General features: G+C 42.8%; 6 protein-coding genes across 9 annotated transcripts in view; 2 read left to right on the top strand and 4 right to left on the bottom strand.

Annotated features, from left to right (window-relative positions):
- Nucleotides 1-3,635: 3,635 nt before the first annotated feature.
- Nucleotides 3,636-6,205, bottom strand: LOC138627592 (acyl carrier protein, mitochondrial-like). Its single transcript, XM_069710027.1, has 5 exons — nucleotides 6,000-6,205; nucleotides 5,049-5,168; nucleotides 4,840-4,927; nucleotides 4,094-4,206; nucleotides 3,636-4,001 (listed from the first exon to the last, which is right to left on the bottom strand). Exons 1-4 carry the CDS (start codon nucleotides 6,168-6,170, stop codon nucleotides 4,115-4,117), a joined length of 471 nt encoding a protein of 156 aa, XP_069566128.1. The 5' UTR covers nucleotides 6,171-6,205; the 3' UTR covers nucleotides 3,636-4,001; nucleotides 4,094-4,114.
- Nucleotides 6,206-7,291: 1,086 nt separating this feature from the next.
- On the top strand, nucleotides 7,292-11,462 carry dctn5 (dynactin 5). Its single transcript, XM_069709990.1, has 6 exons — nucleotides 7,292-7,551; nucleotides 7,724-7,792; nucleotides 7,944-8,062; nucleotides 8,222-8,333; nucleotides 9,562-9,664; nucleotides 9,752-11,462. The coding sequence occupies exons 1-6, from the start codon at nucleotides 7,504-7,506 to the stop codon at nucleotides 9,847-9,849; spliced, it is 549 nt and encodes a 182-aa protein (XP_069566091.1). The 5' UTR covers nucleotides 7,292-7,503; the 3' UTR covers nucleotides 9,850-11,462.
- Nucleotides 11,463-14,635: 3,173 nt separating this feature from the next.
- On the bottom strand, nucleotides 14,636-19,742 carry hapstr1a (HUWE1 associated protein modifying stress responses a). Its single transcript, XM_069710014.1, has 5 exons — nucleotides 19,511-19,742; nucleotides 18,145-18,225; nucleotides 17,426-17,493; nucleotides 16,986-17,196; nucleotides 14,636-14,994 (listed from the first exon to the last, which is right to left on the bottom strand). The coding sequence occupies exons 1-5, from the start codon at nucleotides 19,704-19,706 to the stop codon at nucleotides 14,678-14,680; spliced, it is 873 nt and encodes a 290-aa protein (XP_069566115.1). The 5' UTR covers nucleotides 19,707-19,742; the 3' UTR covers nucleotides 14,636-14,677.
- Nucleotides 19,743-22,598: 2,856 nt separating this feature from the next.
- usp7 (ubiquitin specific peptidase 7 (herpes virus-associated)) lies at nucleotides 22,599-48,484 on the top strand. 4 transcript variants are annotated; one of them, XM_069710049.1, is made up of 31 exons: nucleotides 22,599-23,115; nucleotides 27,279-27,383; nucleotides 27,947-28,145; nucleotides 29,979-30,117; nucleotides 30,470-30,558; nucleotides 30,657-30,765; nucleotides 31,291-31,421; nucleotides 31,923-31,977; nucleotides 32,057-32,137; nucleotides 32,526-32,616; nucleotides 32,884-32,966; nucleotides 33,496-33,605; nucleotides 34,326-34,503; nucleotides 35,971-36,115; nucleotides 36,304-36,434; nucleotides 37,057-37,191; nucleotides 37,684-37,785; nucleotides 38,434-38,539; nucleotides 39,031-39,123; nucleotides 39,276-39,343; nucleotides 39,589-39,689; nucleotides 40,351-40,504; nucleotides 40,907-40,974; nucleotides 41,707-41,815; nucleotides 42,622-42,699; nucleotides 42,905-43,005; nucleotides 44,913-45,012; nucleotides 45,334-45,453; nucleotides 45,537-45,608; nucleotides 46,049-46,139; nucleotides 47,402-48,484. In XM_069710049.1, the coding sequence occupies exons 1-31, from the start codon at nucleotides 23,028-23,030 to the stop codon at nucleotides 47,506-47,508; spliced, it is 3,339 nt and encodes a 1,112-aa protein (XP_069566150.1). In that variant the 5' UTR covers nucleotides 22,599-23,027; the 3' UTR covers nucleotides 47,509-48,484. The 4 variants fall into 4 exon arrangements, with proteins under 4 accessions (XP_069566150.1, XP_069566147.1, XP_069566148.1 ...); XM_069710046.1 differs by having other exon boundaries at nucleotides 22,931-23,115; nucleotides 41,713-41,815; XM_069710047.1 differs by lacking the exon at nucleotides 22,599-23,115 and adding an exon at nucleotides 23,624-23,764.
- A 2,740-nt stretch (nucleotides 48,485-51,224) lies between these two features.
- On the bottom strand, nucleotides 51,225-57,526 carry litafd (LITAF domain containing). Its single transcript, XM_069710013.1, has 5 exons — nucleotides 57,458-57,526; nucleotides 53,245-53,294; nucleotides 53,041-53,130; nucleotides 52,637-52,838; nucleotides 51,225-52,342 (listed from the first exon to the last, which is right to left on the bottom strand). Exons 2-5 carry the CDS (start codon nucleotides 53,288-53,290, stop codon nucleotides 52,225-52,227), a joined length of 456 nt encoding a protein of 151 aa, XP_069566114.1. The 5' UTR covers nucleotides 53,291-53,294; nucleotides 57,458-57,526; the 3' UTR covers nucleotides 51,225-52,224.
- A 6,182-nt stretch (nucleotides 57,527-63,708) lies between these two features.
- Nucleotides 63,709-69,567, bottom strand: part of LOC138627570 (solute carrier family 2, facilitated glucose transporter member 6-like) — a 6,365-nt gene continuing 506 nt past the window's right edge. The window contains exons 2-8 of the mRNA XM_069709994.1: nucleotides 69,298-69,567; nucleotides 67,942-68,038; nucleotides 66,794-66,893; nucleotides 66,379-66,572; nucleotides 66,003-66,178; nucleotides 65,485-65,774; nucleotides 63,709-64,150 (exon numbers count right to left, since the gene is read on the bottom strand). The exon at nucleotides 69,298-69,567 is cut by the window's right edge and continues 2 nt beyond it. Of these exons, the coding sequence (XP_069566095.1) occupies nucleotides 63,813-64,150; nucleotides 65,485-65,774; nucleotides 66,003-66,178; nucleotides 66,379-66,572; nucleotides 66,794-66,893; nucleotides 67,942-68,038; nucleotides 69,298-69,567 (1,465 nt within the window). The 3' untranslated portion in view covers nucleotides 63,709-63,812. The remainder of the gene's footprint in view (nucleotides 64,151-65,484; nucleotides 65,775-66,002; nucleotides 66,179-66,378; nucleotides 66,573-66,793; nucleotides 66,894-67,941; nucleotides 68,039-69,297) is intronic.

Raw genomic sequence — 69,567 nt, forward strand, 5'->3', positions numbered from 1 at the left:
TCAGCAGCTCAGGAGGCCGCGACGCTCTGCTGTCAGAGAAGGGACGAGCAACGTCTGTAAAACGCCTCCATGACGTCGATGTTACTGTTGATGTTCCAGCTTCATCGGTTTCTGTCTCGTCCAATCTACTGTGTGTGTGTGTGTGTGTGTGTGTGTGTGTGTGTGTGTGTGTGTGTGTGTGTGTGTGTGTGTGTGTGTGTGTGTGTGTGTGTGTGTGTGTGTGTGTGTGTGTGTGTGTGTGTGTGTGTGTGTGTGTGTGTGTGAGAGAGGGTTGTGGGAAGACACAAAGCCCGGTCTCGTACAGAACCAGTGTGTATGCTTGTTCGAACACATTATCATGCCAAATGGAGTAGGGAGGGTGAGCGGAAAGGAAAGGGATTGATAACTTCTTTTTTTTTTTTTTTTTTTTTTTCCCGTTACGTATGTGTGCATATGTGTATTTAAAAAGAAAAAAAAAAAAAAAAAAAGCTGGACAATGTTAAATGCTTGAAGAAAAAAAAAAAAAGTCATTTGCAAAAGGATGATGTGAGGAAACCTTTTAAGTAAGTGAAAACCACCATGAGCAATGTACAATCCCCAGGGCTGCCAAGCAGCTTCCCGACAGGGCCAGACCAGGGGTGGGCGGGGGGGAGACACGGGGGGGGGGAGCTGGCTGGCTGGCGATACTCTACTACTTTTTAATATTTAAGAAGAAATAATGTGACTCTGTGTTTCTCTTGACTTAACTATCCTGTGAGTAAATGCTATATTATGATAACACACACACCCAACGGCTCCTGCAGTCGATCAAAGGCGCTGAGGCCGTTTTTGTTTTTGTTTTTTTGGACAGAAAAAAAAACAAAAAAGGACAAAAAAAACACAAAAAAAAACCAACACAAAAACTGTGAGAATCTGCTGTCTTTTTTTGTCGTTTTACATTTAGTATGAACACACAAACAAACCCTGAAAAGCTTTAGTCTAACCAGCACAAAGATGTGGGGAGGGCGGGGTGGGGGGGGGTGTTGCTCAGAGAGACTATGCAGTGGAGTGTTGAACCCAGGCTTCCATGTCCACCTTGGGTTGTTGTTGTTGTTTTTTGTTTTTTTTTCCCCTCTCTATTTTTTTTTCTTTCGCTTTCTTTGAATAAATGAAAACAAAACAAAAAATAACAATCCCGAAACTTTTTACAAAAAAAAAAAAACAAAAAAAAAAACAGCTGAGATGGGATTCCCAATAATATTCCTCAAACATGTTGTGCCATCGTTGAATCGTACTTCTAGTACTACTATTACTACTACTACTACTAATAAAAACTGAAAAAAAAACCTTTATTACCTAGCAACCGTCGGGCCAGTTGTAGCAGGAGAGGAGGACGGGTTCAGATTTGCAAAGTCCATTTCTTTAACCTTCCCGGCTCGCCGTCGTCTCCTCGATAAGCCGAGGGGAGCGAGGCCGGTGAATCTGCAAATTTTCCACAACTCCAATGTTTTTTATAGAGATTCTATCAATCCACAGTGTGTAGTCGGATCACCTGTAAACCTATTATGCACATCGCTTTGGGAGACTGTTGAAACTATATATAATATATATATATATATATATGTATAAATATATATATATATATAACTGAGAATATAAACGTACAGTGTCTATAATCAACGGGAGGACGTCTTCCTCTTCCAAACAAAACGGGAAGTACCTTTTTATTTTCAAACGTCTTCCTCGGGTCATCAAAGGATTTTATCTTAAACTTCGGTGGAATCTGCACTTTTTGAAGGACAATCTTTATTTGTATGAGTATAAAAATTGACAAAAACGAAGTCGCCTGATATTACAAGGTATAGAAAAACCAACTCCAGTGTGCTCTAATAATGAATGTCTCCTCTGATGCTGTCTATTTGTTTGGTTTCATTTTAATCTTTTTATTCTCCTTCCTTTTGTTGCTTGGTTTGTTCTGTATTTTTTTTTTTTTTTTTTTTTTTTTCTTCTCTTATTTTATTTTTTTCTTGGATTTTAGTGTTCTTAAGAGAATCTGTACTAAGATGTAGAATAGTAAGTAGTAGGTCTTCTGTTGGCTGTACTCGTATACTGATTACTGTTTGTAACCCTCTGGCTCCTGCAGCCGGAATACAAAGCTGTATAACTTTGGGTACAACCCTCAATAAAAGACTAACAATGACACCTGGTGCCTCCCGGACTTTTTATTTCCATCCTTTTACTTATGTTTTTTTTCAAACCGCATGTTTTTTTGTTGTTGTTGTTCCCCCCCCCCCACCCTCACTGCTGTATTAGTACTTCTGATTAATTAAGAGGATCAGAATACTTCAACCGATCTAATCTCTAATCTGACTGATCTGTAATTTGGCCTCGGGTCAGACTGCTGAGCTGAACAACCTTCTGGGAAAGAAAAGCAGAACTGAGCTGATGGTGGAAGAAGCACTTGTAAAAGATGTTTGGTATCAATTAAAACTACCCGTGCAGACAGAGGTCCCCCGATTGATTTGAGATATTACATGTTTAAGTTGTCGATGCCGGAGGTGGAGCTTTATTCGGGCAGGTAGTTTAGTCCGGTGGCTCCAAACCTCGAGGTCAGACGTCCTCTGGCGCGCCACGATTTAAATCGCATGCAATTTCTGCTCCGCAACCGTTGTTTGTTTTTTTTGGTTTGTGAAATATAAGTGCAGTGTTTTTGTTTTGGGTTTGAACATCTGTTTAAATCAGGGGTGTCAAACATCTGGCCCGCCAGGGGGTCCAGCTCGGCCCGCCGGATGACTTTGCTAAGTGTGAAAATTACAGAAAGACATGAATTGCATTTCTATGAGAAAATGGAGGTTTATGAGTACAAACGTTTTGTTTTTTTTAATCGATCCAGTAATTGCTTCAAAAACAGCGTAAATGCGACGTCTGCTCCGGAGGAAGAAGCGATCGCTGCCAAACGCGTCACAAAGCGAGGGAATCTGCAGAGGAGAGCCGGGGCAGATAAACAGTGGGCTGATGTCTGAGTTTTTGCTCTTTATGTTTCTAGTTTATTGTAGAAAGACCTTAAAATAGGGTTTATCATCCAAAAACCTTCACCAATGATTTAAACATAGAGAAATATTGTCGTTATGTATGCGTTATTATGCTATGATTTTACTGGTCTGGCCCACTTGAGATCAAAGTGGGCAGTATGTGGCCCCTTAACTAAAATGAGTTTGACACCCCTGATTTAAATGAACCCGTCTTGAAGGAACTAAATGCAATTTATTTACGTAAAGGAGCTCAAATCAAAGAGGTTAGCTCCACTTTTTATTTAAAATAGCCAGCAGCTACAGGTTGATATAAAGAGTATAAATCTTAAAACGTTGTGCTGCTGTTCGGTCATAAAAATAAATCATCTGTTCTGTAAATGGTGTTCGGTGCGGAATTTGGTTTTAAAACCAGGATGTATTTTGATTTGACATTTTTCCCTTTTCTGTCTGTTGTAACTTTGACGAAGTCTCCGTTCATCCTGTAGATTTTAAAACGCCACGTCAGCAGAAACTTCCAACTTCTGCAGTGAAATCTTCTCCGTTCACGACCAGCTTCATCTCATTAACTTCACGGCTCCTCCGTCTGTTTGGAAACTGACCCGGCTGCAACGTGTGAAAGCTTCGGAAGAAACACTGAATTTCAACTGTTTTTTCAGAATCACGTCTTTATTTGTGAAGTTATTTTCATTCGGTGACCGAAACGTAAACCCGTCCGCCGTGTCCAAAGCCCGGCGGACGGCTTCATCCATCTATTCGTGAGAAATGAAACGTGGGAGCCGGAGTGGAGAAATCCAAACTGATAGAACTTTTGTTTAATGTGACTTTCAGCTGCGAGCTCCCAACAACATGTTCATTTAAATACAGTCAAACACAAGACACGGCGAGCGACGCCGACGTAGCCGTAATGGACAGAAGAGCTGACGGGGGGGGGGATGAGGGGGGTTCGGGTGGGGAAGCGGTGTCGCCACTGGCTTCCTGTGAGGGGAGGGTGAGGGGGAACAGTCACCCTCTCTGGAAGGGGAAAAAAAACAACAACAACACATTCAGTACCAACGAGAGACGCATCAAGAGTGAGAGATGAAAGCAGCAGGAGAGAGACTTGCCTCAGCGGTGAGCTTTACAACTTATTCATACACGTCCTTTTTGTCTGCGATGTATTGTACAATCTCCTCAGGAGTCATCAACTTCTCCGCTTCTGCATCTGGGATCTCGAAGCCTGCAGCAGAAACGCACACCGGGACGTAAAGGTATGAAAACTGTGACGGTAAACTAAACTAAACCCTTTCTTATCCACTTTGCTGACAAGATGTTGGGATCAAACTATCAATTCACCACCAAACTTGTGAAGATATATCACGGCCGTCTGACACGGTGATGAAGTGTTCCTTCTTCAGATGAAGCTGATTTTTCCCAACCTGCACTCTGAATGTTTGAACGTCCCGTCTATTAATACCAGTTTATTAATAACACATTCAAGGCTGGCCGATATGATATTATGGTTTCTGTACGACGCCGTTTTGTATCCTTTGAGGTTTGATTTGTGCTCCCTTGATGACATCATCTCGTTGCGCCCCCCCGGCCTCTGCTATCCTTTAAGCCGAGTGCCAGATCGGATCAGCGCGAGGGACGCCCAGCCTGTGATTGGTCGCTGGAGGGTCGGTTAGGACCCGGGACCGGTTGAGCGACAGTCAAACGGCCAATCACAGCGGGGTAGAGTTCGGCTGGTTCGATGAACTTAATGCATCTTTGATCACAGCCTCAGGACAGACTTCAGGTCGGTGAATGAGCTTTTTTTTATCATCTATAAATCATTTATATAAATGCTGCAAATAAATAAAGAGGCTCTCACCGAACTCGTCCTCCATGGCCATGATGATCTCCACCTGGTCCAAGCTGTCCAAACCCATATCTTTCATGAAGTGGGAGGATGTCTGCAGCTGCGGCGCACAAATCAAATACAAGTATCAACATAAAAGATGCATTTCTTTTATCGGTCAATCCAATAAATCCGATTAGAAATGAGATTCGTGGAAAGGAAATCCCGGCACACGTTCTGACCTTCTCTGGGTTGATCTTGTCGTACAGCTTGAGTACATACATGACCCGGTCTTTGATGGTTTCTAGGGTGAGGGGGGGCAGGTCTCCATACTGTCGGCACAACACACCCAGCGAGGGGATCTGAGGGGGGGGGGGGGGGGGCATAAACAAATGATTAATATGATTAATAATCCAACACTGCTGCTTGGATTAGGTGTTCAGGTTTGGGGGTTTTGCGTGGCATCGTTTCCACAGACGTGGACCTGTTGTGATTACATCATAAACAGACAAACTGGTTGTTGTTGTTGTTGTTTTTTTTACTTTGTTCATTACTTTTTGAAATTGATACCATAAAACGGATGCAGGTGGTTAGTTTGGTTAAATGTGCATCTGTCTGTCTGACTTATTGGTGATCTTTCTGTCTGGCTCTGTTGTACAATGAGCTTTAACGGTGTCCCCCATTCAAAAGAAAACGTAAATATCTAGCTTCATAATGCTCGCGGGGAGGAAAAGGGAGTTTATTTACTCCCTTTATTTAATTGTCCTCAGATTTACTACCTTTTATAAATGTTTTAAACGTGCTGCTGCTCAATTGCATCCCCATTTCTGATTACGTAATGCCCGGCTCGCATTAGCCCCACAGAGCTGGGTTCATCCGAAGTGTCCATGCGGCTCCAGACGGCGGCGACGACAACAGAACTGTAATGAACGACCGTCGTGAACGCACCATCTTCGCTAACCAGCCAGCTAACAGGGCAACAAACATGGCTGCAGTTTATCAGAATATAACGTCGCGTTGTTTCGGACCGTCTGTCCGAAACACACCGACAAACCGTCACCTGGAGCCCAATAAACCGCTCGCGTGACACCGTGAACTGTCGACGGGGGGCCGGCGGGGCTTTTGAAAGACGTCGGTAGGTCACAGCTGCGAGCCGCTTAGGCCGCGACGCTTCAATGTTACCGGAGACTCACCCGCCTCTGGCCGACCCACCGCGTCCTCCGGCTGCCTGCGGCGGAGGACAGAGGTCGGTGGAGAGTCGCCGCCGGGACAGCCGCGGCTCTGACCGCGAGGCCGCCGGAGCAAAGCCTCAGCGAGGGCCGGGCGTACGAGCGGACGCATTGCTGCAGGACACGGGCCGCCATGACGGAGAGGACGAACTGGAAGCTCCCAGCATGCAAAGCGAAGAAGCAGCAGCAGCAGCGGGGTCAAGGGCTCCGCGGGACGCATGCGCACAACGCAAACTGTGTTTTTATTTTGCGTTTTGCTCTTTGTTTGTGCTTTTTTTTTTAACGCGTTATTTACTAAGTGTACGATTTAAAAAAAAAAAAAAAAAAAAAGATTAGACTATAACAATTAGCTTTTATAAATGGTTAAAAAAAGAAGAAGTATTCTAAGAAGTCAGGATTTAACCCAGAGAAGACGAGACCAATCGATCACTGATCGATTTTTAAACTCAGGTAGGCTGGTGAAATAACTTGTAGGAGCAGAATAGTTTAACACGACATTTATCAAGATAATCTATCCACCTGGCAGGTGTGGCACATCAAGATGCTTATTAAACAGCTTGATTACTTAATAATAATTAAAAAAAAAAAAAAAGGATATAACGATTAAGATCCAGGAAAATATATTTGTGATATTTATGTAGCTGAAATGTTCAAAAAGGAGAATGTGACTCCCTTCCAAAGACCCCATAAAGGTAATAAATTATAGGAAGCTATAGTTATATTATATAATAATGGAGTATAAAGAAGGGTAAATCATCAGGAGTTAATGGATAAACAGCAGAATTAAAAAAAAAATTGGACTGATGTGGATTTTTTACATTAAGTCTCAATATATAGACTATTCCACCATTGGAGTTAATTAAAGTAAATAATGTTTCGGAAGGAATTTGTTATTACTCATAATATAATAATTATGTATAAATATCCCGTGACATTTCTTACATAAATGGAAAACTCAGAAACCATCATTAACGTGGTTTTTAAAACGAGTTTAAGAATTATTTCTGTTCTTTTCAGTCTGATACACACTGGTCAGTACAATATGTTTGGCAATTGAATATGTTTTGACCAATAATTTAACGTTTCATTTATCCATTCAATTGATTACAATGCCTCACTGGTCTTTTATGATCGCCATGTAATTATTTATTTTTTAATCTTTATCTCCTATTGAAAGGAAATTAATTTATTGACCCCTGAAATGTAATTCAATTATTTCACTATTTTATTATTCAATTATTTTAGTTTTTTTTTTAATGTGTTTGTATGTTGTTGTTGTTGTTTTTTTGTTTTTGTTTTTTATGGTTTACGTGTTGCCTCTGGGTGACGTCACATCCGGGCATGCGCAAGAAGCAGAGCAGCGTCGACGGCTGCTTGCAGAGCTCAGAGCAGAAGCGGATCGATGTTGTAGATGTTATTATCGTCGAATAATAATCGCCGCCTTTGACGTTTGACTGAATTTCCAGCCATGGAGTTGTCTGAAATATTGTACAACAAAGCGGAGTACATCGAGACGGTAATGTGTGACGTCCAGCCGGCTGACTGTCGGCTGAAGCTGAGCTGAGCAGGGCGTTGGGCGTCACGTCACTGAATCCGTAGTTTGTGTTCAGCTTAAACGACCAATACGAATATAAATACACTCCAATACAAACAATAACCTTCGCTGCTGTTTTATTTTTGTTTTTCAGGCTTCTGGGAACAAAGTGAGCAGACAGTCGGTGCTGTGTGGGAGTCAAAACATCGTCCTCAATGGCAAAGTGAGGAAAATAAAACAAAAAAACACCAACTACCACCAATCTGTGTAATGATGCACGTGCGATTTACTGTGTGTGTGTGTGTGTGTGTGTGTGTGTGTGTGTGTGTGTGTGTGTGTGTGTGTGTGTGTGTGTGTGTGTGTCCCTCCTCCAGACTATAGTCATGAATGACTGCATCATCAGGGGAGACCTGGCTAACGTCAGGGTGGGCAGACACTGTGTCGTGAAGAGTCGCAGTGTCATTCGACCACCTTTCAAGAAGTTCAGCAAAGGGTAAAGTATTGACCGTTTTGTCCTTCGAGCGATCCGTCAATTGTCCAGCCGTCTTCCATACAGCCGAGTGTTGCTCGGCAAACACGGCCACCGCTGCGCTGTTTTGTGTTCCTCAAACCGGTCCTCCGTCCACCGTCCACCGTCCTCGTCTCCCTGCAGAGTGGCGTTCTTCCCGCTGCACATCGGAGACCACGTCTTCATTGAGGAGGACTGCGTGGTCAACGCGGCACAGATTGGTTCTTACGTCCACATCGGCAAGAACTGTGTGATAGTGAGTGAGATGAAAACGCACACACACACACACACACACACACACACACACACACACACACACACACACACACACACACACACACACACACACACAGGCTGATCAGCAGTGAAAGAAAACCACGCAGAAAGAGATGAAAGCACATGAACAGCATCAGTGTCTCCTCTTGCCTGCGGTGAAATGGTCACACGATAGTCATGCTCAACCGAACTGAACAGCAACAGTAACAAACTGCTTCGAGAAGTCCTGCGTTGTGACAAGAAATAAAATGCAACCAATCACGTTGTTTTAACGACAGCAAACCTAGATTATTCTTTTTTTCATCATATATCTTTTATTATAGTTTTTGACATTAATACCGTTACTGACATTGGAAAAGTGGAGAGAGAGAGAGAGAGAGAGAGAGAGAGAGACGAGTACGACAAACCTCCTGCCTGCTGCTGATTCACGGGTAAACTCATTTTTCTGTCAACAAAGGCAGAGTTGATGATTTATTTTTTTCAAAGTATGGAACAATATAGTTGCAGATCTTACAGTTTGTTTGGGATATAGAAAAACAACACGTGCAGACGAGATGTCGCCGTGGCCCGAACACACTCACCTTAAACAAGTGACCGCGGCAGACTTTTAAAACTTATTCAAAAAAAGCAAAACAGATGTTTGCTGATGTTTGTGCCTTTTTCTAGTGATTAGAAAACATCATCACACAAATATTCCCTGGATCCACCAGATGGACACGATTATACAAATCAGGAAAGGCTTTAAAGTGATCAATTGACATAAGAATAGAGAAGATATGCCGTATTTACCTAAATTGTGTTTTCTGGATGAACACTTTCCTCTTTTATCAAAATGTTTGATTCTCATTAAGTTGATCTAAATTCATTGTCCTGAAAGTACTGTGCCTTTTTTCAGTCGATTGTAGGACACAAGCGTAGTTTGTACAATACTTGTTGTTACAGTAGTGATTTGACACACACGAGTTTGAACCGTAGACTGCGGTACCAACACATTTCTTCATAGTTGTCTTTAAATGTTCCAAACCAACACTTCAGCTCAGCCTCGTTTTCTTCACACTGTCAGGATTAGGTTTACTGCTATCTCCTTCTGAGGCACCATTTTCTGTCTCCTGCCGTGTCACAGACAGAAACACTCAAGAGTCTGCGAAGACGTTTGTCCCGGTTGCAGATGTCTGCTGACTTGCTTCGGCCTTTTGTTTTGTTCGTAGGGTCGTCGGTGTGTGCTGAAGGACTGCTGCAAGATCTTAGACAACACTGTGCTGCCTCCTGAGACCGTGGTGCCACCTTTCACCGTCTTCTCTGGATGCCCAGGTCAGACACACACTCACACCAGTGACCACCAGGTCTCTTTCGATGCTCCCTTCTATATCCAGTCTTACGCGAGTCTGTCTCTCTCAGGTCTTTTTTCCGGAGAGCTCCCGGAGTGCACGCAGGACCTGATGATCGACGTGACCAAGAGCTACTACCAGAAGTTTCTGCCCCTCAGCCAGATCTGAGGCCCAAACCTTCCACCGGGGTCCAGTCTGTGTTCAGTCAGTCGCAGCCAGGTGTCTCATCAGACTCAAATGGACTCAGAGCTCATCTTCTATCCTTCATCTCCCAGAGGCCTTGAGTTTCCCTGCCCAAGGAAAAACATCCGCTTTGAGATTATTCTAGTTATTGAGTATGAGAAAAACACATAATTAATGAAGTCATATCCAGCTGTACAAAGCTATAGTGCATGTTTACAGCTCCAAATTGCTGAGATAACTATTTGAAATGTCCTTAGGATGTCAAAGTTCACGCGCCACACTCGTGTTTATCCAGATTAGAAACTCTATTTCGATTCTTTTCCTTGTGAATACTTCTCCTCTCCAATGAAGCAGGTTCATGTAGACTGATGCTTTTCCCTGGCAGTGTGTCGTGGAACAAAACTCAAGGACCCTCTCTGTGTGGCTACAAATAATCCCGGTGTTCGCTCTGGGCTCGCAGACAGCAGGTGAGGATGGAGGAGCTTTGAAGGATGTGGGAACACGGCTTGTGATGTTTTAACAACCACGGACCAAAACAATAGTGACTTGAGGACGATGGCTGTACTCGTGCATCATCTATTTCCAGAGTGGCTCAGTGGAGAAAGATGCGGTCGTTTTATTTTTCACGGAAATTGTCTAAGTATTTAATATTGTTTCGTCGCTATGTCTCAAACAAATCAACTACAATGTTCATTAGCATATGTTGCCTCTGTCGTTATCTGAGTGTATAATAGCTGCAGCTAACAATTCAAAATAGTTCAAACATATAAATAAAAGCTTGGAAATACCAAACATGTCTCAAAGGTATCAACTCTGCAGCAGTTATCATGGATTATGTGTTAATTACTACAAAGCCTGAGCTCTCCACAAATTCTTTTCAATTGTTGCACTAAATGAGCCGTTTCTCTTTTGTGCATCATGTGAGAACAAACGAGCTCCGTTCATGTCGTGGACACGGTCCACACGTTTCCTGCCCACCGAACTGAAACGGCAAACAACAAAACAAGGAGCCTGCGAGTGAGTGAACATTCATGTCAGCAATGGAAGATTTGTAATATTAGAAAAAATAACTTTACAAATGGTTTTTGAGGGAGAGAAAAAAAAAAAAATCCATCTACACATTTTGTACCTCAAGAGATATGTACAGTAAAAAAATACAGAACTTTTGTTTACAAGAAAACTCTACAGGACACGTTGAACCTGGAAGCTAAAAGCTTTTAAAATGTTCCCAAAGGTGTTTTTTTTTTTTTCTTGATGGGACTTTTGAATGAAAGCTGTTGAAAATGCAACATTACAGATTAGAGCATGGCAGATGTTTGTGGGCTTCTCTCGCCTCGTTAAAACCATCTAATGTCTTCTGGCACCCTGTAGTGGTCTGTAGCAGAAATGTTGAACAATAACACTTCAAAGCTTCCCTGTTGGGCTTCTTCTCCTCAGTGCCGAAGTGAAGTTACAAACAGTTCAAGATTTCCAATTCACATCTAGAGCACATTTATGTCTTTAAACATACTGAAATATGAATCAAGTTTCAGCCAAACAACACTTGACTCTTCCTTTTTTTTTTTTTTTTTAATAAAACTCAGTCCATTCATCTGCAATTCAATGGTTTTATTTCTTTTACAATGTGAACCACATATATCATACCAACAATTAAATGTTAAGTATATAGATTAGCCATTTATTATTTTTTTTTTAAACAAATAAGTATCAAGAAATAGCTGATAATAGTGTTGGCTCCAGAGACATGTGGCATGAGTCAGCCTTTTTGAAACAATGTGGATGAAGGCCATGATTGGCTCAGGGAAGAAACGTAAAAACACGAAGCGTCCCCTCTATTGTAACCGAGCTAATCAGTGGGGGTCAAACACTGCAGGTCGAACAGCGGGATCGGAAAGACGACACAATCCTGCTCGTAGATAATGACTGAAAACATTTGGGAAAACTGTCCTCTGAACAGCTCGTCGTTCCTGTCGGCGCACACTTCTCACCTTCCCTTTAACTGACATGTTTCATGCAACAGAAACACAGGGTGGCTACGAGGGCCCCGTTTACTTCCAGTCAAGTACGCTACTAATGTTTAAATGGAGTGTTAGACACAGGACGGTGAATCGAGTGTCTGGAGGAGAAACATTTGAAATGCATCCCTCTGATTGAATGAAGAGCGCGTGGACAGGCCGACCGCTCAGGATTCACTCCTCTGCAACGGCGTTCTGCGAAGTGGAGACACACAAACTGAACAGCGGTGGACTTGAAATGTAACTTTCGGGCAAAGTTCCTCTTCAAGAACCACGGATGCTTCCTATGTTAGATTATTCACTAGAGCCGTGATGGCTTTACGGAGCACACGGGCACCCGACACGGCCTCGGCGCGGATCGCTTGTTGAACCTCCTTTACATCAACGTTGTTCAATATGAAGTTTACATTTTCATCCTTCAGCGCTTTTTACTCGCAAACCACTGAATAAAGTCCCACGTTCAGACCTGATGAGCCTGCAACCGTGTATGAATATAACATTCAACCTATAACGCAAAACAAAAACTAAAAATGAAATCTGTGACCAAAATGTAAAGAAAGTTAAAAACTGGCATGCTTTATACAACTAAAAGAAAACCCACTTTCTAGGCCATAAAAGGTAAAGGTGAGTGAACAAGTCAACAGGAGGGAAAAGAGTAGGAAACATTTAACATCTCACAGTCTTAACTTACTGTATCACTACTACAGCCGGGCATTATGGCAAATATTTAAAATCGTGTTTATTTTCTGGACAACGTCTTGAAAGATTTACTCTTTATTAGCTTCCTGTGCTAAAACGAAAGCATATTGGAACAAGTTTGTTTACTGCGCCCACAACCAAGCTGAAGTTAAACTCAGATTTTTGTCAGTGCCCTAAAAGTAATCAAAAACTCGGTCCAGAACAGAGGCTGGATAAACCCAGTTTACTGACCCGTGTGATATCGGTGTCTCCTGCTCTCCTCCCTCACTGAAGGATGGAAGGCAACAACCATTTCAAGAAAGAAACGAGCCCCAAGGTGCATCATTCTGTACCAAGTACCCCCTCCCTCCCTCCCTCCACCCCTCCCATTGCCCCCTCCCCCCTCCACATGCGCATTTCATGTGCACAAACCCCTCCAACAACATAAAGCAGACAGTGTCCCAACACTGACACTCCAGCGCGATTATCCAGTATGTTGTGTGTCCACTGGGTGGCATGTTTGGTGGCTCTCTTAACGCACGCCAACGTTGTCATAACATTTCTGTGATTTATGCTCTCTTTACAGCACAGATTATCTTCGTCCAATAAGTTAAATCATTTGTGAAACGGGGAAGGACCTCTCGGTGTCTGAATACTCGCGGAGCCAACACCCAGAAACGCTCCACAACGTCATCAAATACTTCTGGAGAGCTGCTGGAGTCAGAGGTGAGCGCAAGAGCTCGTTTTCTACTCGTACTAAGTGTTTTGCTTTTTCTATGCACCAGAGGTCGACCCGCACTTGTGTGACGCAAGCGGGCTCGTTTAGGGCTGAACAAGGCTACAACTGGAATACAATGGAAGAGCCGATTTGTTTGCATGAGTTAGAGGTGAAAGCTAAGTGCAAAAAATCCTTATTGCAACTCATCAGAATCATCACAAGATCACATTAAACAGCAGCTGCTTTTATAATAAGACCGGGAAGGGGGGGCGGCGGAGGGGTGGGGGGGCCGAGGGGGGTGGGGGGCAGCACGTGGGCTGTCCGAGAGGCTGTAGACACAGAAAAAAAAAATAAACAACCATAAATTTCCTTTCCATTATCCTGAACAACATAAAACAAAAAAAGTGGAGTAAGAACGCAAAGTGAACTTGGCTATTGCTGCTGCAAACAGTGGCAACAAACCTAGAATTATAACACTGGTGGTTGAAGAACTAATAACAAAAAAGGGCGACTGGCTGAAGTACATCAAGCCACTACTGAAGCAGAATAGTTTGCAGAGAGGAAGGTCTGAATGTCCAAACATGAACAGCCTGCTGTTGGTAGGCGGTCGACCTTGTGGACAGAGAAATGAAACTGGTAACGAGTGACACGTGTACTCCTACTATCCCACCACTGACGGGCAACATCAGCTCAGAGCTGCGATCGTGAAGTAACCGAAAGAACGGGTGGGTTGTTGGACGCGGGGCGAGTCTCTGACAACAGTGGGTCCAATGTTTGGCGAGCATCTCGATCCACTGAGCAAAACGATTTGATCATGGCCCTCACTTCCTTTTTAAGGTGGTGGGTGAGGATGAGTAAGGTCGAGGGGAAGGAAGGGCACAAATGTGTCAAAGATCAAGTGGCTTTTTACTTGTCGAGCAGCACAGTTCGTTTTCACCCCTTGAGAACTGTCCGAGTCCCACAATGAGTTGGTGACCTTCTGCGTTGTCTCCTCTCCAGGGCAGCGATGTCTGAGGAATGTGTCATGTTGTCTCAACTTCCCAGTCTCTCTCTCTCTCTCTCTCTCTCTCTCTCTCTCACACACACACACACACACACACACACACTCTCACTCTCTCATTAAGTGCTCTGATTGTAGATCAGGGATTTGTAGTACTAGTGTTGGCAAAGGAGACAAGTAATAGAATTCGTTCAACTGAACTGAGAGCCTTCGATTCCTGTTTATATTTTCAGCTGAGGCATCCGAGTGTCTGTCTGTACATCTGTCCCACATAAGCCCGTCCTTCCCCTTCTCCCAGCCTTGGCTCTGAAGGCCCCCCCCCCCCCCCCACGCGCACACACACACACACACACACACACACACACACACACACACACACACATAGGCAGGCAGCAGATCAGCTCAGATCATCCTGTTGCGTTTGTGCGTAGGAGAGTCTGTGATGACATCACTGCACTGGGTGGAGTTTCGTTTCCTGGTTCCTCCCCCTCCGGCAGAGGCGGAGCCTGTAGAGTCCAGATGCAGTGCCATCTCCTCTGAAATGAAAGTGTTCAGGTCGACATCTTGGAGCCCGTTACGCCGGCTGCGGCACACCGGCCCGGAGCCGGAAGAACCACCTCCACTTCCACCACCTCCATTGCTGCTGCTCCCGCTCACATGTGTGGGAGAACCTGGCGCGCCGGAGCGCACACTGATACTTGCCATCGCTCCGCTCAGACCTGCAGGAGGAGGAGACGGGACAGAAACAGACAAAAGGGCATCACTGGATGGAGAAGACAGATAAGCGGCTTACTTCATCACTTCTATTTCAAAACGCTGCCGTGTACGAGCAGTCCCAAGTTCAGAAGCACTCGACAATCGGTCTCCATTGCTCCGGTCCGGTCTTTAAACATCATGTCTACCGTTTTACTTCATTCAGCATTTAAATTGTTGACAGACACGTTTTTTTTTACATCAGTCTTTTGTGTATGAAACGCATAATTGATGGTTCAGTTTGTACCTCTCACCCACAACTGAATGTCCTCTACGGAGCGCTTTAGGACTATAAATAATACACCACCAATACACTCGTCTTTTCAGCAAACCAACAGACGAACAACCAAGCAAACACATCAAGGCTGCATCTGTATAACATCTGTATGACCCCTAAATGACAGCTGTTGGGCCAAAGTGGCTGTGCAGGAATATAAAATGTAAAGCTTAGAAAGGACTCGGGGCGGCGGGAGGGGGAGGGGGAGAGGGGGGTCCAGGCTTGGAAAAACCCGCAAAATAGCTCATTTAAAGATGAAGGCTGGTCACTTTTCTCTTTTTGACATTTATGTTGATGAGGATTGACAGCATGTAAAGAGACCTCTGACAGGACTTCTCATCAGTCAAAGTCACGCACTCTGTTATTTCACCGTTTCCGTCTCCATTTTGGATTTCAGGAGAGAACAGGACTCACAAGGTCTTAATCTTATTCAGAATGGCATGTTTAAGATGTTTTGCCATAAAACAGCATCTGAAGCGGCCATCTAACAAAAACACAAACGTAATCACTTCCTGTCTGAACTAAAAACACGCTCGGTGTGCAGCAGGTGACAGAACAGGGGATGGAGCAGGTGAAACATGAAATCACACGCTAGTGAACCAATCCAGCAACATTTTTCTGACCAGGTGCAGCATGCAGTGCATCCCTGAAGCAGCTTTGTTAATCCAACAGATAACGTCCTTTATCACTAAATACCCACGTAATGTTATGAAACACCCGGCAAATGGTTTGTGCGACAGATTAGTCCAAAAAAAACACAACAACCAAAAAAAAAACATGGATGTTCTAATTTAAATTTTTACTTTGAAAATCTAAACGGTTGCAGTTAACTAAAATGTAAAAAGTTGACATAGACTTTACACAGAAGTCCAAACTACCTCATCAGTCCCCGCACACAAACATCACTCGTGAGATACAAACGGTATTCGGTGACTGAGAAAGGAGACACACTGAAATCTCCTGACAGAGGCTGAACTTGCGTTTCTGTAACCTAAACCACCAGATGCCTAACATGATCCAGCCTGACCTCCGGTACGCCCTAAAACGGCCCCGGAAAAATGTGAAGCCCTTCCCATAAAGTACCAAATATTCATTTGCCTTGAGAGCACAACAGAAATACAAACATACTGTAATATCACTGAATTAATAAATAGAAACACTTGCATTCGCATTTCTTTTTAAAACAAAGTAGTTAAAAAAAAAACAACAACAATGTGGCGTTTGATTTAGTCAGATGTTCTCTCACAAACACGCACAGAACAGGTCGACAACGTGAGGCCCTCTTCAGCCATTGGCCAATACTTACACACCCGTGCACAACATACCCTTATCTCTGAAGCACATGTCGCAGAGTACGATGACTGAAGGACAAGCATGCTATCACACACACACACACACACACACACACACACACACACGCACGCGCACGCAATGCTCCGACAACAATAATTCAAATAGCAACAGGACCTTAAATGTGTTAAACTTGTGGGATCGGTGGTACTGATCACACACACCAGCAGATGTGCATGCAGCATTAGTGGTCGTTAGCACTGACCTGCAGTGCCACTGATTAACTGTCCGACAAAGTAGCTGCCATCTGGATTGTACACGTTTCCTGATAATTAGGCCAGAATGACCAGTGGTGAGCTGTGAGCCAGGCTTGAACTATAGTTTCCTTACCATGCAGTGCTATGGCCTCCCTGAAGGGCTGGAGGTCTGCTTCCACAGAGGAGCCAGTCTCAGCTGGTGAATTAGCCCTGCTCTGGGCCACCATGGCCAGCCGAGGGTTGGCCCTGCTACTTCTGTGTGGTGGTGCTTTGCCGCACAGGAAGCTGATAAGGTCCTCCCTGCGGATGGTTCTTCGGCGCTTTTTCACCCAGGCCAACATGTCCTGCACCGCAGTATTGAAGTGAGTCATCCGTCAGTTTGCAAATGTTTCATTTTATTAACAGACACCGTTTTGTACCCTTAATCGTCCCCGTTGTGCAAACCTAATGTGACCTGTAAACACCTATTTCCTTAATGTCCAACAACATGACAGGTAGGTGCAATATCACAATTTGTCCATATACAAGAGACTTGAGGTGCCTCACAAAAGGTAACAGAGAAACGAGACCCACCTTATTACGACGTTGGTGACCTATCTGGATGCCCCGATCGAAGCTCCTCTGATGGGCCTCCACACTCTCTGTGATGGTGAGAGACAGAATGTACACTCCTCACTATCAAGTATGCCAAAGCCAAACAAATATGTTCAGTCAGTGTTAACAGTATCTGTATTTTAGTACAGTGAAATATCATGGCTTATAATGTATACATACTGAAGTCTGCATTTTTTATGAAACACATCAACATAAAAAGCCACGTGGTAGCTTTAGAGCAACAGGAAGTAACTTTCAAAGGGTGGCAGCTAGCCAGCTCTTGCTTTTACTATGACATCATATATTGGAATCCTTTACATATGTTTTGGGAGGTACACTGGAAATGTAAGGTCAGTTCAGGAAGTCCAATTTTGTTTTCACTTGTAGAAATCACTTTCAATTCACTTGTGAATATCTGACATGGTGTGGTCTGTTGTTGTTGTTGTTTTTATCCCCACAATCAACATGGCATAAAAAATTTTTTTTTAAAACCCAACTACAAGCAGTGTGACAAACTGATCAGTATGGCACCGAGAAGAGTGATAATGACACATCTGTTTACCATTTGATGGACGCCTCTCGTCAATAAACAACATGTTGACACTTACAAGTGCGAAGGTGTCCGGCTGAAGACGGCGGCTCATTAATCCTGCTCAAAAAGCAACGAGGATGGAGAGAAGAGGGATGTGGTTAGTTACCTTTATAAAGGTTGGTGACTGCCGTGGCAGCGTTTTGAAATGGCACCCACAGCGACAGGCCCTGCTGGTGGCATACTCTGTCTGTGGGGGAGAAAAGGAGGGGAGAGAGGGGGTCGGGGTGGAAAAACAAACATTTGATTTCTATACGTGGTATTAGGCTGTAATGTTAAGGGAAGCAGATATGAAGAAACAGCAAAAAAGGATCGAGGTGAAGCTCGTTTTCATTCGCCATTTTGTCTTGCATCTACCAATTGCAGGGGACAAGGGTTTGGCATAAAAATAACTGTCAGCCAGCGCTAGATGGCCAGCTCGGCAGCAGCTTGTTTATGAAGACAGCAGGCGACACACGAACTTAAACTGCCCTCTCAGCAGTAAAGTTGCCGAGCCATGTCAAACACACGTACGCCAAAAAAAACCACGGACAGCTTTCACAAGTCAAACTTTTGTCCACCGGCGTGGGGAGTTTTTTTTTTCTTTTTTAGTGTGACCGGGTGAGGATCAAAGCGATCAAAACGGACTGAAGACAGCCCAACAAGTCCTCAGCGAACCGATATTATCCTCGCCATCTTGTGATTATAAAGCTCGCTACCGTTACGCGTTGCTGAACGAGTGTTTATAAAAATATATATATAAAAAAATAAGCAGGTGTACTACTCGCGAGCTGCTCATTTTGTACGTTTTCACGAACACTTCCGCCACCGATCGCGACCGGTTTCACAGATGTTAACGCTGACAGACAGACAGAGAGACAGAGACAGAGAGACAGAGACAGACTGTCATCTGGGAATGTCGCGTAGCTACGATTGTTGTTGCCTTCGCCATTTTGTAACTAGCCCGGCTACCGTTACGTTAGCTGCGCGCTGCCGTCTTAACTTCGTGTCAACAATCCCGCTTTATCACCCAAAGTATTTCACGTTCATTCAAGTCGCTTTAATTATGTCACTCGATCAAACTGTTATTTTTGGTTTTAAACAGTCGTGCTATTCGCCAAAATAGTAGATTTCAGTCCCGTAACTCTTTTTTTTTTTTTTTTTACACTGGCTAGCGCACGTTAGCTCAATATTAGCATTGGGAAAAAAAAATCACCTGTAAACGTCAGTTTCTCATTTACCGGCTAGCGCGGTTGTGCTAACGGGGCTAGTTAGCATTTCTACCGCTCCCGACGTTGGTTGACAGTAACGCCCGGTAACGGAGCCGAGGCGGCGGACAGAACAGAACCAGAACCAGAACCAGAACCAGAACAGCCCCGGTGGCATCACACGGCAAAAAAAAAAAGAAAAAGACGGGGAGGTGGTGGTGGTGGTGGTGGGGGGGCGTCCCGTTTAAAACTACCGAGCGAACAAGGAGAAGAAGCGCTGGTTTCAACCTTTGTATAACTGTGCCACGGCGGTGGCGGAGTTCTGGAAGAGGTGCCACAGTTTCTCCTGGTCGTTGTCGGCCTCCTCCTCGCTCGGCTCCCTCTGCTCCGCTTCGGCCAAACACTGCCGCTCCCATTTTGAGAACCAGTGCTCGGGTCCGTGTTCCTGTATCTCCGAGTCTCCGTCTTCCTTCTTCTCCTCCATTTAATGCACCAAAAACTCCAGAAATGTGGCTTTTTAATTTTTTTTTTTTTTTTTTTTTTTTTTAAAAAGATGAATATGCGGACAATGTATAAAGAGTTATATGAGCGAAATCATGAATACTGTTGACGTTTTGTTTTTTTTCTTCTCTATTTCGTACTACAATATTGCGCTGCGGCTGTTCTCTGCCATCTGTGAAGATAAGCCTAGCTAACTATTTTTCCTAGTTGCCGACGTCGGTATATATACAACGCAGACTACCATGTTATGCACTTTGTCCCGCCCATTAATCTAGAATTCAATGACGATTGGCTACATGAACACTGCAGGGTGGGCTTTGGGGCTGTGCTCAGAATTTCATTGGCTTTCTGACACGTCCGTCATAACGGTGACACAAAAGAACCTCTGAACATTCCCCACTACAGCTTGCAGAATTTTGTCATGAAAACGGTACAGTGGAAAAACATGAAAACTACATTATATTATATTATATGATATTGTATTGTGTTATATTATATTATAAGCCCTGTGTAAATAAAGTTTATTATTATGATAATTTCCTGGTAACTTACTGAGCTCCCTTAATATATTCATAATCTGCATGCTATGAACATATGTTTTGTAGATATATAAGTAATATAGCTAAATGAATATATCGACCTTGCGAAAAATAAGCCTAGCCTCTATATACGACTGGTATTGATGAACCTCTGAGAAAATACTTTTTTGATATAACAACTAAAAGCATAAAGTGAGGTGAAATAAACGAGTGATCATAAAAAAAAAAGCCCAACTAAAGACGAAGTCCGGATGTATTATAGTTTCTGACCACGGGATGGTGCCGTTTCATCAAAATCTGAAGGCTTGTCTGCTTTAGACCTTCAAACGCGGCCCCTCTGGTTCCAGCAATGCAGACATGGGCCACAAGCTGTGTCAGTAACATAATGGGCTCTGCCCTGATAAAGGAATAATAATGTATGAGTGGATTCACAATAATGCCTTGTGATACGAGAATACGCATTACCAGTGCGTTAAGTTAGGCCTACTGTGTGCTAAATTATGCTCTTTTATTTTTCCATAGATATAACATATAGCTATATTGATATACAGTTTACACTATTTTTTTGATGTAGTAGGCGATTCATTAATAATACATATGGCAAAACCTTAAAAGCGTCAGTGCATTTCTCATAAATATGACACTGTCCAAATTGTTTTTTATAGCCTTTACTCATTTAACTTAAATTGACAGTCTTTCTGTAAAGTAGGCCAAGTCAAAATGGTGTTAAAGAACAGAGGTTGCAGGTTGGTTGTGAATATGGCATCCAAAGTACCCTACCTATGCCGTAGTTTTGTAATTCCAGTTTTCTGTAAATTATCCCAGAATGCTTTACACAATTATTTTTGCAGTAATACAGTCATTGTTGTGATACCACAGGAGAAAGACACTGATTTGGACAAGCAGGCTGCTGGAAACCTTTTTTAATTAACAGACGAAAGTGAAGAGCACGACGATGATTATCACACTGATATTGAATAAAAGTAAAGGGCATTACAAATCAAATTATTTGTAAATACAACAAAGAAAAGTTTGAAAGTTGAATATATGTGCAAAAATAAAGGCCAGCCACACACAGATGAGACTTTACAGGTCTGACTGCAAGGCAGAGAAAGTAATAAGCATATTAAAACGTTGTAGCACAATGTAAAATAAATAAATAAATAAAAAATGAAAGAAAGAAAGAAAAGAAATGTCAAAAAGTTGAAATATCCTGCATGTAAGGTTTACTTAAAATACCATGAATACCACCCGTTTGGCAAAGGGCCCTTGAATATAGCCTGATAGGTTTTGATCTTTTTATTTAGCCAACAACAGTAACTCGTTCTGCAAATGCAATACTGAAGCCTGTTTTTATATACATCATTTTAATGTTCTGGCATAACAGCTGTTCGGTAACTGTTCAGTAAAAACATTTTTTTTTTAGTCAGTTTACTCAATAAAAAGTGTGAGATCTTACTGGTGGAATTATCTAAATGAACCTATTTACTTATTTCGGCACTTTGTTCCCGTTCACTCGTGATAAATCAACGGGCCCATTGCAACGCAGTCACCGGGGATGCCGAGCCAGCCGCTGCCATTCGTGTAATTTCCATTCTAGTAATAATTGTTGTTGGCACTTGTATTTTTTTTTTTTTTTTGTATTTGTCCGACGCACACGCCCGGTCCATGATGTGAACCTGGCCGGGGATGGGCCCGTGTTTGGATCTCCATGCGGATGTGACATTTCAGAAGAGGAGCGCGACCGCCATTTTGAGATTTACCTCAGACCCAACACATCACGGAGCACGGGAGGAGCGGGCTGAGAGCCGCACAGCTCGGGCTAACGTTGCGTGTGACCAGGCGCATTTCTCACAAGAAACCAGAGGTTAGCTGGAAATGCAACGAGGCACCGCGTTTTGTCGTTTATCGTGTTAAAAGGGGCGGTTTGGGGGGCAAAAAAAAACCAAACAAACAAAAAAAACAAAAATTGGTTTATGTCGGACCGCGGCAACTCTCGTCTCCGTGAACTTGTGAATTAACGTGAACATTAGTTGCTCTTCCGTCGTGGAAAGTGGTTTGAATGGATAGCTTGTTCCTCCGCTCTCCCCCAGACGAGGGACAATCGGAGGAGCACACGGACTGGGGATACCGCAGGCAAAGTTGTTGAATGTGTGTCTAGCAAATGAGCCTTTGTTTTCATTGTTATCACTATTCGGCTGCCGAGTGTCAGGTAGCTCAACGCGAGCTTTAAACGGGGTATTTTTTTTTTTTTTGTTCCTCCACGGTGCAAAGTCGTGCTTGCGAGTGCTCTCGTATTGCCCCACATTTCCCGGGGTAAAGCCGGATTGATTTAGCTAATTTCAGCGGGCCTCCCTCTCCGGAGCCCACTCTCCCCCCCTTCCCCCTCTCTCCCCCCCCCCCAGTCCTTCCATCCCAACCCCCGTCGTCAAGCCAAGCGACTCGCACCCACCAAAGGCGCCGAGATTGGGCGAATAGCGAGCAAATACGTCCGCGTTTCTCTACCCGCTCCCCCGCCGACCTCCCCTCCTCGCTCCCCGGCGCTGACAGCGGACAAGGCCGAGGTCGCAAACGAGCAGGCCCGGCCGCCGAGGCTCGACCTGTCCAGCCCACCTCCGCATCCCACCACACCTCACCAGCAGCAGTCCAGAACCCGGTTCCCCGCCGAGCCGACCCTGGACAAGGTCGAGGGTAACCGAGAGAGCAGGGAGCACCGCACCACCACCACCACCACCTCCACCACCACAACAACAACAGCTGCCAACATGAACCACCACCACCACACGCAGCAGCAGCAGCAACAGAAAGCCGGCGAGCAGCAGCTCAGCGAACCGGAGGACATGGAGATGGAACGTAAGTAATGGACGCGAAAAGGACGAGCAGACTTGATATGAAATGTGTGTCACGAGTCGACAGCTGCACCGACATGTTTTAATATGTGCGCTCGGTTCAGTACAGTAAACACGAAGGCCCGAAGCTAGCTGGATAGCCGGTTGCATTTTTTTTTTTTTTTTGCTGATGGTGCGTCCGTTGCAGCATACTTGTGTGGAGCTGACCTCATTTTGCGTTATAAGCACACGGGAGCTCTTTTTATTTATTTATTTATTTATTTATTATTATTATTATTAGTAGTAGTATTCCTCTTCGTGTTGCTTGCGCTATTTCATCGCTTTGCACGTAACCCGCTCAAATCCCCGCACTTGTTAAAGAGAGCAGCCATCATTCATTCCGACGGGCGGTTTGTGTTTCTAAATGAACCGTTAACTTCTCCCGTGACAAGTTATCAAAGCTGCAGTTCGACCCGAAAAAAAAACAAAACAAATAAATTAAATACATTTTTTTAAAAAAAATCAAAAAAAAAATCATCGTCGCCGATCAAGAATCCAACATGAAGACTGAAAAGGAAGAGTGACCGACCCGCGGATCGTCGGTGAAACATAAATGTTTGTAAACAGCGCGGTTGTTAAAGTCTCGCCATTAAACATGGATCCGCTGCTGCCAGGTAAATTAATCTCTCTGCTTCGGGTTGAATAGAACAGTTATCGGTGTTTATGTTCTTCCTCAAAGTTCACGAGTCCGTGAAGGAAAAAAAAAAAAGGGACAGTAGTTGTTGTTTTTATTATTATTATTATTTTTTAACTAATAACGCATCGATATGTAACGCCGATCTCTAAAAGATGGTGCGTTAGCATCGTGGACGTTCAATGCGGGCAGCCGCAGATTTCGTTTGAACGCCGGCGACAAAATCTGAAAAAAATCGGGTCCTTGCAAGTCGCAGTTTGTACATTTTGACAGGTTAATACGAAAGAGTATCTGTTTTTATTTATTTTTTATTCCCTCCCTCCTCCCCACACCCCCCCCCCTAATGTGATCATTACGCTTGTAAAAAAAAAAAACAACAAAAAAAAACGCAAGGGACATCGCTAGCGGGGCAGCTAATTGTACGCTACTCAATTAGCTCAGAGACCCGCCCGGTTACGTTCATTCGCTTGCTAGCATGCTAGTTAGCCGCCGAGCTAACGCTCACGGAGGGGGTGTGTGGCGTTCCAAAATGGCGGCTCGTATTTTGCATCGTTCGATTTTAGCTATCGGTCGTGTTTCAGGGCCTCGGACGTCCGCCTCGGTATTTTGATTTTTATTTTCGTTTCAATTGCCTCTAAATCCTCCACAACGGTACGGCCGCGCTTGACCTCGAGGCGATATCGTCCTCTCCCGGCGTTGTTTCCGAAAGCCCGTTAAAGCTCGGTTACACGGGGTCCCGGCTAAACGTGGCTAATGAAAGGGCCTACGGATGAGTCTGTGGCTAAAGGAAGCTAACGGGAACGCAGCTGCGTCAATTGTGATTCTCATGACCGCCCGTGTGAAAACGTGTTTATCCGTCCGTGTTAGAAACGAGGACAAACGTGACGACCGTACGTGCTTTTATTCTGCCGTTTGTTTAGTTTGACGTGAGGCGGTGTTTTGTGTTAAAAAAAAAAAAAAAAAAAAAAAAAAAAAAAAAACCCGTGCGGCGGCCGCTGCAGTGTTGAGGTGAGCCAGGCCCGCACAGAGGCAGCGCGGGGATTTGCTGCTTCATTGTATGGAAGACCAAAAGGCATGGAGCTCGCCATTTTTAATGATCTGTGTTTTTGTTAGTTTGATTTGAAGCGGGCGGGAGGGGGGTCCCATCCATTTAAGCATGGACCGAGCATTTTAGACACGGAACATCCGCACTACCAGCATTTTTATTAGATTATCACTGATGTCAACTTTAAACCGAGCACAGGCTCGTGGGAGCCCTCAGCTTCACTGCGTCATTTATTCCAAGCGACTTCATTATCTGCTCTCTTCCACACTGTTGCTTTTTTATTCATCAGCACACAATATAGAGATCACCCCTTTCAATTATAAAGTATAAGAATTGAAGAACCTGCCTAATTGGCATTTTTCAGACATTTATTTGAACAATTGCCTCACTATTAGCAGGTGCATTTACTGGACCCCTTCAGTTGCTGTTTCACCTTTCTTTGGCTCTCCCTCAGTGCACTGCAGCCTTACAAGGACAGTGAAAACAAGTTGACATAATAAGCCGCTCGCTTTTTCTGACTGCTCATAGCAACACACACTGCTTTTCCTTTATGGTATAAGGCTCCACAGTTTAGGTGGGCTTCAGCTACCACCTGCACTGCATATCTCAGTCATTTTATCTGGATTTAACTAGGATGCCAGGCTGCTGCTGCCACTCGGTCAGTCTAGATTTTCTGACTCTATTGGTAGAATATATTGCTGTTTTTCAAGATGCCTTTGTTATAAAGCTTTTTGTAAAAGGACAAATAAATTGTAAGATCAGCTTGGTATCATCGACAGTTTTTAAGTCAGGATTTTATTCAGTAATATTATTTGTGCTCCATATTGTTTTGGGGTGCCTTTACTCTGTCGGTCTGTGTTCTGAAAGTAGAGGAATACATCAGAGCATGTGCTGATGCACCAAATTGTATTCTAGCCTCTTAGTGCCAAGTCATTGTGACAGGATCAGCTGTGCTCTTATAACCTTGTTGATGTGGGTTAAACACACATCTGGAGTTGTTTTTCTGTTTGCTCAGCACAAAGTTGTTTCATAGATGAAAATTTAGCATGATGCTTGAAACAACTTTTATTTTCTAAATTTAGTCCACAATCTGTGGACTTTAAAAGATTAGGGAAGATTAGATTGCATTTTTGCAACTTCTCAATTGAATGAAAAGATGTGATAATGCTGGTTATGAAAGATTACTGTTGTAATGCAACCATAACACACATTCAGATGAATTACTGTGGTGGGTTTTGGACACATTTATAAATAATAAATCACTTTATCGAGATGCTTTTGATTTTCCCCTTTACATTCCACAGTTCTACTCTTTAATCCAAAATATAATCCTACATATAGCTCGGCCTGGTGCGGATCCATTTCTGTATACTTCTCAAAGGTCTCAGGATAGACTTGATACAGTGGGAGTGGGACAATAGGTCTTTACGGAGTTGACTGACAGACGCCATTACCACGGTGTAATCCACTTGGGGAAACGAGGTCAGTCTGCTGGAGGACTCCGTCAGTAACGTTACCTGGGAACACACACGCACAACTCACACTAGTGAGTCTGTAAGCTCGGAGGAAGACATGAAACAGAGTCTTGAGGGGTGGACTGACACAGCAACACGTTTAATGACATGCCTGTGTTCATGTCAATGCCGCCGGTACTCTCAAGTCTGGCTTTTGTAGCGTCATTGTCATCATCACAGGATCTAGGCAGATTTCACTCGCTCCTTGGAGTCGACTCAAAGCTCCTCCGATTCTGTCATCAGTGTGTTTGGATAGATTAGGCTGTGCATCGAGCTGTCTCATTCGGCTGGGATAATTGTTGTCCTCTGAGCGTGTGTGTTTTCTTTGAACGATGACTTGCAGCTTAATGCTGCATTGTGTCCATAATTACCCAGCCTGCTGTTGTGTTGCATGGTCTTTGTTCCGTGTGCACACAAACACACTCTCTTTTTGTTGCCCCCACTCTGTCACACACGTCAAGTGGGAAAGAAGACTTGTCATGCCATCTCCGCAGGGTTTTCCCCGGAAAGAGTAGAAAAAGGAAAGGGAAGGATCATTTCCATCATCAACCAAAAGATGGAACAGTAGCAAAAACATTGCAAGAAAACAATAGTTTAAAATGTTTTAAATTTTCTATTCACATTGTCTTGAAATCAAATAGTTTCACAGTAGTAAGAAAATAATGTCATATTATCCATCATAGGTACAACTTTTAGTTTTAAACGGTTATTGTTGTTGCTGGATGATAACAAGGTAAATATGAATTGCCATGAATAAAAAGTGAGAGCAAACCTTGTGTGAACTTTTATTAGCTCTTGAAGCTATGAGTTATTGGTCTTTATCATGTTTCACCCCACGTTTCTGAACTGCTGAAATCTGACGTCTCTACCCAGGTACCAATGCAACAACACTGCAAGTCCATACAGCCTCATCATAACGGTTTCTCTCTCTGTAGCTGGAGACACAGACGACCCTCCAAGAATCCCGGCCAACCCAGTGATCAATGGTAACGTGGCCATGGCAGATGGACACAACAATACAGAGGAAGACATGGAGGATGGTGAGCACAATGTGTACTTATACAAAACACGTTGGCATGTACAGTGAAAGAAATTTAAACTAATATCACGTTTTGGTATGTATCTTGATTTTGGGGTCATGGCTTTAATGCGTTTTTGGTACAGCAGAGAAGACAGAAATGCATGAACTAACATTCAAAAGTGTCTAATTGGCCATAACCCTTACTGTAACAGTTAAAGCACTCAAATGCTTTCACCTTGTCAATAAGAAAAACAAATAACAAAAATAAGCACAAATGTTAGCAATACTCAATCATAAGACTCTGACCTTTGTACTTGGTAATCTTAATTTAAATTAACAATGAAAGACAACAGTGAAGTTCAGCTGTAGAGTTGTAATGCTGCCTTTCTCACTTTTTGTCAACATTGAAAAAAAGTGCGAGCGCATCGGCAGAAGGAGAGTTCTGTTGTTTGGATCACACGGCGGACCGAACAGAATATTCATACTGAACTGAATGTCTCGTAAAGTACCAGGTCCTGTCAGTTAAGTTGAGGGAGGAAACCTTTTCTCACCCCTCGTGTTTTACCCCTTTCCCCTCCACAGACACCAGTTGGCGGTCAGAAGCTACTTTCCGATTTGTGGTGGAGCGCTTCAGCCGCCTGAGCGAGTCGGTGCTGAGCCCGTCCTGCTTCGTCCGGAACCTTCCCTGGAAGATAATGGTGATGCCGCGCTTCTACCCCGACCGGCCACACCAGAAGAGCGTGGGCTTCTTCCTGCAGTGTAATGCAGAGTCAGACTCCACGTATGTATCTTTGAGGGATTTGGGAGTACATGATAAAAACTGTTAGTAGCAAAAATATGCTCTCACAGAATTTGCTTCTTTAAATGACCCATTCAGGGTTTCTCCACTAGAGGGTGGATAGTTGTGCTGCGCCATGCTGCAAACAGCTGCAATCAGTTGAGCTGCGCTGGCTTGCTGCAAGTGGTTTCCCACTGCACGGAAAGAAGTAGCGGTTGCTGCTCGTGTGGCTGTGATAAACGCATTATATTTCCTCTAATGTCTTCACAATAATCACCTCCTACAGGTTTGTCAGTTGAAAGCATTTAGTGTGAAGCAGCAATGGCAGGAAATATTCATTTTATATCAGCAGTAACCTAATGCAGGTCTGAAGTGACTATTATTTTTCTCTAGTGTCCAGCACAGTTAAAGTGCTTTGGACAGCGGTAGGGACGGGACGGGACGGGATGGCTGTGGTTGGCAGACGTGCAGCTCAGCACAGCTATCCCGTGCCGTGAGGTTGCGTTGGACACGCATGCGATCACAGTTTGGCACAGTGCCACTATTGGCCAACCCGGGATAATGAAACAACCCTGTTTGTGTATACATTTTGAACACGCAATTTCAAAAAAAAGTTGGCCTTTTCAATTAGTTCATGTTGAAATTCATTTTCTAGCTGCATCATCCCGCTTGTCATACAGCGACGCATCCCCCAACCGTGATGCTGCACCATGGGGGCACTTGTGCATTTCTGTTGGGTGTCTTGATTACATCATCGTCGTATGGTGGGAAGAAAACCCAACTTTGTTCAAATCAGACCTTCTTCCAGTATGTTTTAGTCTCCCCACATGCCTTCTGGCAAACAGTGGCCCAGATCTCAGATGTTAGCTTTTCCAACGGTCTCTTTCTCTGCTGTGACAAGTGAGACACAAGTGCTTTAGTTATCTTAACCATGACGCCCTGTCCTCCTTTGCCACGAGCCCCTCGCTGTCTTCTCTGACTGGTGTCCTTTACAAATGGACACCTGACAGGCTGTTCGTTGGAGGTTCTTTTGTTTGAATGGTTGACATTACTGTACTCAATTCAGTAAAACTTTTCCTTCCTCTGACTGGTATTTCACAGTAACTTTGTCCAATTGTTTCAGAAGCTTTTGGATCCTTCATTACACATGGCAGTTGTCATAGCGCGATTACACACGGGCAATCTCCAGCCAGTTAATGATGCACTTATAAAGATACTTGGCTGCTCTGTTGATGATTTCGGTGTTATGTTAAATGGTGTGCAGACTTGTGCAGTCAGTTATTTTGTGTGTCTGAATTAATTTTTTTTACTTTGCATCAATTTGAGGCAACATTTGTTCCTTTGGTTTCATTAATGACAGTGATCCTGATGACCTGATCTTCTAGTGAAGTAAAAGTGCCTTTTTAATACCTCAGAGATATTTTGGTCAATAAGAAACCTCAACCAAGAAAAATTAAATGAAAAAAAGGAAGTAAAATGAGCTTTTGAGGCTTCACCCTCTTCTTGTTCCCTTCCATTCTTTCATGTTTTTTTGGGAACAGAAGTGGAAGCGAATGTGGATCAGCTTATGTAGATCATGGTTTTATACAGGTTGTTGGTTTTGTGCTAAATTCTAGCTCCAATGAATCGTGTCGTTAACTCGCATTTGTTGTAGCCCATTCAATCTTCTCAATGTGCTAAAAGTGTTCAATCAGAATCTAGATCTGCATCAAAGTTCACATCATTAGATCTTTTACCCCCTCAAGGAAGAGCAGTTCTTCATGTGTCTGCTTTCCCAGGGGTAAGAAATCCTTCAATATTTCTAGTATTTTAAATATGGTGGTTTTGCTGTTTCAGCTCATGGTCTTGCCACGCGCAGGCCATGCTGAAGATCATCAACTACAAAGACGACGAGAAGTCGTTCAGCCGCAGGATCAGTCACCTGTTCTTCCACAAGGAGAATGATTGGGGCTTCTCCAACTTCATGTCCTGGAGTGTAAGTACAGACACTTGTCAGGAATTACTGTCGGGCTGTAAAAAAATAATAATAAAAAAAAAAAATGGGTGAACTTATCAATATCAACAGCAAAATGTTGTTTTGTGGTGGGACAAGAACCATTCAAGAAAAACTGGATTTTTTTTGTTGTTGTTGTCGAGACTGGAAGACACACGGTCAAAAACGAGTCTGTCGTGTTATATATGTTTTTATACATTTGTTGATTGTATTAATAAAACAGGGCGGGTTTGACAGGGTTGTTTTATTTTTATGCAACATAATACATTTTTGTTCACTGCCCGTTTGGACCTTTTGTACAGGTAACAACTGTTTTGATGATGTTGTGTTTCAGGATGTGACCGATCCAGAGAGGGGCTTCGTTGATGATGACAAAGTCACATTTGAAGTCTACGTCCAGGCAGATGCTCCACATGGAGTGGCGTACGTTGTCTTTTTTTTTTGTGTGTTCCTCCTCTCTGCAGTGGTCTCAGTTTTACATTTAGACGTATTTCTCTAACATGAGCTTTCTCTGTAACCAGCTGGGACTCCAAGAAACACACAGGCTACGTTGGACTAAAGAACCAGGGAGCGACCTGCTACATGAACAGCCTGTTACAGACACTCTTCTTCACCAACCAGCTACGACGGGTAACGTCTTATCTTTGCATGTTTGTCTGTCATGAGAGTTTTCTTTGTGTAAAGTGTTGGTTTTCCTTGTTGGCTGAATGCATTGGCTTTAGATGACCAGGTTTCCATGTGCTGTTCATATGTAGAGAGATGCAGAGATAACGATAATCTGATATAGGTACAAATGTGAAGTAAAATATGCAACCTGCTGGTGTGGTATTCACTTCTGCAAAGGGTTGCTGCTTTTTTTCCCTTTGACTATAAATACATGCTTTGTTTTCTAATGTTGTACAACATCTGCTGCTAGTTCATCTTGTAGCATTTCTACCACAATCCTCCAGGTTCTTTAAGAACTTTTAACATACCAAGATCTCTGTTTTCTACGCTTTTCCAATAACACCTCTGAAAATGTGGGTTTTGTCATCAGAAGAACAGTTTGAATTTAGGAAATGTCCTCGCAAAATGGTGATAAACTAACTTCATTCTGAGAGCATTTTCCTCTCATAGATGTGGTGTAAATCCTCATGACTGCTCTCTTCATCCCAGGCGGTGTACATGATGCCCACAGAAGGAGATGACTCGTCCAAGAGCGTCCCCCTGGCACTGCAGAGGGTTTTCTACGAGCTGCAACACAGCGACAAACCCGTTGGCACCAAGAAACTCACCAAGTCCTTTGGGTAGTTTTGGCTTTTTTTTGTTTGTTATTGACCAAACAATATTGACCTGTCCTGTTATTGAACTGTCTTTTGTCATAAGAACGATGGAGGCTAGAATGAATAGTGAAACTAGTATCTACTGTTTTGGCTCAATGGTAGAACTGGAGCCCTCTTTCCTGTTTAGAACATTGAAGAAATGCGGGTTAAAGTGCGATATCTGCTGAATTTGAACTATTATGTCTTTTTGTATTCAACTTGATATGTCAGCTGACACTGAATCGGATTTCATAAAGTAAACAGATTTTGTGGAGTGTGGTTGTTTTACTGTGACTTGTTGGATGTTACCTGTGAGTGTGGCGATGTGGTTTGCGGCTGTGATCTCCGCTGCCATTATTGCTGCAAGATTTTAATGTTTGCAAAGCCAATGCATTAAGACTGTGTAAAATGTAATTGAATCATTTTTTGCCTGATCTGTGCTGATTGTCTCTAACTGCTTCACTGTGTCTGTCTCTTTGTGTGAAGGTGGGAAACATTAGATAGCTTCATGCAACATGACGTGCAGGAGCTGTGCAGAGTGGTGAGTTTCCTCATAGACTCTTAATGAAATGTGATTGCATGCTGATTTATTACTGACACTGTGCATGTGTGTCTTCCAGCTTCTGGACAATGTGGAGAACAAAATGAAAGGCACATGTGTTGAGGGAACCATCCCCAAGCTTTTCAGAGGAAAGATGGTGGTAGGTTTTCTCTGATGTTCCTTATCCTGTCCGACTTGAATTGTTAGATATAGTAATATTTTATATATTAATCATAAAATACCACATTTAATTAATGTTCAAAAAGACATGGCTCTTTTTAGGGTGACTTATGCTGCTAATTTGTTGGAAGTAGGTTTGACACACTTCTGCTCAGTCATGTGTGCGTACTGCGTGTACATCATGCTGTACATGCTGTGAACACAGTGACATGAAGGAGGCTAACGCAGGATGTAGCCTGGAACAATGTCAGTTTAAGAATAGAAGGAGGTTAAATCAAGACGTGACCCTCTGAGAATGAATATTTCTGACTCGCCTGTTGTATCATGCAGTCTGACCCCTGTGTGTCTCTGTGTGTGCTACTGTCCAGTCATATATCCAGTGTAAGCATGTGGACTACCGGTCTGAGCGGATAGAGGACTACTATGACATCCAGCTGAGCATAAAAGGAAAGAAGAACAGTGAGTAGCAACGACGACACAATCTATCGATTTTACTCAGCAGTGAAACATTGGTGCTGTGTAAAAGTTGTACTTTTGTTTTTATATATTGGCTTAAACTAACTCCCCACACTTATTTTATTTCCCTTTTCCTGTTAGTTATCGACGTTTAAGTGTTAAATAAAAGAACTTACTGCAAAGCATCAGTATTTAGACCTCTAGTTGGATGTGTTTGTTATCAGTATTGGTGTTTTCTTGACCTCATCTATGTTCCCTGCTTGTTTCCAGTCTTTGAGTCATTCAAAGATTATGTTGCAACTGAACAGTTAGATGGAGACAATAAATACGACGCAGGAGAGCACGGCCTTCAGGTGAGATGTCGTCATTATTTATGTTTGATATTTATTTTAGTTTGCTTAGATTTAGTGCTTATGTTTTAATTTTGTTGCTATATTGTAATTGGTATTAAAGCTAATGTAAACTTAATATTTGTTGCTCAATCTTCCTCATCTGATACAGCAGGACTCAATGTAAATCTGAAAATGGAGAACACTTTTCACTGATAGTCGTGAAGAGATTTGGTGTGTCCAAATAACCCGGTGGAAAAGATGGAAAAGCTTTCGATCCTCATTTTATTTAATGCCTTTATTCCAATATTTTGTCCAAGCTACATGGATTATAAAATAAGATCCTGATGCTTGTTACCTGCCTCCTGTTAACATTGAAGAAAAGGAGGTGCAATAGAGAAATATGTGGCTACAGTGAAATTTAAGCTTTAAAAATTGCATCAACAATCTGGTTGAAATGAGTGGCTTAAAGCAAAAAGCATTCTTGGTTGGAGAATGAATGTCAGCGGGATGTCCTGACCAGATGCCTGATGTGTTTATGTTTGCACTGTAGGAAGCAGAAAAGGGAGTCAAGTTCCTTACCTTCCCTCCAATCCTTCATCTGCAGCTGATGAGATTCATGTATGACCCACAAACTGACCAAAACATTAAGATCAATGACAGGTAAAGCAAACGCACCAGACCTCACCCTCCCACTGTCTACACACATTCATTCTTTATTTCATTTATTACTTTACAACCCAAACACTGCCCCGTCAAAAGGAGATTCTTCCCCGTCACACAATGCGTCAGTGGCTGGTGCCTGGATGTAAACTCAGAGAAGGTCTGGTCCATATTACCACAGCCTGCAGGAGCAATAAACTTCCAGAAAAATGTCACTTGAGCCGTCACTCTGTGAACAGCATGCCCTGATCTGCTGCTCTGAGACGGGGAGACAGGAAGTCACTGAGATTGTTCCCGTTAGGAACCTGTCGTTCTGTGCAATGCTTTGTGGGAGCTAATAGTGTTTTAACAATCCAGCAGAATAACGTGACGCTTTCAAAAGACACGCACGCACACGCACACACACAGAGCCATCTAGAAAAGATAATTTCCCTGCATCTCAGTGGGCTCTGAGTCATCCTCATGATGCTGCCACAGGCACCTGGCCCCCTCAGGGTTTTGTATGGATGTGGAATGGCAGTTGAACTTGAATCATACTTGAGCTTAAACTGGCTTTCAATCCTATTTATTTTTAAACATCATTTTGTGGTCTTTATTTCTGCATTCCGTTCCTGTATTATCTGCTGTCATCTCTCCATCTTCTCACATGTCCCCCACAAATCTCCCTTTTACTCCATCCACCCATCCATCCTCACTGCTTCTCCTTCTCCTCCTCTCTAGGTTTGAGTTTCCAGATCAGTTACCTCTGGATGAGTTCCTTCAGAAGCCAGACTCCAAGGACCCGGCCAACTACATCCTCCATGCCGTGCTGGTGCACAGCGGGGACAACCATGGCGGTCACTATGTCGTCTATCTCAATCCAAAAGGAGACGGCAAAGTGAGTGTCAAGGAACCAATAGTGAGAACAATTTTTTTATGCACCTTTCACCAAAATTTTGTGTTTGTGGGGTTTGGCAGGATTGATTCATACATTTAAGGGGTTTTGTACACTATTAGATAGAATTATAAAAAAAAACACAACAAGTTTGTATTTTGGATGAAGTAAAGCCTTGCATGAACACCGTCTTCATTAGCAGTCATTTGAGATGGGGGACTTCTGCACTGGACTGACTACTATAGACAACAAACATCACAATGTACTTAAATCATTACCTTTAATAGAATTGGTTATAGTTGTATAGTATATTTGATTATAAGGCTTTTTACCCACACAAAATGAAATGCTTAACTATTTATAGAGATGTTATGACGCTCTTAAAGATAACAACCAAAATCATGGCTCTTCAGAAAGTATCAGCTTTTGGAAATATCTAACTACAGCTGCATAAATCAAGATTCAAGTTACAAAATAGATACCTGCCAGTTCTTTAGTCACAAGATGTTCCAAAAATATACAAAGACGTTAAAAACCCAGTGGCGCTACCCACTCAGTTTCACAGAATAGACGCTTCATAGTTGACAAGATTCCTGAGAGACAGGCAGGGGACCACCTAATGTCAAAAGAAAGGATGTTTCAAAACCAGTGTTTCGTTAGCTATGAATTAGGATGAATAAACGGATGTGGCACTGACACAAGTCCAGTGTGAGTCCAGAAGTGTTATGTCAGAAAAGCGACTCCCACTCATCTCCGCTGCTCCAAATGACATGATTCTGTTTGTACACTAGCACCGAGTGCTCTTACATGTTAGGAGTCTTACTTACCGGAGTACTTTGAACTCGACGGGGTCGTGTTGTCTCAAATTGCACACGGCCGTACTGCACTTACCAGAAATGACTGTAGCGCTTGAATGCATCACCTGCCAACGTATCTGCCGGCTTTAATTATTTGACTCAGAAATGGCCGTGTGTTTGTGCCCTCTGTTTCACACACACACAATAAATGCACTCAAAATAGTGAATGTGAGGACGTAAGTACGCCATTTGGAACACGGCGCTAAAACTCCTCCTCTCAAATGCACACATTAATGCATGTTTTGTTTATTTTGTAGACGGTTCAGCTGGTTGATCACTCCTGTGCTCGTAATCTGTTTGTGAAGGGGACAATAGGTTTATTATAACAAGAAGTAATCAGGGCAGGTTTTCCTAGAATTTTAGCTTCATTCATTTGCAATTGGGGTTGATTGAAAATATTTGAAGAAGTTGAAACGGTTATCTTAAGTGCTTTCTGGTTTTCTCTTTTTCTTCCCTCTCCATTCTTGGTGAGCCATCCCTCTATTCTCCCATCTGCTCCTCTCTCTGGCTCCCTCATCTCTGCCTCTGACCCCACCACCACCTTCCCTCTGACCCCACCACCACCACCACCACCTTCCCTCTGACCCCACCACCACCTTCCCTCTTCCACGTATCCTTCCGTCTCCCTCTGCAGTGGTGTAAGTTCGATGATGACGTAGTGTCACGGTGCACCAAGGAGGAGGCCATAGAACACAACTACGGTGGACATGATGACGACCTCTCAGTCCGCCACTGCACCAACGCTTACATGTTGGTGTACATCCGTGAGTCCAAGCTGAGTAAGTAACATACTTCCTCCTTCTCGCTCTCTCCCCAATATAAAAGTACAAATAGACATTGTATTCGACATATATAAGGGAGGTCGGAACATTTCATTCCTCTTTAATATCTTAATGACAGTATTAAGCATAAATGTTACACTCTCTTTGGCATATGGTTCTCATTTGTACCGCTTGGTGTATCCCAGGTGAGGTGCTCCAGCCAATGACTGACGTGGACATCCCCCAGCAGCTGGTGGAGCGTCTGCAGGAGGAGAAGAGGGTGGAGGCACAGAAGAGGAAGGAGCGCCAAGAGGCTCACCTCTACATGCAGGTCCAGGTAGGGAAGCACTTTTAACCTTTTTAATAGAATTGGGATTCATGTGTTGCCTTGAATACAAATATTTGGATTTATAATCTATCATGGTGAATATTTTTCTCAAAATATTTCACATAAGCAGCATCAACATTAAGAGGAAGCCTCGCAAAGTATGTTGTTTTAGTTGTGTTTTTAAATATGAAACGCCAGAGTGAACTGTTGTTTTGCCAGACGTAGAACAACATATAAGCAGCTGGCAGATCCGTAGGAGTCTTCACCCAGGTTTGTCTCAGTGTGGCTGAGATGGAGAAGAGCAGCGAGTGATTGGGAGGACACGACTTGTTCATAGACGTTTTCTGCACTGACTTTATTACTGGGTCAAAGAAGTCAGCATGGAGGCTAATTTCTCTCATTACTGTGCTGCGAAGAGATAAGAGTATAATTTAAATATTAGAATGAGATTATGTGAAACCCCAATGCCATATTTCCTGTAAGCCACCAGCAATAGTGAACTGGTTAGTTGTAGCCGACACTTTGGACAGTTGGTGCAGATGAAGCTTTATATTCTCTCTTTCTGTGTTTTGGTTCTTTGTCCAGTTTAACTGTGACTCACTAAGCTTGCTCATCTTCCTCCTCTGGACAGATGGTGACAGAGGACCAGTTCTGCGGTCATCAGGGCAACGACATGTACGACGAGGAGAAAGTGAAGTACACGGTTTTCAAGGTCCTGAAGAGCTCCACGCTGCAGGAGTTTGTCCAGAACCTCTCCCAGACCATGGTGAGAGACTCAAGACTGTGTAGATGTCGTGTTACCACAGCGGGCACCAGACTAATTCAGCTGTAGTGTCGGTACACTGATTCATGTTTGCTGCTTAAAACTGTTGAAAAGTAAACAGAATATAGGTTCAACATGTCAACATTAGGCAAGACTTGATTTATGCTGAAGGAAACTGTCTTCACACAGAGTCACACCTCTATCTGAAAGAGAAGGCTTGCTGTCTTTCCTGTTTGCCTGCCACATGTAGTCAACAAACACACATTCCCTCTAATTCTCCCTCCCTCTCACTGATTAACAACGAGGGGAGAAGTGTATACTATGGCAGCTTGGCAATTGGGAAATAAATACAATAGTTTGAAAGTCTTAAACACTCTTGCTTGGTTTGTTTTTATCATCATGGTTCTGCTTTTTGTGGCTTTTAATCACAAACTGAAGCTGAGATTTTTAATTTTTTTTTAAACTGTAAGAAACTCACTTATTGATGTGCTGCAGGGTTTCCCACAGGACCAGATGAGGCTGTGGCCCATGCAGGCCCGTAGCAACGGAACCAAGCGACCCGCCATGCTCGACTACGAGGCTGAGTGCAACAAGTCGGTAGGTGTTTGTGTTTCAGGGTGTTGATGTCTTACTCTGACATGCTGTTATCGTGTGTCCAGGACAGGTTCTGTTCAATTTAAGTGATCTCAAACAGGATGAAGCTGAAATGTGAGAGCTGGCAGTTTTGTCTCGTGACACTTGGTGATGTAAAGGACTTAAAATGCAACACAAAGCTTCAGAAATGCAGAAACGGAATGCATGTCCATTTAGCATTTTCAATCTATTTAAGATGCAATCCAAAATGTTTTTTTACTGTAAGCAGAAATGAAATTGCCTACATTGAAATATTTAATAAAGTTGCCACTGCAACAAAACAATAATGTAAAGATAAATGCAGCAACAGGAGCAGGATTGTTTCTAGAAGGGAGTCCTCCCTACGAGGACTCGTGCATTTATCTCCTCATAATGCATCAGCCATCGGAAAAATGGTCCACAAGTAATCCGTCAATTCAGTGTCACTTATAATTGTTGGCACCGTCCCTTAACGTATTTGTGTTTGTGCTCATGAATACATACATAACAACTCTCGGAAAATGGCTGTGTTTTAACACCAACTCAGAGATGTTAGTATCAGTGGAAAACTTTTTTTTAATTATTTATTTATTTATTTATTTTATTAAAAGCTTGTGCATGTTTGTGTTTCAGATGATCGACTTAAGTGACAACGAGAACCCCTGGACAATATTTCTGGAGACCGTGGATCCGGAGATGGCAGCCAGCGGGGCCACGTTACCCAAGTTTGACAAAGACCGTAAGTTGTGAACGTCATTCCTCGTCCAGTTTGATGTCAGTCTCAGCAGTGGTTTTTGTTACTTTACTTCTTAAACAGTATTTTATGTAGAAAACTTGTTTTTAAGGTGTCAAAGTCTCTGAATCTAGTTAGTTAGTTGCTTTTAGTTTGTGTTGGCAAAGGCATAGTGCTACGTGAAATAGAAGAAAATGCTGCTTTACAGGTTATGATGACTGGTTTTTTCCCCAAAGTGTGAAGAGTCAGACCAATTAATATAATGTAATAGTTGTTTTAAGTTGTGATTTAAGTTGTCATAGCCCCACAAAATGGACTTTTTAGTGTATTTAGTATTATATTTTTTAACAATACTTGTGTTAATTTAGGCTGTTTTCCAGACATGCTGTCCTCCCCTCTCTTTGTCAGACCAAGTTAGTTTTCTTCTCTTCACCAAGCTGCCACTTCTTTAAGATACCTGCTGTATCTTTAGTGATTTTCTTTCAATCTTTTTATAGATGATGTCATGTTGTTCTTGAAGATGTATGACCCCAAAACCAGAAGCTTAAATTATTGTGGACATATCTACACACCTATATCCTGCAAAATAAGTAAGTGACGGATACTCTCATGTCTGTTTTAGGCCTAACACCCTGTAAGTAGACGAACGTGTGTTTAAACAGGATAAACTTCATCAGTAAAAATGCTTCGAATGTAAAGATTAATCGGGATGTCTCTGTTGTTCTTTTCTCCCCGAAACCAGGAGACCTGCTGCCAGTCATGTGTGAGCGAGCAGGGTTTCAGCAGGAAACTAGCCTTATCCTCTATGAGGTGATCTATTTATGCGGCACTCGTCTTTGTCCTCACGTGCTCCTTCACACACACTCAGTCTGAAGCTCTTCTATCTGGCACACGGCCGTCGTCTGTCAAACTCTCTCGTGCACACGTTCACACTGTCACATGCAGCATCTCTCTTTCTCCTCACACCTCAGTGTTTACTCGTCCTTCACCGAATGCTCTCGTTCAATTAGCAGACATGTTTGACTACATTCCTCTTGATGCTTTGTGTGTCACAGGAAGTAAAGCCCAATCTAACAGAGCGGATACAGGACTATGATGTCTCTCTGGACAAGGCCCTGGACGAGCTCATGGACGGGGACATCATTGTCTTCCAGAAGTAGGTTTTTCTTTGTGTATTCCACTCTTTGGATCAGAAAGTGTGAGGTCTATTGTTTAGGTGCTGTATGTTTCTGTTTGGAGTGAAAGGAAGACATACTCATTTATAGCAGCCTTAGGTGATGTTTCCAATGGTAACAGCTGCTCTGATGTTTTCCTTGTATCTTCTGTGGTTTGTAAATGAAATGCATTTCATAGAAGAGGACACTTCTCATGAGATGACAGCAATCTCTGTTTGAGCTATTTATACCCGTTATACTGACCGGCCATCTTAAATGTCCTTAATATAACATACTATCAGGAACATAACATGCCTTTATACGATTTCAGTTTATCACAGAATCCATTGATATATTTTGTTCTGTTTGGGGGGTTGTTGGCGGAAGATCATGTGCTCAGTTCAGTTAAAGAACAATTAGCTTTGAATATTTTCTGTGCCACTCGGATGCTTCATACCTGCTGCTTAATTTGTCTCCCAACCTACTTCTGTCCTGCTCTCTGTCCTTCACCTGTCCTTTCTTCATCGTACCACCTGTCCTTCCTTTTGCCTTTGTCACATCTACCTCTACTCTTCCTTCACATTGTCTTCTTCTGCCCTCTCCTGTCAACACTGCACATTCTCTAACTCAAGTTATATTTCCTACCTTCCTCCAACCGCGCAGGGACGACCCAGAGAATGACAGCAGTGAGCTGCCGACAGCCAAGGACTATTTCCGGGATCTCTACCACCGGGTGGATGTCATTTTCTGTGACAAGACCATCCACAACGACCCCGGCTTCGTGGTCACGCTCTCCAACCGCATGAACTATTTTCAGGTACGATCAGTTGAGGCCCTTTCAATGAATATTTGAAGTTTAAGGAAAGAAAACAAAAAGGAATCATTTCATGTGTTTGCACCAGCCCAGGTGAAAGGAAAGCATTAGCGTATTGGGTTAATATTTTGGAAATTATTCTTTCGTTTTAATTTATGTGAACTGATCTTAAACCCTGACAGTAAAATGTCCAGAGAGTTGTTGCTCAAAGAAATTGGGATATTTGGCGCTGATGTTATATCGGAAGATAGCATCTGTAAAAAGATCCTTAAACCTCCCAAGTTCTCAGCTTCGTGCATTATAAATGTTCTATGCTTTTTGTGGCTGTTCGCATTTCAGTGACAGATGAGATGTGACAGGCCGGCCGTCGTACACCTTGTAATGTTTGTGTTGTCTGTCTGTCAGGTGGCCAAGACAGTAGCGCAGAGGTTGAACACAGATCCCATGCTGCTGCAGTTCTTCAAGTCACAGGGGTAGGAGGCTTGTCTCATCCACACACACGCGCGTACACACACACACACACACACACACGCACACGTGAACGCTGTGTGAATGTAGTAATACTAATAATGCAAATATTAAGCATCATTTTTAGCTGTTGTTCTCACTATATGTCAAGGAAGGAAATAAATATGGGATTTATAGTCCGTTTTTAATATAAAACTGGGGTATCAGAAGCTGTAAATGAAATACAAGGAAGATGACTATCATTTATTATTTAAATAGCAGAAGAATTTTCCCTACTTTGTTGTTTCAAGGTTGAATTTTTATTTTATTTTCAAATGATTGTTGTTGTCGTCTTTCCTAACATGTAGAAATGCGGAGTGCACGTTTACGTACCGCGCTCTCGTTCTCACGACTCGTCATGTTTGCCTTTGATTTGATCACTTGCAGTTGTCAGTAGAAATGTTGCGTAACCTGTCCCCCCCCACCTGTCTTTGTTGTTTTCCTCTCACTCCTCCCTCTTGTCCCTCTCTCTCTCTCCCTCTCTCTCCCCCTCCTCTCTTCTTTGCCTCTGCGCCTCTCCAAATTTCCTTACCCTGCTGTTCACCTCCCTCTCCTCCTTTTCTCTCCTTGTCCACCTCCCTGTGTTCTCTCCTCCTCCACTTCTCCCCCCCCCCCCCTCCTTCTGTTCCGCCTCTCCTCCCATCCCTCTGTCCGCCCCTTGGTTGTCCTCCCCCCCTGCCTGGTGGTGTGGTGGCCAGGTACAGGGACGGTCCAGGGAATCCTCTCAGACACAACTATGAGGGAACACTGCGGGACCTGCTGCAATTCTTCAAGCCTCGGCAGCCCAAAAAACTCTACTACCAGCAGGTAGGAACGGGCTGCCCACTTTATTCTTGTTGAGGTTTCTACGACGGGTTGAATAAAACAGCTGCTGTCGGCCAAGAAGGGAACATGTTTCAAGCAGGTCCTGTTTCTTAATTTGTTTTGTTTTTTACTCTTTGTTGTTGCTTAGCTTTATTTCATTCAGTTGTTTTTATTGTAGCATTCAATTGTTTTTCTCTTTGGATCAGTTCATTCTTCTCTGAGATATTTGATAAAATGCTAGAATGACATCTGATATAAAAAAAAAACGAATAATCATCATAACTACAACAGCTCTCTGCCTTCCTGAAAGTTTAGCAGACAAATGGTTGCAGTCTTTGTCTGCAGTAAACCATACCTGACATGGACAGACTGTATTTAGTTTGTCAAACGCTGACGTGGTAGATGTTCCTGAATCATCTAGTGCCTGGCAAACTGCTCATAGTAATGTGGCTCAGTCTGATCCCAGATAAGCTAATCAAACGTAAGCTAGCTTACAGCTATCAGTTAAGGTCAGAAAAAGACAAACGTCCAGAAAAGTTACTGGTTTTTTTTCTTTAATCATAATGTGATTTTCTGAATACAACAGTTCAACCTCAGTGATAGTTTAAGCAACTGTTTGTAGCTCTACTTATAAATGCAAATTCAGAAGATTTCCCCTCTGTTAAAAATGCTTTTTGTTTTGTGTGATTTAGGTTGAATTATGAGATATGTATTTTGAGGACATATTTAATGTGACCAATGACGACGTCTGCAGAGCCAAAAGCTTTCAAAGCTATTCTTATTTTGCTCTCTCTTTCGTGTGTCCTCAGTTAAAGATGAAGATAACAGACTTTGAGAACAGGAGGAGTTTTAAGTCCATATGGCTCAACAGCCAGTTCAGAGAGGAGGTAACACACACACACACACACACACACACACACACACACACACACACACACACACACACACACACACACACACACACACACACACACACACACGCTTTGAGCATGCCGCTCTCACACAAAATGGAATATTTCACAAGTGTCCACATACTCAGTGAGATGTTTGTGTGATTTGAGCCGACACATGAACTGTGTGTGTTTGTTGCAGGAGATCACCCTCTACCCCGACAAGCATGGCTGCGTGCGGGACCTTTTGGAAGAATGTAAAAAGGTAGTGGAGCTGTCTGAAAAAGGCTCCGAGAAGCTCAGGTATCTATCCTCCCAGTGTGCGTGACCGAAATATGACTGAAATACCTGTCGAAGCATTAGATTAAGCAGCGCAACGTTGTCAGCTAGTTTCAGTCTCCATCCAGTGGTGGTTGAACTTAAAGCAAACAGACATCATGGCAGACCAAAGAGGATGTTGGTGGAAGAAGCTATTTCTGGTGTTGTTGCACGTGCCTGGTGTTTGGATGTCAGCACAGTTGTCAATTCACCAGTTCAGACATTACCTAAACATCTCAGTGATGTTTGCAAGACAGCAACTCGGACGTTGGAACCGGTTGAATGTGCTTTTGTGTCAGTTGCTCTTCAGGTATGTTGGCTGGCGTCCCAGGTGTTCGTCGCTTTGTGCCTGGGAGGTTTTTTGTTATGGTAATTTAGGTGACTAGTTGTTTGTCTGTTAGCGTCCTATGTGTTCTGGACATAAGTTTACAGTGTTCCTCAAAATGATACCAAAAGCACTGCGGAGGTGAGCTGTCCAATCAGAGTGGTGAGAAAGAAGTCGTATTTGACATCTGCAGGGTTGCGCACCGTAGATTTGTCCCCCAGGGTGGGAGGGGAAACACCGAGTGTCACATTAACATTCGTAGGCGTCGGAGGGGAAACGCTCTGTCTCACACGTTGGTTCTCCAACATGATGATGAGCCCACTCGCATCAACTCAGGATTAACAAATAGTAGTTTAGTTTCATTTAATTTAATATTCTTTGATTTTATTATATGTATATTGTGCAATTTTTATATTTAATATTTTTTACTCTGTTGTTTTATTGCTTTTCCTGTATGGATAATGCTGCTGTGGTGAAAAAAGTTTCCCCTTGTGGGATTAATAAAGTATCTATCTATCCAACAAATGCCATCCGACTTCTGAAGTCCTCACCACGGACACATCCAATGAGAAGCACATCTTTAGTTTCATCTTGGAGATGCTTCCCTCTGCTGACTGTGCGTGACTGTTGTCGACTGATGGTCTGGAAGCTCATCGTCAATTATGTTTTGAATCAGAACTTTGTGACGGCTGCAGTCGTCGTCGTTGCAGGTTTCTGCTGTTTGCACAGTGACGGTTTTACCTGTTCTTCTTCTCCTCATGTTGTTTAATGCCGATTGGAATACAACTTTTAGGTGGATTACTGCCACCTTCTGGCAGGAGTAACACATTACACTCTAACACCAGTGATAACGATCTCTGTTACTTACTGGATTTGACTCCCAGTGACTTCTCTCTGTTCCCCAAAAATTTGACGCCAAATTTGACGTGCGTTCTCTGCTCAGGTTTCACGTCCACGTTCAAATGGCAATTGAGTACGTAGCAGTGGTCGATCCTTGAGTCACAAAGGTTCCCCCGGCTCCGTGCACGTCACCGTGCTGCGCTCTTGCCTGCAGGTGCCGTCTCTGAACGTTTTGATCATCTCTTGTATTTGAAGTCACTCCCTCCATGTAGTTTTTCACTGAACTCCATCCAGAGTTCAGCTCACGCTTTGAACTGGAAAGATGAGAACCTTTTCCTTCATTGTCCTCCTCGGCGTATCTGGGGTCAGGACCAGTTCAGAGAATGCAGTCTGGTCGGTCTGAATTCAGGAACCATCTTGTTATTTTACAGTTAATCTAACTTTAATCATGTACAAAATGCAATATGCCTGTTTGAAAGGGCTTCTTTTTTCTTTTTCTTTTTCAATTTGATAATTTGACTGGATGCTGACAGCTCCAGCATTTCACCTGCTCTCAGGGACTCAGATCTCAGGCAAGCAAAAGCGCTGGATTTTGTTTTTTGTTGGCCTCCGATTATTATTTTTGTTGTTTAAGTCTTATGTTATCTCTGGTGTATTTTATGCTCTGAAAATGAGTGTTTTAAAATGTGCTGACGTATGAATCCTTCCTCTCTGTGTCCCTCTGCAGGCTGTTAGAGATAGTAAGCTATAAAATCATTGGGGTTCATCAGGAGGACGAGCTGCTAGAATGTTTAAATCCTCCTGCCAGCCGCACCTTCAGAATAGAGGTAAGTGTTTTCGGGAGATGTTCCCCGTGTGACTGTTTTCAGTGTCTCCTTCCTTTCGAGTTTATTTTACCTCCTTCAGTCACGTCTCTACTGACACTGTTGTGTTTGTTGAGATGGTCCAAATCTGTCGACACAACCAGCCACCTCGGCGGTAATACTCCTGCTGTTATATGTAGGAATATTAATGCCGTAAGATATTCTGGCTCACTTGTTCCAGATTAAACGCCGAGCTGAAGCCCTGACCTCCTCTGGCTGGAGAACGTTAGTGTGCTTTGGTCCATCTCGCCTCTCTCACTTGTCTCATCCGCTTCCGTCATTCAGGAGATTCCTTTGGACCAGGTGGACTTGGACAAGGACAGCGAAATGCTAATCCCCGTCGCTCACTTCCACAAGGAAGTCTTTGGCACCTTTGGGATCCCGTTCTTGCTCAAGATCAGACAGGTGTGTGTTTATATGTTTGTAAACAGTCTAGTTCACGTGACGCATTCGTCTGGTTGTTGACTTCCTTCCTTCCTCCTCGTCAGGGTGAGTCATTTCGGGAGGTGATGAGGAGGATCCAGACCATGCTGGACATCCAGGAGAAAGAATTTGAGAAGGTACGTCCCACTTTGCTTACTGTTAGTGGAGATATGGCTCCAAAATAATACCACAATATTTCTGCGATAAATATATTATTGACAAAATAATCAAATATGTCTGATTTTTAAGAACATAGAATTGCAAAAAAAATAATGTGCAGCATTTATCTGAGCAGTAATTCATCGTGAACATTAGTTTACCTTCAGATATTCAGTAAAAACAAACCAAACACGATCTCAGTTTCTCAGTTTGTAAACAACAGTCGCTGCTTTTAGCCACACGAGATGTTCTCGTGTACAACGAATGAAATCATTACGTCAGCGAGTCTTAATGTTGCCATTAATACAAGGACTTGTTTTATAATAATATTACCGGTCTCGTCCTGATCATTAAAACTTTCAGTGGTATACACAGCTCGTCTTCTACGTTAACTGTTAAGTGTTCGTGTGTTTCTCAGTTCAAGTTTGCGATTGTGATGATGGGCCGACATCAGTACATCACTGAAGACGAGTATGAGGTCAACCTGAAGGACTTTGAACCACAGCCAGGTATTTACTGCCTCTGCTGCTGTTCTGTTGTTCCCGACGCTCCGCTAATGGCACAAACTCCCCGAGTGTTTATGCACCAATCAGCCTTCCGTCACGGTTCGATTTCACTCCTGGGAGACGTGACTCAACTTGAATGTATTTCTGATATCGGCACACGGCGGCTCCAGCGATCCTCCACAAGTGTGATTTGGAACTTCTGAGCGCTTTGGGACTTGCTGACACTGGTCACCGCGGTAACAGTGGGCACTTCAAGTCAAATTACTGTTCAATGTTCACCGGGAACGAGTCGGCTGCCGTTCGACTACTAGCGACTTGTTCTTCTTCTCTCACCTTGTTGAATGTTGGCAGACAGCGTTCGGGCGCGTCGCCGCCACCTTCTGCCCGTAGTTACACTTTATCACCAGCCGGCGGGAAGACGGGAACATTAAGCGGGTAAAAGGAAGGATGATAGTCACATGTACTATTTGACTTTTTAATTTTCTAATAACAACTCAAATAATGGAAAATCACGACCCGTCGCTGCATCGTAGAGGTTTGAAGCCGTCGGTCACCTTCAGTTTAATGACATTCAGCTCACCACTGAACCGGCGGTCGTACCGAAAGCTTCAAACGCTTCTGCAGGAGGAAGTGCAGGAGGAAGTGCAGGAGGAAGTGCAGGAGGAAGTGCAGGAGGCTGCTCTGGTGTTCGTGAGCTCAATCCAGGAAGTCCAGTGTGAGTTAAAAATCGTTGATTTAGAATTCTTCTTAAATGGCAGAACGCGGGCATCAATGTGATCAGCAATGATTTCATCTTTAATCGCAGCAGCTGCAAGGAGAGCCGGAACGGCGTGGAACGAGGAGTCCGTTTGACCTCTGCTGCACCTCGTCTGATGGTTTACTTCCTGGTCGGCCAAACGTTGAGCTAGTTGAGCTGTTTTTTTTTTTTTTCTTCTTCCGTTTAGCTTTACTGATCCGATTTAAATGAATCGGGCGACTGCGTTTGTTCGTGCTGAAGTCCGTTTGAACGAAGCCTGACCCGGGAGTGCCTGGTTTTGCCTGTAGTTACAGAGGTCGTCAGAATCCGTGAAGCTTGACTCGTTTGATCGTTTTTAAACCGTTTGCTCAAAATGAATGTCGTGCCGACACCCGAGAGATCAGTTGATGTAAAACACCGTTTGATGTCGAAGCCTATTCTGTGCCGTTAGTGATGTCGGTCGTGTCAATGATTCCTCCGTGATGGTGTCAATCTGTCTGATGACGTGTTCGCCGTATCTCCGCCACAGGTAACATGTCCCACCCGCGCCCCTGGCTAGGGTTGGATCATTTCAACAAAGCTCCAAAGAGAGGTCGCTACACCTACCTGGAGAAAGCAATCAAGATCCACAACTAAAGCAGCCCGCCCTTCCTCTTTGTCCTCCTCATCCTCCTCATCCTGCTCCGCCTTCCTCCCTACCTACTTTAACAAACCATAACCACAGACTGTAACCAACCGTGTGTGTGTGCGAGCGAGCGAGCGAGAGAGAGAGACCGTTTGGGTGTGCGCGTGTGCTCGTATGTGTGTATTCATCACTTTTAACACCCTGCCTGGACACCTCTACACCTCTACACCTCTACAGCTCTACACCGGCACCACGTCTTCAGTCATACGGATCTTGCTGCAGCTGACGGATTTTTTTCTTCAACCACAAAATAAACTGCACCAACCACCTCCTGACTGTTTCCCCCCCTCCCCTCCCCCCCCGTTTCCCTCCACGTTTGGGGCTAATTTTTTTTTCTGGCTTCTCTACCTGTTGACTGCCTGCTTTTTGTTGCCTGTCTGGAAGTAGGAGAAAAGAAATTGGATTTTAGGATAAAAGAAGTGAAGAGGAGAGGAATTGGGACACAGTATAAATATAAGTATATATATATATACATAAATATATATATATGAACTTCTAGACTTAGCTTTTTTCCCCCCTCTCCCACCTCACTCACCAGCTTGTTTTCCTTCAGATTTTTTGGGGGGTTGTTTTTAAATAAAGAGTTGTTTAATGAGGCGTCATGCTGCTGTGTGCAGAGTTTTGATGGAAGGATGTTTGCGAGGAGTACCTGACAGAAAAATGGCAAAGAGGCCACTTGAGCTGGCATCATCCTCCCCGAGGCTCTGTAGTTGCCCTGATGAGGTTCTTATTGATTTCTGTTCCCATCCTATAGTGCAACAAAAAACAGTATTTCCAAGTTTACACAGTTCTTTCTCACTTAGTTTGGTTGGAGGAAGTTAAATTTTTTTTTTTTTTGTCTCTCTTCTGCAGATCTTGTATAATGAAATGGAAAAAAAAAAAAATCTGCAAAACGGCATCTGTTTAAAAATAAATGGGGAAAAATCAGGAGGTTTGTCTGTATTTCATCTTGAACGTTGACACTTAATGTCAAGAGGTTTCTCAGGACCGGCAGATGTACATTTCAGGTGCGAGTTGCTGCACTACTTTCAAGGACACACACACACACACACAAACACACATTCATACACACAAACATGACATCCTCGACTTTCTCTCTTTTTTTTAATATTCTTTTCTTTTTCGGAGGGGCTGTGTTCATTTTTCTCAAGTCATTCCTCCTCTAAACACAAACACTCACCGCACGCACACAGCTTCTCTTCTCTTGGTTGACACTGTCGCCCCCCGGTGGTTGGGAGCAGTAACTGCGCTGTGCTTGGTAGGGAGCTGCAGACACTTAGAGCCCCACAGGTTTGAGGATTGTGTAGAGACAAAACCAGCATTGTAAGAAACACTTAAAGCCCTATGAATTAATTTTTTTTTTTTTTTTTTTTTTGTGGATTGTTTCTTTTAAAGCACAGATGGAATGCACCCCGAATAACGCATAGCTGGCTCTGTAAAGACAACATTTAAGAATTGTATATTTAAAAATATGAACATGTAAAATTTAAGAGAAACACACGCCTTTTTTTGTTGGGTACAGAAGGAGCCAGGTGTTCATATTTCTTGTGTGTAGGTTTCTTTTTTTTTTCTTTTTTTTTTGCGTTCCTGATGTACCATTGACAATTTTTTTTTTTTTTTTTTTTCTGTTACCTTTGGATTGTTGTTTCTTTACAAAACTAACTGCATTGGTTTGTCTTGTTAAAAAGTGCAGTACGAAGATGACCTGCAGAATCACACCTTAATTTGATCTTTTCCAGTTTAAAATCCTCAGTGTAGCAGCAGTGTACGACAACTATTCCTGTATATTGCCTTTTTGCTGGAAAATGTATGTTGAATAAAATTTTCTATAAAAACATCCACAGCTCTGCTGCTTGTCCATCCGAGTGTTCGACCGGGACCAAACACTGTTAAAGCACTGCTTTGACTTTTTGGGATGAGAACATTGATACCCGGCCGACAACGCTTCCTCCTGTTTCTGTGTGGTAAGTCATCTGGTTTTTTTGCCGCCTCCCACCTCGAATTCAATATCCTACCACCTGATACCCGAGGATCTTGATGGACATCGAAAACGAACGTAATTGTTACGATAAACCTGAGAAACACGGTATGCTTTAGAATAAGAGACTTCTTTGGGAAAGGTATTTTCCCTGTGAGGTCAAAGGTCAAGACAGAGCAGCACACTGCTGAGCTGACAGTGATGTGATAATGGAAATATTGTCCTTGGATTCCCATCCTCAGGAGTAGATCACGGGGCGACGTGTATGGAATAAAATTTGTGTTGATATAATCAAACAACTTTTTCTTTAAAGCAAAACAAAAAAATAAGTCACCTCTGGAGTAAAATTTAAAATGGAAAGGGAGCCGCCTGCCGACTCCATAGTTCTCCTGGGAGACTTCAATGCTCATGTGGGCACCCATATCCCTGGAAGAGGCCTCTGAGGTAGTCATAAAACTCCTCGGTGGCAAGATGCCGGGGGTGGATGAGATCCACCCTGAGATGCTGAAGGCGCTGGACATTGCTGGGCTGTCTTGGCTGACACGCTTCTTCAATGTCGCATAGGGGTCGGGAACAGTGCCCATGGACTGGCAGACCGGGGGGGGGGGGTTCCCTTTTTCAAAAAGGGGGACCGGAGAGTGTGATCCAACTGTCGGGGTATCAGCTGCTCGGCCTCCCGGGCAAAGCTTATGCCAGAGTGCTGGAAAAGGACTCCGACCGATTGTCGAACCTCAGATCCAAGAGGAGCGGTGCCCGATCCTGGTTGTGACCTTCACGGACAGGATATCAAGGCGCAGCCGGGGGAGGAGCACGGCGGGTTCGGGGGTCTCCGGATCGCATCTCTGCTGTTTGCAGACGATGTGGTCCTGTTGGCCTCTTCGGACCGCGACCTCCAGCACTCACTAGGGCGGTTTGCAGCCGAGTGTGAAGCGGCGGGGATGAGGGTTAGCACCTCCAAATCTGAGGCCGTGGTTCTCTGCCGGAAACCGGTGGATTGCTCCCTCCAGGTGGGGACGGAGTGCCTTCCTCAAGCGAAGGAGTTTAAGTATCTCGGGGTCTTGTTCACCAGTGAGGGGAGGATGGAGCGGGAGATCGACCGCCGGATCGGTGCGGCTGCAGCAGTACAACATGTGCCCAGTTTACCGGGCGATCTACGTCCCGACCCTCACCGATGGTCACGAGCTCTGGGTCGTGACCGAAAGAACGAGGTCTACTCCTTCACGTCAGCTGAGGTGGTTCGGGCATCTGATCAGGATCCTCCTGGGCGCCTCCCTCTGGAGGTTTTCCGGGCACACCCAACTGGGAGGAGACCCCGGGGAAGACCCAGGACACGCTGGAGGGATTATATCCCCCGGCTGGCCTGGGAACACCTCGGGATCCCCCAGGATGAGCTGGAAGATGTTGTTAAGAGGGAAGTCTGGGTCAGCTTGCTTTGGCCTGCTGCCACCGCGACCTGACCCCGGATGATGGATGAATGAATGAACAAAATTCATTTAGAAGCTTTTTCTGGATCTTCTAATTTCTTCGGACTTGTCAAGTAAAAATTTACGTTTAAAGTTGCATCTTGTTCTGAGAACAAACCACAAAATGTACCAATAAGTCAGCTAGCTGGTTGACCTCTGACCTCTCTGGAGGAAGTAAAAAATAAATAAAACACAGCCGGTTACTATATATTCATGTATATCATCTACTTTATTTAGAGAACATTTGTATCAAATTGTAAATAGATGAATTCCAAGCATATTATTTCATTCAAGGGACAAAGTGAAGCAGAACGATTTTTTTTTTTCAATAAATTGGAATAAAGGAGAAATCGGACAAAAATATATAATTATAATATATAATTCTAGCTGTATTTTTGCATTGTCACTTGCAACGTAATAAACGAAGATATGTTATTTTCAGATACTAAATCGACTGTTTGGGAGATAAAATGATCCAAACTAATTTTTCCAGGTGGCTGCTGTTATACAATATATAAGATTTTTCCTTTGAACTTCAGATTACCCTTCATCCCATCATATAAGAATTATTAGGGAAATTTTCTGACAACATAAATATTACAGAAAAAAGCCACATCGGTCTAACTTTATTGCGTAATGTTTCATTTATGATGACCTGAACCTTGCGAAACACTTCCAACACAAATCTGCTGTGCAATTACTGCAGATGAGCAAATATTCTTCCATCTCCTCTGTGCTTTGGTTTGATGTATTGTGTTGGCTTGTTTTCTTTTGCTCTTATTTATTCTATAGTGGTGACAGTCCCTTCAAATGGACAGCTGGTCTGTTTAAATTCCAAATGCACAATCCCATCAAGCCTAATTGATAAAGTCTATGTACAAGCCTTCATTATAACAACATTATGTATGAAAGGTTTCTGAGTATAATGATAAAGTAACGGTTCCAAAAAAAGTGCATGGGGTGTGCTTTGACTTGCCAGAGTTATCACAGTCAGCTGATGACATCTAATCTCTGACAACACAGTCACTCCCAGTCTGTTTAATAATATATGATGCAATGCAGAAGTCATTCAGGTTTGGTTTTTGCCCCGGCTAATGCTGTGGCTCATTCATAGAAATAAGCTACATTTCAACTGTGACCTTTTTCTGTCGGCTTCAGAAAACACAGACAAAGGTAACAGGATGTTATTTCTTATTTCTAAGGGTCCACTTCAGCCCTCATGTTTGTCATTTACAGCATTTTCTCTTCTCGACGTGCAGGACTCTGTTGCAGCGCGGGCACGTGTGGTACGTGTCCTTGAACCTTTTCACGAAGAAAGGAATCAGGCAGCAGCACAGGATTAACCTGAAAAACACACACACACACACACACACACACAGAAACACAGTTCATTTCATACATTTGTAATTTGAAGCAGAATATTATCTTTCATTAAAAAGAAAAAAGCAGTACTCTCCAATGTCCCTCCAATCGTCCCTGGACTAAAAAACTGCACTAAATTCCCTTTACAGAAATAAAATAGAGTCCTACCCCTCTGTGTTTTGAAAAGCCTCACCGCTAAACTTTCACCCCCCCCCCCCAAAAAAAAGTAATGTAGAACAGATAGAACACTATTAGCCGTGTGCACCACACACTCACCCGCAGCAGATGAAGAGGAGGCACATGAGCCAGGCGTACGTCCCTGCTTTGTAGGTGACGTTGGTCATGACCTGCTGCTGGCAGGAGCTGCAGTTCGTCATGCCGGAGGAATGTCCCAGACCAACATCGTAGCTCACAAACTTTCTTCTGCTGTTTTCAGACTCCAGACCTGCATTCAGGGCTCCTCCTCCACTGGTGTACACTGATGGAGGAGAGAGAGGAGGAGAGAGACGAGGAAGACAGGAAGACAGGGAGACAGAGAGAATGAGACGATGAGAAAATAAAGAGGGAAGGGAACAGAAGAGTTCATTCAAAATGTAGGAGAATAAATTGTAACCCAGATTTCTGATATCTTTTGCGAAATAAAAAAAAATAAAAAAGTAATATCAGGTGTGAGAGTATACCTGGCGTGACCTGAGTGGCGGAGGTCTCCTGTGAGTTGGGAGGGGTGAAGGGGGTGTGGACGTGGTAGACCTTCACTCCGTCCCCCTGACCTTCAATTGGACCCGAGGAAGAGGAAGAAGAAGAAATTAAAACAACATGAAGTTAATGAGCCGATGATGATGAGGAGGAAGATGATGTGTGAGCATGTCTGTGCTTGCTCTTACCTGGTGTGAGGTAGGGAGGGAGTTCTTTTGCTCCATCCGAATTCATTGTGCTGCAAAGAGAGAGCACACAAAGTTGAGGGCTGCAGTTAAGACTGAAGACTACCGTAACACTTTCATCTCTCCTCCACAAAATGTGACGCTTCTTTCTTGCCACGAGATAGAGCCCAAGCCTCACTGCTGGAGGTAAAAACATCATCCAGGCTCCATTGAAGACATCTGTCATCTCTGACTGACATCTGTTTAGCGCAAAGTGAAGGGTGAGTTGTCGGTCCGGGGGAATATACGCTGCATTGTGTGGATGCTTTTGTCAGCACCTGAGGAAACACCCGGGTGTGTCCGCTCTGGGAGTGACAGCTGGCATCTTTCAGGTGAGTTACCGCACTGATTTTGTTTTTATTGTTCACAAAGAAATGCTTGCAAGACTCGTGCTTGTTGAGGGAACACAGAGAAGTCTTTGTTTCATTTGTAATAGTGAGATTATTTATCAGACAAATCTGATTACTTCAAACCTCTTCTAATCATAAACGTCTACCTGTGATTCTATTGACTGTCATCCTCATGTTCAAGCTTCATCAGTCATTTCCCTCGAAATACAGCATTGTTTGGCTTTATATGACTGTAATGTTACTTGTAAAACTGATGATGATTACAACAGGCTGTTTAAGATGTAAAAATGCACAACTCAATTTGTGTAACAGCAGTTTAAAAATGTTGGTCATATATTAGGAGTAACTTAATGCAGCTCTGAGATGATGTTTGGATGGTGCACAGTGATGTTAAGATAAAATTTAGAAAAAAAAAAGCATGCTGGATTCCCTCCGCCACAAATGTAAAAAAAAAAAAAGAGAAGAAAATAGTCAGAAATCCCCCAGTATGGGACGTGACTGCATTAACCTTCCTGCTGTACTCGGGTTTGTCGTTGCATCAAAATGGCTGTGAAAACAGCTCACGAAAGACCAGCAGGAAGGTTAAATCATGATTAGTATTCTGGTCATGTGACTCCAATCTGACCCACAAATCATTACATAGATCACAACGGAGTGTGGAACAAATTATCTGGTAATTTTTACGAAATTTCTGACAAACTTTCAGCATGGTAACAGTATTTACATATTATTAGACTTTGTTGCAGCTCTTGAAGGGAAATACTGTTCCTGTAATATTATCCTTACGCTGTACTGCAGGTAAATCCAAATAATCCAAATAAGTCCATAATGGATGATTCATAAAGTGCTCACAGATGTTAACGTAATTGTTCACAACAGCTGCTGTCCAACTCTGCGGCTGCTTCCTGTTGTTGTCAGATGGCCTTAAGGCCCATTAAAAAACAATGGCCACGTGAACAGTTGATCCCATACATGACTAAAATATGCACATGCTCTACCTATCTTTTATCTCTGTTTTCTCTTTGTTTCCCTCTTTTCATGTACGAACACAAAAACACACACCAGAATGACTATGCACGCTTTCTCACACACAAATACACAATAACACAAAGTACACTCCAGCCTGGCTATCATGTAGCAATCTCTTTGTATAAACATTACAGTTTCTTTCTCTCTCAGACACACAGTCATGTTTGTATCACACAGCTGCAATCCGAACCTCAACTCTGACTTACCTAAACCCAACCTAACTCCAACCTTAAACCAAGTCTTCACCTTAAAATCTAATAATTTAAGCTATAAATCAAATTCCTTTTTGTCCCCTAATGAAGTGACAATGTGACTGTGCACAGATGTATGCCCCTACAACATGAGTAACAAACACACACAATCAGACACACGACCCTGCTGGATGTTCCTCCTTTCATTCATGACATCCACTGATGCGCAGCCACAGTTCATCACTTCTTTGGATTTGCAGCAGATGACAGACTGCTTTGTCACTGTGTCACACAAACGCACACTGATCCTGTATCCACCCATTTGATGGTGCAGGAATGCGACTGAGCTGCATGCTTCTGTAAAAGTCTGTGTCACAGAGTGAAGGTGTGTCAACTGAACACACACACACACACACACACACACACACACACACACACACACACACACACACACACACACACACACACACACACACACACACACTGCAGACGAAACGGCTGCCTTTCATAAATCTGTGAAATCGGTCCGACAGAATGGGATCACTGAGTTTCATCTAAAATAAGTAAAATACTTCGATGAAAATATACTGTACTTCCAAAATCTCTACATTTTGCTACCTGCAAAATTCATGAATATAGAGCTGCAGTTTTTCACAGCCTGAATATTCCTCTGCAGAAACTACTGCACCAGCTGATTCTGGAGGTATACGAGCACTGATCTCGGATAACTAGTCGTCCTTTCACTCGCTGGCTTTGTTCCACTGTGCTCTGAACAGCTGGTGACTGAGTGCTTCTTCTGAAAAATCCATCCGCCGCATTGCAGAGATACTTTAAAACCACAATGGAGGAAAGTTTCTGGCGACTGATCAGACAATACATCGTCTGTCAGCGAGGACGGAAGTGAAAGACCTCAGCTCAGGTTGCAATTTGCTGCATCTGGAACTTTATTATTGAGGCGGGTTTCTGGGAGTGAATTAAAGAATGGAGAAATGAGTATGAAATAAACAAGTAGATGAATTCAAAATATGAAACATCAGATTTTAGGGGAGTACCTGGTGAAATGATTTGACTGGTGGTGATTTCCACTGTGGTTAAACACCCGATTAACTACAAACGAGTTCAATGAAACTCTGATGCTGACCAGGACGATCTTTCATGTTGACAAGGTAACACCCTGAAACACGTCTATACCACAGGTGTGATCTCACTGTATGTGCTCTGGTCAAACCTGACTCTGTCTCTCTCTCTGTGTGTGGGTGTGTGAGAGCGAGAGACAGAAAGGGAGGGAGGGAGTGAGAGAAGGAAGGAAGAAAGAATGTTTGCTTGCTGTTTGCCTCCATGATGCAGTTCAATGGTCAGCTGATGAAGGAGAAGAATGATTCAAACTGGAAATGATCCAGTTAATCACTTCAGTCACTATGATTATTAGTCAAACTTGATTCTGCTTTAACAACCAACCAATCAGCCAAAACACTTATAAAGAGCCACCCTGCAACGTTGTACATCTTCCTCCAAAGTGAAATACTTTAAGGATGATGACTGTGTTTTTATTAACAAATTGTAACAATTTAAACATCAAATATATGATGTTCAAGTTCAGTCGATGTGTCAAAATTATTTTGCTTCTTTTAAACTGTGTAATAAAACATATGTAGAATATGTGAATATGAAATACATCCTGATATTATTTGAGCAAAAGTCAATGAAGTGTTCAAATGTTCCAATTTAGTCACATTTCAGTGTCATATCATATCAGAGCAAATCAGAGTCTTGTGTCAAATCACTCAGATTCAACATTTATAGTCAATTGGTTCTTATTAACTTCCAGCTTTTCGCTTTATTTACTTATTTGTTTAACCTTTTGCCCTTAACACTAACCAATCTACAAAATGCATTAACATTAGCTCAAGTCCATTATAGTACATCCAAAATCTCTGTTTTCAAAATGATGCCAAAAAGATTGTCCATCAGACATTGTCTCATTAAAATGCCGTGTTATTGTCTGTACAGATTTAATGTCCCTACAGGTCCTGATAGTAATTCATCTAAATGGTTGGTTCACGGTAAACAAAGAAACAACAAAATCACAGAACAAGATGTGGACTCTTATCACAGCTGCATTAATATCAGGCTGCACTCACACATGAACAGATTCTTCAAAACCTCAAATACTAAACCTACAAAAAAAACAATAAAAAATGTTAACAACGAGGAGGATCTTTTTTGTCTAAAATATTCCTCCAGGCTGAACTGGATCATATAAATCCTGTTATAGCTGCTGTCAGATTCCAACAGTAAAAAGACATTTATGTCACGACAGATTCACTAAAAAAGATTAAAAAAAAAAAAGTTTGAGATGAATAACCTTTGTGCTGAATAACTTGCAGTGGATTGGCCAAAACTTACTGTATCTTTTCTTGTCATCTCTGCCTTCTTACGGGCACAGATGACAAAACACTCGCTGATTAACAGAAGAATAAACTCATTTCATTTTTAATAAACTCCTGTTTTAAAACCTCTCTTACAAGCCTAAGAAATCTCCATCTCAGCTCCTTCAAACTAAAATCCAATCCCCTCTCTGTTCACAGATGTCTCTGACAGTCTTACCTTGGCGTGGTGTTGCACTCAGTATGCAGAGATGTGTGTGAACACCTGCTGATGTAGAGTCCGGACAGATTGTAACTGAGACATCCACCTGTATCACCTGTATCACCAGTATCTCCAAAATCTTCTCCCCACCCGCCCACAGCTCCGCCCTCACCAACAAAGACCTGAACATGCAGCAGCAATGAGTCACTCAGTGGCTTTGATGCAACTTTCAGAGGCTGTACTGATCCTCTTTTTTAACTTGTTCTTTGTGTCTGTGAAATTATTGAGGGAGTGTGTGTGTGTGTGTGTGTGTGTGTGTGTGTGTGTGTGTGTGTGTGTGTGTGTGTGTGTGTGTGTGTGTGAGAGAGAGAGAGTCACTCTCTTTGAACAACCTGTTTCCCCCCCTGCAGCTTGGACTGATCTAACACAGATCTGAGTTGTCACACAATGGTTTTGTCCTGACATGTGACCTGCAGACCATCCACAAACCCTGGATGACATATGTTGACACATTTTTAAACAGAAAGTCACAATAATTCAGAGTATTTTCACAAGCACAGAGGAGCTACTGAGACACTAAAAAAGTAGCCCATTCAGCAACAAAATTAAAAAACAATTTACCTATTTGTTCCTAAAGGAATTGTTTAGTTTAGTTACTAATATTTAACAATTGACAGCTAAATAAAAGTTAAAAAATAAAGAATATTTTACAGGCTGAATTTCTGTAACTGACTGAGTTCAAACATGGGCTGAAGTCCTGTAAATGTGATCATTTCCAGCATCCAGAAAAACAGTAGACCGAATTCACGTTCAAGTAAGATTTCTTCCCAAGAAGGCCCTGTAAACGAAGACTTTTCTGGACCTGATATATTTGATTTTTGTTGAATAGAACTATTGTTAAATGAATATTATAATATATAACATTAAACACTCTCTGATAAAGTAAACAAAATTTCTCCTTTGTTTGCTAACTCATTAGATGATGGTCAAGAACACCTGAGTTGGAAAACAACTGGTTTGCAGTGAAGATTGAAGAAACACAAAATGTCATTGTTATATCAGTGCATGAAATGTAAGGCTTCAACCAGCTCTATGAAAAGGTAACAAATCCTCCTAAAGGGCCAGTTTACTTCATCATAACTGCTTGTTGGATGGTCCAGTAGCTTTTGGGGTCTGCATCTGAACATTTCTGGCACTTTTCTTTGCAAATTCATGGCTTTTTATGGCATTTTTTCCATCATGTATTCCATCATTCATAGTTCACAGCTTTCCACTTGCTTTGATGGCATCAAGGCATTTGTTGGTCAAAGCATGAGGCCATCAATTAAAACTACTGTATGTGCTGCAGCTTTTATTGATGGCACATTTAGTCTTCTTTTCGTGCCTTTTGGGTTTGTTTTGGTTTAATTACTTTTTAAATCATTTTATTTAGAATTTACAGTGCCTGCTTTAGGTTTTTTATCATGTTGGCGTCATTGAATTTCGGCTCCTTGTATTTTCTTTCAAGCAGTTGGGAGCATGCCAGTTCAATCACATTTTTCTGCTGTTGGTCACTGGATCACAGACCACTGCTGGAGGTTGAGGGCCTTGTCTAGGCACACCTTACGTGTATGTTGTGTGTTGAAGGAGACTGAATGTGTTTTCCAGCATGTTTAGGGTCCAAACCAATGATCATTAAACCCAGAACCCTTTTTTCAGGTCGATCAGGTCAACTCAACAGAACTTTTATCATCATGGACTAGTTTAGCACGAGCAAACAATTAAAACCATGAAGGTTGTCGAGAATTTTTGTGGGTTTTTTTGTAGTGAACATCACAGAGTTCCAAAAATGACAAATACCTAGAACTGAAGTACAAGCAAATCTGAATACAGAAAAAAATTCTAAGCTACAAAATATATAAATGAGGTGGTGACAAATAGTGAGAAAACTCCAAAAAGTTCAGTGTGAAATGTAGGGGGAACATTAACAACATATAATTCAACCCTCTTGCACTCCATCTTCTTAGTGATTGTGTTTTCTGTTCTTCCCTCACCCCATAACATTCATTGGGATGATCCACAGTTGTCAAGGTGTGTGTGTGCGAGAGTGTGGGGTGTTGTCTCTGCATAATATCATCTGGGTGAGGTGGTTGTCGGGTATGAATGTGTGTGTTCGTCTGTGTGAGTGTGTTTCGATGGGCCAGATGAACAACATTCCACAGAATAGACCAATCCCCACTCCTTGAAAAGCTATGGTGTGTGTGTGTCTGTGTGTGCGTTGTGATGTTTGCCTAAACAATGACATTCTTGACACAATACAGAGATTGAGAGGCTGATCAGTTACAAGGTGCCTGCTATCAGAAGCAATGTCAATGTTTTGTCCAAGGACATTTCAGTATGTGGACAGGAGGAAATTTGTTGGTTATATGAAGATTAAACCCATTTAAAAATAGTAAAATTAGTCTTACAAAAGCTAACAAGTAGGCTAGTTCAAATGAAATACAATAAGAATCTAATGATGTGATTTAAATGCAAAACTTGCATTACATATGAAAAATTAGGAAAAAGGTTTCCACAAAATGGCTGAAATATTGTGGAGAATTAGAAAGTTTGGATGCACTAACACTGATATGACTATTATCTGTCACTTATAGCATTCTGCCTGAGTCCTTAATGCTGTTCTCTGATTAAAAGTGCTTGAAAATGTGGACAGCAGCTTGGAGCACATTCCTGGAAGGGCTGATGGTTTATTAGTATAATTTTGAAATGACTCATTGATCCTCGTCATAATCCTGAAACAAGCTGTGATTTACTGTGAACAAAAATCAAACATGTCCATTGCCCAGAACATCAGTGAAAGTGCAAACATCTGACACTCGATCTTGAACAATGTTATAATCTACTGAAGAGGTATGGTTGAGAATCAGAAGCACACAGAGCATTGGTCCGGATCGAGCCTCGTGGTACACCTCGTTATTTAAAAGGCAAACTCAGGAAAAAAAGCGTGTTATGCCAGAAGCCAGATATGAGAAAAAAGAGAAAAAAAGAGAAATCAGATTTTTTTTCATGTCATGTTTTTAATATTTTGATATTCATTTTCTTTTTTATTGGGTGCAGTAGAAGATCTTCTTACTTAATCTACAAGTGGCATTGTTGTTATTGATTCACAATCTTAAAAGTGCACATTCTATACAATAAAATAAAATAAAATAATATTAAATAAACTAAATATTAACTAAAGAAAACTAACCTAAACCTAAACAACAGTGAAATGGATTAGAAGACAGCAGTGCCAGGGTGTCATTGTTGTGTGATGGATTTTGCCAGAGGTGAGTTATTGAACAGTCTGATTGCAGTGGGCAGGTGTGCACAGATGTGGGGCATTAAACAAAAATAAGAGACAGAGGGAGGCATTGATAGGAAGTAAAAAAGGGAGTGGCTATAGTCAGGCATCTAAAAATAGTCCCTGACTCAGCAGGTATTTAAATACTGACTGAGAGGAAGAGAAAAGCTATCAGTTTGCTGCCTGATGTCTCCTTCCACCAGCTGTCAGCGTCTCTTTTAGCTTCAATGCCTTTGTGTCTTTTGTGGTTTTTTAAATTTTTTTTAACCTTTTTGATGTGGAGGATAAAACTTTGTTAAAGTACATGTGTTTCTGACCTATAACAACAAATTAAATAAAGAATATACTCATTTGTAAGTGTGTAGCTCCGTTTATTGGATTTTGAAATTTTCATATCTAAAGTGGAAGGAGAGCTGATGATTCTGTTTCAGTATTTACTGTCACAATTACTCAAAACAGGTGACGCAAAGTTCCTATAATCCTTTCAAAAAAATTCTGTCAGAAAATTGGTTGATGATCGTGTGTTACAACACCGTAACTACACCTAACATCACACGCAGAACAGAGCTGCATGTCTGACACAGCAACATATAGGTTTACGATTGTCACCTAAAGGTGTTACCGGAAGTAATACCTCCAGGAATGAGTCCCGTCTGACAAGATCATTCATGGTTTCCTGATGTTGAGGGCAAGTTCAGCAGTGGCAGCATCTTTCCATGTAGCTTCGGTCATTCGGTTTGATTCTTTCTGCACTCAAATATAAATGTCATCTATTAGTGTATTGGGTCGCGTTACACACCAGTTAATTTGGTAGCACTCAACAGTGAGACCTTTCCCATCAGGGAATACTGTCATGTAACAGTGTGGTTGGTCCCAAATTTACATGTGTCCACTTTAATTTTCAATGCACATAGTTCATAGTATTATGCAGTGATTCTGTGCAATCACTGGACAACTGGATGACAAAAATCAAATGTCACAATATTTTCGACCAAATACCTCAATATCGATATTGTGACAGTGCTTTTACAAAATATTTACACAATGAGAATTCTGATAAACATCAGTAATGTGGATATAATGACTAAAATAAAGGCAAATAATAGAACAGCTAGAAAGTTATGTATTTTGAGAAAATGACACCGTTTCATTATAATGCAGCCTTTAAAACCAGGAAAACACAACACTTATGTTATCACATCATCTCAAATCTAAGAAAATATCCAGTCTTGTATTACAAAATCTACAGTATTTCAATATATTTCCCAGCCCTAACTAGCAGGATGATGAGTCACTGGGCATTCATGTGCATCTTTGGCTGAGTCAGAGTCAAACCTGCAACAGAGAGAGTGTACTACGACGTGTGACCTGGCAGGGCTTCACGTTGATCCTGCTGGCATTACTTTCTGTCCTCTGTTATTGGCACAGAGAAGATGATGAAGCAGTTTTTTTTCTTCCAGACATCATTTAAGGCTCTTATACGTTCAAGTTTATGTGCTATATTTTTTTCTATTTAGCTTTTGTAGATGTTAGGTGTGTGTCAAAGTGTGATTGACAGAAGTCATTCAGTTAACAGTTGTTAAATTTTTTTTTTTTCTAAGAAACAAAACAATGAAATGCACATCAACAGAACTTCGAAGGTGGAGTGAACTGCTCACGGCTGTTGTGTCTCTGCACCACACCTGTCAGGTCACGAGTCAGTCAAACAGCGTGGCAGTACCGTCATCTGCTTTTCCTGATATTCTGTCTATGTGGGTAACGCTCTTTTTCCACGTTCATGAAATACACTGTTGTTGTTGCTACTCGAGGCAAACGTGCAAAGTTCGCATTTAAATCCAGTCTGTTAAATGTTACAGTAGGATCACAGAAGGGAGAAAAATACTGCACAGAACATGTAGACATGACACAATCAAAACGTGCTTCTTAATCTTTAAGCCTTGTTGATCTCAATCTATGAAAAATAATCAATAAAGGACAATTAAGCAAACTGTGCTACATCCATATCAGTAAATTAAAACTAAAGAATCAAAGGACAAAATGTAATTTTCATAGAAAATAGATGCTGTGTGATCATGAACAGAGCACAGAGTTTGTACATTGTTGTCTATTTTCACTTTTAAGTCTCTCTAAAGACCTTACTAAAGGTACACAGTACATAATATTAATTAAAGTGTACATCAATTATGTGGGAAGGTGACAACACGCAAGTAAGTGTTATGATGTGTCACTGTAAAATAATGGCATGTTGTAAAGTAGAGCAGTAAATCCATTATCTTTATATTAAAATAGCATTGTTGTGTTTAAATAACCACTTAGTTTCGGAGGCCATGTTTAAAGCTGTGTTTGTTCTCTTTGAAATATTGTTATATTAGTTTCATCATGTTCCTTTGTGTGTACCCCGTGTACACATCAGTGGTCACATTGACCAGGCCGTGTTCAAGATGTGGGTATAAAACCTTCCAGTCCATCAGAGGGGTGTGCTTTCTGTCGTCATATAGAATATACCAATAAAAAAGAAAAACTGGAATACTAAAGTGGCAAAGGTATATGATCTAACCTTTGGCTGGATAAATGGCTGGATGAATATGGCTTTGTATTAACTGAAGTCTAAAGAAAGACTTTCAATATATATGTGAGGGTAAATCAATAGGTTTTGAGACTGCTGTTCATGTGTGCACTCCACCCCACGGCAGGTCCACTGCTCACAAAAACCTGTTTAACTCTGGAAATGATGACAATCAAGCGACGAAATTTGTATCATTTGCTCATTGGACGTCATGGTGCTGTGCTACGTGTGCACGGATGAGCAGCAGTCTCCGAACTTCTTGATTTACCCTTGTGCATAAACATATATATGTATCCACATATATACACACGTATATATATATACATACATACTGTATGTATGTATGTATGTATATATATATATATATATAGGGCACGGTGGTTCAATTCTGCTTTACATTCAACATACAAGGCCCGGTCTAATACTGATTAACATCAAAAATCAACTTGAATTGCTTTTTTTTTTCTTTTTTTTTTCAGACTGATCTATGAGGTCCAGCTGGACTGCATAGTGGAAGGATTCTCGTTGACGGTGAACATGCGTCCTGTCCTGAAATAATTTTCTATTTCCTCCAGTGAGCGACCGCGAGTCTCTGGGATGCACACGGCGTTGAAGAGCAGGCCGAAGACGGACACCACAGCGAATAACAGATAGGGCACAAACAGGCCGTACTTGTCCACCATGTGTGTGAAGGCATGTGTGAGTATGAAGGCGGTCAACCAGCCGACAGTGACACACAGACCGGAAGCCACGCCCCTAGCAACCAGTGGCAGCACCTCTGACATCAGCAGCCTAGTGATTGGGCCCCATCCCATGGCGTATCCTAGGAGACAAGCAACGATGTGATGACAAAGCAAACCAACCATTTTCAATTTCATGTTGTCATAACACATTAAAAGCATCAAATGTTATGTGCCGTGCTTTGTCAGGGCACAGTCACAGCATATCTTAGCAGGTTTATCAGACTCTTAATTGGCTAAAATTAGTAGACTTACGTTTTTCAAAAAAGGTAGTAAAATGAATTGTTTACTTTTTAGTTCTCATTATGTACAGATGAGATACATTTAGCACCCCATGACCATACTGATATTTGCCAGCTGCTCGGGGGAGTGAGCCAAGGGAGGGGCCTGAAAGAGGCCACGCCCACAGCCAAAGAGGAACAAATGAGGAACAAAGAAGGAACGGACAGAAAAGCATGAGAAAAAGGTCCTAGGAGAAGATGAGTATGTCGTCTAAGTAGACAAAAAACAAAATGCTTCAGAAAATCCCGAAGGACATCTTTCATCAAGCTTTGGGAAAACTGCAGGGGCGTTGGTGAGACAAAATGGCATGACCAAGTTTTCAAAATACTTAAAAAAAGGAGTCAGTGATATATTTCTCCATGGCCTCCTTTTCTGGTCTGGACAGGTTGTAAAGTCTACTGAAAGGCAAGGTGGCCCCTGGTAAAAGGTCGATAGCTCAGTCGTGAGGCTGATGAGATGGATGAGAGAGAGCCCGGTCCTTACTGAACACTTCACCAAGGTCATGATATTCCGGGGCAACCAGGGACGGATCTGGAGCGGACAAGGAAGAAGTGGTGGAACCGGCCACAGGTGGCTATCTCGGCCACCAGTGGGACAAGAAAAGACAACAGGAGTGACAAAAGGAACTCCAACCAACCAGTGGACATTAATGTCAAATGCCAAATATTGGAGCCCATCCCAGCTGACTTTGGGCAATGGTGGGGCACACCTTGGAGAGGTCAGGAGTCCAACACAAGGCCAACAGACATTCACACTCAAATTCCCACCAATTTTAAAGCATGATTAACCTTGCACACGTCTTTGGAATTGGGGAGGCAGCTGGTGCACCCAAAGAAAACCCAAAGAGGCCCAGTAAGAACATGCAAACTTCACACTGAAAGGCCCCAGCGACCAGGAGGTTCAAACCCAGAACCTTCTTGCTGTTAGGTGACGGTGCAAACCAAAAATCTGCACCTAATTTCATGGTGATCCATCCAATACTTGTCAACCTATTTTACTCAGAACCACAGAGGTCAACCGCATGGTGACGCAGGACGTTCATAAAACCGAGCAAGAATTAAAATCTTAGTGTCCAATAGTTCTTTGTAACTGATTCTGAGTGTCACCCCTGTAGAGCCTCGCTTTCAAAACTCACCAAATATAAACACTACAGTGCTGATGAGAGGGATGAGGCCTGCCGCGGTTTTGTGGCTCGCCTGTAAAGTAAAGTCATCATGAGGACTGCAGTTCAGAGCGGTGAGGTTTGGGGGAGCAGGACCTGGAGCACATGGTGTGGTGTGTGAGATCATAGTCAGAGTCAGAGTGGACAGAAACATCAGCATGCTTGACGTATACAGCAGGGCTTTGCGTCCTGCCTTGTCCATCAAACTGGCTGACATGACAACGGAAAAGAGGCGGACCCCACCCACTATGGCGGCATCATACCTGACAGATACAGAACAGGGATAAGTGAGTAACTTGAGTCAACAGTGAGCAAAGCAAACAGTTTCAAGAACAAGATTCAGAACCAATTGAAAATTCATGACTTGCAAAGTGATTGTGACTATTTAGTATTTAAATAATCTAATAAACTTTGTTTTCTGTCTGAAGCACATTTCATACGAGCACTGCAAGCAGCAAAATTTACTACAGAAAAAAAAAAAGATACACAACCTGGGCTCCAGGGAGACTTTGCTCTCTGCAAAGATGGGCTCCAGGTAGACCATAATGGGTGTGATACCCGTCATCTGCTGCAGGAAACGCATCACCACTGAGATAAGGATTGGCCGGTAGTATATGGGTTTGGCCAGCTGGGACAATGTGATTTTAGTCTGTTTGTTGATGCTGTGCTGCATTGGTAGAGAGAGACAAGACGACACAAACATACATCTACGTTGCTTTCATAACTCCTGTAGGATGTACAGTATATCACTGAAGTCAGCGAGAGTATAGAATGATGTCATCCTTCTCACATTTTAAACTTTCAAACGTCATTGTGCCTATACATTTCATCTCTTGAACCCAAATTGTAGTGCTGCTTGTCTTTTACCTGTATGGCACTGAGCTCGATGTATGTGTCATAGTGACGTCCTCTAAGCCAGCGGAGGGCCTTCTCAGCCTGGTGCTCTCGTCCCAGGTAGAGGAGCCTCCTGGGGGACGAGGGCATGAATGCCATCAGTACAACCATGAGCAGAGCAGGTACCTCCCCTGCAATTGCCAGCCACCGCCATGGTACCACCAGAGCTGTACATCACCGTGTAAAGCAAGAGAGTAGGAACAAATATTAAGCCAGTTAATAGCAAAATGCACAACATACAAATTCAATACGAGTTCAGAAATACAAGATGAATGAATAGAGGTGTTTCTTCAGATCTGACCCTTGCAGAAGCAACTATGTCATATAACAGCCATCTAATCTGTATCTGAGAAAAAATATGAAATATGAAAAATAGGCATGTTCCTACCAAAGGCATAGAGCACCAGGGACCCGAACACAGCTGTGATCTGAGGGCATGAGCCGAGTGCTCCTCTCACCGCTTGGTGAGAGATCTCTGAGATGTAAACCTGTGACACAAACACACATAAGACATATGCACAGTCCCATGAGCACATACAGTACGAGTTCAGGCAAAAGACGGTGAGATATATCATATAGTGTCCCCAAAAAGTACAAGTATTTGGACCTCTTAAGCCACACTCAAAAATATATGTTTTTCATTGCATTAGATCACAGAGACTTCACTTAAAATCACAGTTACAAAGTCTTCCTATTTCCAGTGGTAATGGTTGTTGATCTGTGTTACGGCCAGCAGTCTTTGTGTGTGAGGGCACCTCTCCCCAGGTACGGCCTCCACTCAGCTGGGTGATTGGCCCGGGCCATCAGGGGCCCGATGTAGGTTATATAACCCTGGAGCAGCCTGTGATGGTAGCCAGTGGGTCATTTGACAGCTTACAGACTGCATGTTGTAACATCCTATTTTTTAATAACTACCTGATTAGTGATTGTGGAGTCGGTTAATCACTGAGTTTAGTTGGTTTAGCTGCTGTTTGTTGTGTATTTATTTTGAATTAAATCCCTGAGTTTAATCCTGACATTCACTTTTTTTGGCTTCTTTTTATTTACCCCTCATCTCATAGTTGCTGTTTGTTTTGTTTTGTTCATTTTTGAATCCCTGAGTTTCACCCTTTTTATTTACCCCTCATCTTCTCGCTCTAGAGCAATCCTTGCTGCTGTTTCTCACCCGAGTTTCATGATCTTATAATATGTGATCCAATCCGCAGCTGGATTTTCCAGATTCTGCCAGTATGCCTTGTTTTATGAATTTAAGACCCAACTCTGGAAGGTTAAGGATTGAGATTTTTTTTCTAAGTAGGCTTCTTTGTGCAAACACATAATCCTTGATCTTCTTGGCACTCAGTGACATGATCCAATCAGAAGAGATTCTTTTTTTTGGCCATTTAGAAAACTCTGTTCATGCTTTCTTAAGTGAAAACTGGATTTCTATATTTCAGAAGGAAGTAACTGGATTTCCAGGTATTGTAAATTATGACACAAATGACAAGATATATATATATATATATATATTTTTTTTTTCAAGTCTTTGTAACTTACAGGAATGGAGGCTGCGGTCATTCCCCCAGCAAGACCTGTAAGGAAACGGCCCAGATGGAGCATCCACAAGTCTGCAGCTCCTCCCAGCAGCATGTACCTGAGACACACATATTGAAGAGAAGTAGACTAAAGAATGGGCTTCCCCAAGGCTCTGTCCTTGCCCCAGTGCTGTTTGACATCTACACCGCTGACATGCCTGCTGGTGAGTGCTCACAATACACCCAAGCCAACGGCTCAGCCATTGGATTTGCTGATAAATCTTTCAGCGTGATGGAGAACACCCTTGAGGAGGACAACTCATCGCTGAGCCAGTACTTCCAAAAATAGCACTTAAATCTGAGCCTTCCCAAGACAGTATGCCCTGTATACCATCTTCCAAACCGATGTGCCGACACCACGCTGAGCATCAAACTCAATGGCACCAACCTCGGTGCCTCGGCGTCATACTTGACCGACGCCTCATGTTCAATTCATGCATCAAACAAGCTGCTGCCAAGACCGCTGCCCACGTAAACCTCCTGAATTGACTTGCTGGCACTGGATGGGGTGCAGATTTTACCACCCTACGCACCTCAACCCTTACATACTCCACCCCTGAGTATACTGCACCTGTATGGAAGCATAGCAGGCACACAGCCACCACTGATATTGTGCTCAACAACGACATGAGGCTAATCAGTGGAGCCCTACCATTAACTCCTGTTGAGTTCCTCCCCATACTGTCTGGCCTCCCATCTGCAAACTTCCTGACATTAAAGCTGGCCTGCAAAAGTGAGTCAACAAGCCTGATTCCCTCACCTGTTGACTAAACCAACCAGAGACTCACATGTAGACACTTCTCTACTGAAATGGGGAGACTCTTTACCATGAGCCCTCCACACCCTGGTAGGATCCTTAATTCCTGGAACAAGCAATGGTCTACTTCAACATCCACGTTGAAGAAGTTCATCCACTCTCCCTCAAGCAATCCTCCTGGTGTGACCTACCACACGATACCTAGGTCAACCTTAACAGGTTCACCTGGGCAATACCTTCGCTCTGGAGTTACTAACACCCCACTCTATCTGCACAAGATTGGAGTATCTGCCACTGATCTTTGTGAATGTGGGAAACCACAAACTGTCGAACATCTCATCAATGAATGATATTCAAATCACCACAAGGAGTCAGCGGCCTAATTAATAATTGAAACAGTAGTTGAAAACACAAATACCACATTTCCCTCTGAAGTCCAGTGAAGTAAATATATAAAGTGACATAATATAATAATATTTAAGTTCCGCAATGTATTTAGTTTCAACCCAGCACAGCTATCAGAACACAGTTTGAAGACTGCATGCTGTTACTGAGACCCACCCTATAGTAGAAGGCACGGCTGACATCATGATGCTCAGCTTCCGCCCAACCAAGTCGTTGAGCAGCATGGCCCCCAGCCCCTCGGCCGCTGCACCCAGTGAGTAGATCGATCCAAACCAGGCGGCCTGCTCTGCGTCCATCTTGAGCCGGGGGTCGGCATCCGAACTCTTGAACTTCGGGAGGACGGGAGACGGGTAGACCAGAGAGTAACCAAAGCTGAAGTTCCCCAGGACTGCCGAGAATACGGCCAGGTACAGTTTGGAGTTATTA

The sequence above is a fragment of the Brachyistius frenatus genome, unplaced genomic scaffold (assembly GCF_029030835.1).
Source record: "Brachyistius frenatus isolate BFR_SWC_R1_liver_20210118 unplaced genomic scaffold, ASM2903083v1 Contig_88, whole genome shotgun sequence".
Classification (NCBI taxonomy): Eukaryota; Metazoa; Chordata; class Actinopteri; family Embiotocidae; genus Brachyistius; species Brachyistius frenatus.

Coding starts and splice junctions, on each gene's coding strand:
- LOC138627592 (XM_069710027.1), bottom strand. CDS start 6,170: ATGGCGGCCCGTGTCCTGCAGCAATGCGTCCGCTCGTACGCCCGGCCC. Junction 5,169..5,999: donor GGTGGGTCGGCCAGAGGCGG/GTGAGTCTCCGG, acceptor CCCCCCCCTCAG/ATCCCCTCGCTGGGTGTGTT. Junction 4,928..5,048: donor ACAAGATCAACCCAGAGAAG/GTCAGAACGTGT, acceptor TGTGCGCCGCAG/CTGCAGACATCCTCCCACTT.
- dctn5 (XM_069709990.1), top strand. CDS start 7,504: ATGGAGTTGTCTGAAATATTGTACAACAAAGCGGAGTACATCGAGACG. Junction 7,552..7,723: donor AAGCGGAGTACATCGAGACG/GTAATGTGTGAC, acceptor TTTGTTTTTCAG/GCTTCTGGGAACAAAGTGAG. Junction 9,665..9,751: donor CGTCTTCTCTGGATGCCCAG/GTCAGACACACA, acceptor TGTCTCTCTCAG/GTCTTTTTTCCGGAGAGCTC.
- hapstr1a (XM_069710014.1), bottom strand. CDS start 19,706: ATGGAGGAGAAGAAGGAAGACGGAGACTCGGAGATACAGGAACACGGA. Junction 18,226..19,510: donor CGTGGCACAGTTATACAAAG/GTTGAAACCAGC, acceptor TCTCCCCCACAG/ACAGAGTATGCCACCAGCAG. Junction 17,494..18,144: donor AGTCACCAACCTTTATAAAG/GTAACTAACCAC, acceptor TCACCATCACAG/AGAGTGTGGAGGCCCATCAG.
- usp7 (XM_069710049.1), top strand. CDS start 23,028: ATGAACCACCACCACCACACGCAGCAGCAGCAGCAACAGAAAGCCGGC. Junction 32,617..32,883: donor CATAAAAGGAAAGAAGAACA/GTGAGTAGCAAC, acceptor GCTTGTTTCCAG/TCTTTGAGTCATTCAAAGAT. Junction 39,124..39,275: donor ACCTATATCCTGCAAAATAA/GTAAGTGACGGA, acceptor CCCCGAAACCAG/GAGACCTGCTGCCAGTCATG.
- litafd (XM_069710013.1), bottom strand. CDS start 53,290: ATGAATTCGGATGGAGCAAAAGAACTCCCTCCCTACCTCACACCAG. Junction 52,839..53,040: donor CGCCACTCAGGTCACGCCAG/GTATACTCTCAC, acceptor CTCCTCCATCAG/TGTACACCAGTGGAGGAGGA. Junction 52,343..52,636: donor CTCCTCTTCATCTGCTGCGG/GTGAGTGTGTGG, acceptor TGTGTTTTTCAG/GTTAATCCTGTGCTGCTGCC.